The sequence below is a fragment of the Pelodiscus sinensis genome, unplaced genomic scaffold (genome assembly GCF_049634645.1).
Source record: "Pelodiscus sinensis isolate JC-2024 unplaced genomic scaffold, ASM4963464v1 ctg117, whole genome shotgun sequence".
Lineage (NCBI taxonomy): Eukaryota > Metazoa > Chordata > Testudines > Trionychidae > Pelodiscus > Pelodiscus sinensis.
Window position 1 is genome coordinate 4,216 of NW_027465911.1, and position 67,351 is coordinate 71,566.

The window sequence follows — 67,351 nt, forward strand, 5'->3', positions numbered from 1 at the left end:
CTAGATGGACCTTTGGTCTGACCCAGGACGGCCATTGTAAGCTCAGGGCTCAGTGTCGGGGGTCTCAGTGGACCCCCTTGATTTTCATGCACACCTGGTCCTGGGTGGCCAGGCTGGCAGCTCTCCTGCCCTAGACGGCCACTTTCCTGTGCCTAGTGCGGAGATCGTGGACGAGGTCCACGATGTCTGCACTAGCCCAGGAAGGTGCCCGCCTCTTGCGGTCCAGGGCAAGCTCCCGGGAGCCGCCAGCCTGGTCCCGGCAAGAGGGGGTGGGCTGGGGGGCATCGGGTGGGTGGCTCTGTGCCGTGCCAGGTGCAGGGTCTGCTAGCTGGGTGCTGGCAGGCTTGCACCTGGCACGGGCACCGTAGCCAGCCCGTGCCCCTTTAAGGGGTCCGGGGCCAGGAGGGGGGCATAGAGTTTCCCTGGTGTTGGCCAGAGTGGCCACCAGGGAAACCTGGGGAGGGCTAGCCTCCCACTAGTTCGAACTAAAGGGCTACACAGCCCTTAGTTCGAACTAGCTAGTTCGAACTAGGCGTTAGTCCTCGTAAAATGAGGTTTACCTAGTTCGAACTAAGCGCACCGCCAGTTCGATTCAAATTCGAACTAGCGGAGCGCTAGTGTAGCACCTATTAAAGTTAGTTCGAACTAACGTCCGTTAGTTCGAACTAACTTTGTAGTGTAGACATACCCAGGATGGGTCCACAGGTTTTTCCGGCTCTTCGATCCCTGCACTGCTGCCTCTGGGATGAAGTGCTGAGCTGAGAACAAGATGGAGTCGGCCACATGGCCTTTTTATCCCTCCTTCCTGGCCTCTTCTTGGCTGCAGCAGGTCACCTGGCCCATGGCCTATCCCTGTGTCCCTGCTGGCAGCCCTCAGGTATGAGTCACCCTCATGCTTTAGGTGTGTCCTTGGCCCATTGAGAGCCATTGTCCCACAGGGCCTCGCTGATTAGCATGTCCACAGGCCGGGCTCTGCCCAATGCTCAACCACATGCAGGGAAATATCCAGTATCCACACAGATTACAGATTCCTAACTCCACACACAGACATTCTACAAACACATGACCAGTGTACACAGGATCAGCAGACAGTGAGCTCCTATTCAACACCCCACATGGCCCCTTTTATACCATTTCTGGGGCCAACACCCCCCCATGGGTGCAGCAGTGACCTGGCTGCTCCCCTCAACTTCAGAAACGTGACAGGGTTGCCTGGGCCCCTCGTCTCCTCTCTCCCCCGTCCAATGTCCCCCCCCCTTGCTGGGGTCAGCTGGGCCAGTCGCCGGGGTCTCCCCACTGCAGCCCCTGCTCTGGGCCGGGGTCACCAGGGCACCAGCCGACGGGCTCCGGTTCATGGAATCCTAGAACCATAGGGCTGGAAGAGACTCAGGAGTCGTCAAGTCCAGCCCCCTGCTCTAGGCAGGACCAATCCCAACTACATCAACCCGGCTGTTCTCTGCAACAGCAAACTCCCTCCCCCTTGTCACATTAACCAGTAACGTCCGGGCACTGAGCCCCCTGCGTGCAGCCCCCTGAACCCCCAAAACTCACTTCCTCACAGGCCTGCATTAGGACCCAGAGGGCACCCGGGCAGGAGCGGTAAGTTTCTATTTCTCAGCTCAGCCAGAGCAGCACCAGGGCAGGACGAGAGCTGCCAGCAGGACCTGCCTGGCTCAGCAGCAGGGTAGGTGCCAGGGCTGGGGTGTAGGGAGGCGGGCGCCAGCCTGGCAACGTGGGGATCGTATTTGCTCTGGGCGCTCGGTTCTGTTGCCTGTGATTGCTACTGTCCTGTGGTAACTCCGTGTGCGTGCCTCAGTTTCCCTGGGCCGATACCTAGAGGGTGATGGGAATTTTGGGCTGGTGCTTTTTGTAACCTGAGCCTGGGAGGGGAGTGTGACCAAGGGACCTCTTCTGCCAAGGAAGCTGCTGGGTCAGGCTGGGCTGGCTTGTGGGACAGGGAGGGGGGCAGGGCCTGGCTCCGCCCCCCGCCCCCTCCCCAAGCTGGCCTGGACTCTGTGCTGCACCATGTCCCTGGGAGCCCCCCTGGCTGCGGGGGGGGGTAGGGCCGGGGCACTGGTAGGCAGAGGGGTCGACTGTCCGTCTGGGGACAGCGCCGGGCAGGGACGGAGCGGAGCCTGGCAAGGGGCTCAGGCCCAGGATGTGACCAGGGGTTCGGGGCGCTCAGGGCAGGGGCGGCACCTGGCATAGGTCTGGCCCTGCCCCCTGCGCGGAGTCCGCAGGCCTGGGGGCGCTAGGAGGCCGCGCTGGGGGTCCCGTTCTGCTCGCTGGAGCTGGGGGGGCCGTGGCTCAGCCCGGGCCGGGCGGGTCCTGGGGCTCGCTCTGCAGCGTCGCTTCCTCTGCTCGCAGCAGCGCCCCCGCGGGGAGCCATGTCGGGCCAGAAGAGGCCGTGGCCAGCCTGGCCCGACCGGGCCTGGGAGCCGGGGTCGCCGAAGGCCGCCCGGCTCTCCCCGGAGCCAGGGCCCTGCCGCAGGACGGATCCCGGCGCCATCCTCAGTGACGTGGAACGGCTCTGCGACCACAGCCCCCAGCAGCTCCTGCCCTTCCTGCTGCAGCACGACCACCAGCTGGGGCAGGTGATGGACAGCCCAGGCCTGAGCCCGGCCCAGGTGTACACGCTGCTGCGGGCCCTCAAGGCGGCGGTGGAGAGCGCGGGGGACCGGGAGCAGCTCCAGCCGGTCCTGGCCCTGGCGCTGCAGCCAGCGTTCGCGCTCCGGAGCCTGCTGGGCTTCATTGCCGAGCTGGAAACCTTCCAGGCCCAGGAGGGGTGGATCTCCCAGGCGGTGATGGAGGACACGGTGGCCGCCCTGCACCACCTGCTGACGGCCTGCCCCGAGCAGACCCGGACCCTCCTCTGCCACCCCGTGGACCTGCTCTTCGCCGCTGTCCAGAGACTGCGGAGCCGCGGCTTCCAGTTCACCTGGATCATCCAGAAACGGCTGCACGACACCAAGCGCCTGGCGGACGCGGCCTTCCCGCGGCACAGCGAGCCCCCGGCCACGCCCGCCTGGCGGGAGGATTTCCACGCCATCCCCGTCTTCCCCACCCCCGAGGAGCTCTTCGTGGGCGCGGGGCCCGGGCTGCAGCGGAACCGCCCCGTCGGGCCGTTCGAGAGCGCCACCGCCTACCTGGACACGCACTTCCGCCTGCTGCGGGAGGACTTCGTCCGGCCCCTGCGGGAGGGCATCTCGGCGCACTTCTCCCTGCCCAGCGTGTTCGGGGGCGCCGGGCGGCCGAGGGGGCAGCTGCGGCTCTATCGCCATGTGCAGCTGGTGAAGGCGGGGACCTCCCCGGCGGGGGCCGTGTACCTGGCCCGGCTCCCGCGCGGGGCCGCTCCGGCCTCCTCCAAGCGGCTGCTCAGCGGCTCCCTCACCTGCCTCATCTCCGACGACTGCGCCCAGGTGCTGTTCGGCACCGTGGTGGGGGGCAGCCAGCAGGAGCCCCCGCGGGGGGCCGTGTGGCTGGACGTCAGGGCCAACCACCGCGACCTCCTGAGGCGGCACCTGGGCCGGACCAGCTTCACCATGGTGGAGTCGCCGGCCTTCTTCGAGTCCTACCAGCACGTGCTGGAGGGGCTGCAGGAGATGGACCCGGCCCGCGTGCCGTTCCGCCGCTACGTGGTGCAGTGCCGCACCTCCATCCTGCCGCCCGCGCACCTCGGGGACCACGCGGCCTTTGACCTCTCTGGCCTGCGGCCCCCACAGCCCCCGGGGGACACCGCCGAGGTAGGTCCGGGGGGGGTCAGTCCCCTGCACCGCCGTGGCCTTGGGCAAGGCGCTCTGTGCCTCAGTTTCCCAGCAGCAACACGGGGAAGCCAAGAAACTCACTGAACCTCCGAGTCTGGTCGCGCTTTGCGCCCCGTGCGGGGAATCCAGGCCCGGCGACTGGCCATGGGGGGGGGCTGAGCTGGGGGCATCAGTGGGGGAGGGGCGAATGGGCTGAACTGGGGGTGGAGGTGAGGAGGTGATTGGGGGGAGGGGCTATGCTGGGGACAGGATCAGGTGGGGCTGAGCCAGGAGTAGAGGTGGGGGGGGCTGAGGTGGGGCAGAGTTGAGCTGGGGGGTTGAGCTGGGATGGAGGTGGGGGAGTTTGAGCCAGGGGGGCAGGGCCAGATGCCGTGGCGAGGGGCATGTCTGCACCTGGCGCAGTCCCCCGCCTCCGCGCTGCCCCTGTGCACGTGTGGGGCTGTGGGGGTGGCCAAGCACACGCCGGACTCGGCTTGCAGGGGCCCGGGAGCGCGGGGGACCTGAGGGCCGTGAGCCCGGGCGACTCCCACGTCTGGGCTCCAGAGACGTTTCCGCACTTGGACGAGTCGCAGATCCTGGCCATTCGAATGGCCCTGAGCAGGGAGTTTGTGCTGATCCAGGGCCCGCCGGGGACAGGTGAGTGGCCAAGCGCCCTCGGCCCCCCGCCCCCCCCCCCCGGGGCTCCCCGGGCCTGCTCCTTGCCCCTGCCCCTGCCCTCCATACCCCTGACCCAGCTGGGGCCTTCCCCAGCCCCTGCCTGCACCAGGCCCTTCCCCTCCCAGCCCGGCCCGGCCCGGCCCGGCCCTTCCCCTCCCACGTGGCTGGTGGCTGGCGTGGGCTCCCCTGGGTGCTAGCCGCAGCCCTGTCGCCCAGCCGCTCCCTGCCAGGCTGTCACCAAGGGGGGGACTGGGCCCTGCCCCAGCTGGCCGGGTCCTTGGCTCCCAGGGACCCAGCGCAGCACAGACTGGTCTGCACAGGGAACAGGAGTGGCCCGGGCAGCCCGGCTTGGGGGGGCAGAACCAGGGCCCTGCCCCCTCCCCCAGCCCAGACACCCTCCCACTACCAGCAAGGGGCCCCGCCCCCTCCTTTGCCCCTTCCCTGGCCAAAGGGGGTCACCTGGGCACCCCCCCGCCAGGCTCAGGTCACAGAGCGCCTGGCCAGTGTGAACGCGCTGGGCCGGGGCAGTGCCCGCGTGGAGCCCCCCCTGGAATCCCCCTCCCCCCCGCTGGAGAGTAGTGCACTGCCCAGGGAAACTGAGGCACGCACACGCCCGGGGTTACTACAGGACAGTACCAATCGCATGCAACCCAAGGAGCTGCACAATCCCCACCTCCTTCCACAGGCAAGACCTTCCTTGGGCTGCAGCTGGTGCAGATCCTGCTGAGGAGCCGGGCGGAGTGGGGGAGGGACCAGAGCCCCCTCTTGGTCGTCTGCTACACGAACCACGCGCTGGACCAGTTCATGGAAGGTGCCTGTGGCTGCCAGGCCAGGCCCTGGGCGGCGCGGGCCTCCCGCAGCCCCTCGCATGGCCAGCGCGCAGCAGAATTCGCCACGGCTGCACCACTGCCCTGCCCTGCCCCTCGGAGGGGTGTGGGGCTGAGTGGCTGTTTGCTGGGCGCTAAGCCCTGGGTCTGGGCGACCCCGTGGCGGGTGCTGAGCCCTGGGTGTGGGTTGGGGCAGCCCTGTGCCGGGCGCTGTGTGCTGGGTCTGGGTAGGGGCGACCCCGTGGCGGGTGCTGAGCCCTGGGTGTGGGTTGGGGCAGCCCCATGTTGGGCACTGGGTGCAGGTCCGGTGGCCTCATAGCGGGTGCTGGGTCCAGGTCTGGGCGGTCCCGTTGCGGGCTCTGGGTCCAGGTACGGGTGGCCCCGTGGCAGGTGCTGGGTCTGGGTCTGGGCAGCCCCGTGGCAGGCGCCGGGTGCGGGTCTGGGCGGCCCCGTGGCGGGCGCTGCGTGCGGGTCTGGGCGGCCCCGTGGTGGGCGCCGGGTGTGGGTCTGTGGCCCCGTGGTGGGCGCTGGGTGCAAGTCTGTGGCCCCGTGGCGGGCACCGGCTGCGGGTCTGGGCAGCCCCGTGGCGGGGGCCGGGTGCAGGTCTGTGCGGCCCCGTGGCGGGCGCCGGGTGCGGGTCTGGGTGGCCCCGTGGCGGGCGCCGGGTGCGGGTCTGGGCGGCCCCGTGGCGGGCGCTGGGTGAGGGTCTGGGCGGCCCCGTGGCGGGTGCCGGGCGGCCCCGTGGCGGGTGCCGGGCGGCCCCGTGGCGGGTGCCGGGTGCAGGTCTGTGGCCCTGTGGCGGGCGCCGGGTGCAGGTCTGTGGCCCCGTGGCGGGCGCCGGGTGCGGGTCTGGGCAGCCCCGTGGCGGGCGCCGGGTGCGGGTCTGTGGCCCCGTGGCGGGCGCCGGGTGCGGGTCTGGGCAGCCCCGTGGCGGGCGCCGGGTGCGGGTCTGTGGCCCCGTGGCGGGCGCCGGGTGCGGGTCTGGGCAGCCCCGTGGCGGGCGCTGCCGCTCTCCCTGCACAGTCCCATGGCTTCGAGCCCTGAGCCATCCTGTCGCTGGGCTTGGCGAAAGGCCAGGTCCGCCTGCCTCCCGCCCCCACGGCGCCCAGTGGTCCCAGGCCACATCGGCCTGGCTCAGCCCCCGCCTGCCTCGCCCCCCGCAGGAATCCTGCGCTTCCAGCCCTCGGGCGTGGTGCGCATCGGGGGCCGGAGCAGGAGTGACAAGATGGCCACCTGCTCCCTGAGGACCCTTCGCCGGCAGCAGCTGCCGAGACTCCTGGGGGCCGCGGAGAAGCAGCAGTTCGGCTCGGTACGTCGCCCGCGCGGGCAGCTGGAGCCTGGGCGTGGGGTGGGCACTGGGCTGGCCGGGCTGCTTCGCCCCCTCCTGCATCCCCGGCATTCCCCGCACACGGCGCTGCCGGACGGGTAAGGGGGGGCCTGCCCTGAGCTCACACGCAGGGCGCTGCCCGGGGACGGGGCTCACCAGTGCTTGTACCCTGAGCCGGGGGGGCTGCCCCGCCCCTTGCCCCCAATCAGACGGCTGCCCCGTGTCCCGAGCCGGGGGCTGCCCCGCCCCCTGCCCCCAATCGGGCGGCTGCCCCGTGTCCCGAGCCGGGGGCTGCCCCGCCCCTTGCCCCCAATCGGGCGGCTGCCCCGTGTCCTGAGCCGGGGGCTGCCCCGCCCCTTGCCCCCAATCAGACGGCTGCCCCGTGTCCTGAGCCGGGGGCTGCCCCGCCCCTTGCCCCCAATCAGACGGCTGCCCCGTGTCCCGAGCCGGGGGCTGCCCCGCCCCTTGCCCCCAATCAGACAGCTGCCCCGTGTCCCCAGCCGGGGGCTGCCCCGCCCCTTGCCCCCAATCGGGCGGCTGCCCCGCCCCCTGCCCCCAATCGGGCGGCTGCCCCGTGTCCCCAGCCGGGGGCTGCCCCGCCCCTTGCCCCCAATCGGGCGGCTGCCCCGTGTCCCGAGCCGGGGGCTGCCCCGCCCCCTGCCCCCAATCGGGCGGCTGCCCCGCCCCCTGCCCCCAATCGGGCGGCTGCCCCGTGTCCGCAGCCGGGGGCTGCCCCGCCCCCTGCCCCCAATCGGGCGGCTGCCCCGTGTCCCCAGCCGGGGGCTGCCCCGCCCCCTGCCCCCAATCGGGCGGCTGCCCCGTGTCCCGAGCCGGGGGCTGCCCCGCCCCCTGCCCCCAATCGGGCGGCTGCCCCGTGTCCCGAGCCGGGGGGCGGCCCCGCCTCCTGCCCCCAATCGGGCGGCTGCCCCGTGTCCCCAGCCGGGGGCTGCCCCGCCCCCTGCCCCCAATCAGGCGGCTGCCCCACGCCCGCATCCCGTTTCCGCCCCAGGTGCTGAAGGCCCTGCGGAAGCGGAAGAAAAGCATCACCTACTGCGCCGCGGTGCTGGAGCTGCTCCGCCGCGGGATCCTCTCGGACGCGGAGCTGGCGGCGGAGATGCACGACGATCACCTGGAGCACTCCTGGGTGAGGGGGGGCGTGGACCCAGCGCCAGGGCGGGGCTCCCCGGCCCCGGGCCCCGTCTCAGCGCGCTCTGCTGGGCTCTCCACAGCGGGCGGGGCGCTGCGACATGCTCGGCTGGCTCAAGATCGACCCGGCGCCGCGGAAGCTGCCCCAGCCCCAGGGCAGAGCCAGGAAGGCAGGTGGGTGGCCGGGCAAAGGGCGGGGAGCTAGGCAGGGCTGGGCGGGGTGGCTGTAGGGGGCAGGGCCCGTCCTTCAGCCCGAGGGGCCCTTGGAGGCTAGAGCCAGACACCCCGTCCTGAGGGGCTGGTCTCTGCCAGGCCGGGCCAGGCACTGTGGGCTCCCAGCCTGCTCGGGTGGCCAGATGGCAGGGGAGGGGCTGCGGGGCGGGGGACCAAGCCCCACAGCTGGGCACATCTGGCCTCCTGCCCCTCGGCCCAGGCCCGGAGGAGCCCTGGCAGTCCCACCGTGACGAGCGGGCCCTGGATGACGAGGACGACGTGGGCCCTGCCGAGCGGTGGCAGAGCCTAGCGGAGGAGAAGTTTGCCTACGTCGTCCCCGCGGAGGGCAGGTAGCGCCCGGCCCCGGGCCTGTGACAGATCAGCACGGCCCCGGCCGCCCGCCACAGCTGGGCTCCATGGGCAGGACGGGGACGCTGGGTCTGGCTGGGAGCCACCACCGCCCCCTCCGGCAGCCATGGCGAAGCTCCGGCCGGCCGGGCGGGGACGTAGGGTGGGGGCTCAGCCCTCAGCCAGCGCTCGCCCTGCCCCTGCCCCAGCCGTGCCCCGGCCTCCTCCGGCTCCTTTCCCTGCGCCGAGCCCTCGAGCCTCCCCCCAGCCCCTCCACACCTGGGGCTGCCAGGTGTCCGGCTCAAGCTGCACAGTCCGGCCCTTGAGCGCTCTGTCCAGGAACCTCACCGAGGAGACACCGGCCAGAGGCACCGGGCGCTTTCCCGCGAGGCCCGTTTCATCGTTACCAGGAGCAGCGGGACGGCGCCGCGACCTGCCCGGCTGGGCAACGCGCTCGCGCCCGTCCGCGTGTCTGCCAGCCAGGCGGTGCGCAGCTGCGCGAGGGGGGCGGGGTGGGATGGACTCCCCCCTGTGCCCCGCCGGGACCATGCGCGGGACGGGCAGTGCCCCCGGTATCTGTGTGTGCCTGGGCCCACCCTGCTCCCCGCGGGCCAATTCACCCCCCTCCCCGATACCTCCCGGCCAGCTCCGCTTCCCCCGCCCCTCTCCCAGCCAGCCCTGCTCCCCGCTGGCTGGTTCACCACCCCGATCCCTCCTGGCCAGCCCTGCTCCCCCCGCCCCTCTCCCAGCCAGCCCTGCTCCCCGCTGGCTGGTTCACCACCCCGATCCCTCCTGGCCAGCCCCGCTCCCCCCGCCCCTCTCCCAGCCAGCCCTGCTCCCCACGGGCTGGTTCACCCCCCCCGATACCTCCTGGCCAGCTCCGCTTCCCCCGCCCCTCTCCCAGCCAGCCCTGCACCCCCCGCCCCTCTCCCAGCCAGCCCTGCTCCCTGCCAGCCAGTTCCCCCCCATCTCCCCCAGCCAGCCCTGCTCCCCGCCGGCCAGTTCCCCCCCATCTCCCCCAGTCAGCCCCGCTCCCCCCTGCCCCTCTCCCAGCCAGCCCTGCTCCCCGCCGGCCAGTTCCCCCCCATCTCCCCCAGCCAGCCCCGCTCCCCCCCGCCCCTCTCCCAGCCAGCCCTGCTTCCCACCAGCCATCTGGTAACCCTGTCTGCGCCAGGCAGGGGAGAGCTGGGGCCGGGCCCGGGGCCCCTGGCTGTTCGAACGGGGCGGGGAGCCCTGTTACCAAGGGGGGGGGTCCTCCAGAGCAGGACGTGCGGCTCAGTCACTGGTCAGCCTCTCCCTCAGCTCGGGCCACGAATGGACGCGCAAGTGCCTGGAGGAAGGCGACATCATGACGGACGAGGACCTGGCGCACGTCAGAGACGTCGGGGAGCTGCGGCTGAGGGATCGCTGGCGGCTCTACAGGTCTCCCTGCCCCCGCGGGGCCTCTCCCCGCCGGCCCGGACCTCTGGGAGAGGAGGGGCCCCGCCAGCCTCCAGCCGCAGGACCCCGGGCGCGCAGGAGGGGCGGTTCGCACACCAGGCCGCCCTCGGGTCTGCAAGAGCCACAGCCGGGGCACGGGCCCCAACAGCTCCGGCTGGAGCAGGCCCTGCTCTTCGTGGGGGGGGGGCACTGGGTGCGTGAGCGAGGTCCTTGCTCTCCGTGCAGGCTGGACAGGCCGGCCTGGGCTGCGGCCTGAGACCTGCGGGAACGTGAGGCAGGCAGGCGGAGCCGGACGGCCCCCGGGGGACGAATCAGCCGCTGAGCTCCGGGATCCCACAGCCCTGGGGCCAGGAGCCGCCCTGGGTGGGCTGGGTGCCGTGACCGGGGCCCCTCTCCGGCTCTGCACGCAGGAGGTGGATGCTGGCCTACGAGCGGGCGCTGACGGAGAAGCTGGCGGAGAAGATGCAGGAGTACGAGACGCAGGCAGCCCAGCTGGCGGAGCTGACCTTCCAGGAGGACCTGCGGGTGCTGGAGCGTAGCCAGGTCATTGGCATGACGACTACAGGTGAGACCAGTACCACCCTCCCCGGGGCCTGGCCCGCCCTCAGCCACGCAGCTCGCCGGTCCCTGCAGGCGGGCAGAGGAGACCCCGCCCGGGCGAGACAGGACCAGCCCCAAACCCAACCCAGCCCGCTTTCTGGGACCGAAACGGCCCCGAGCCGGCTCCGGGCTGCACCCACGTGGGGCCCTCAGCCGTGTCAGCAGCCTGCATCCTCCAGGGCAGGGCCCAGCTGCCACTGCTGCACCCACGTGCCCACAGGGCAGGGCGAAAGGGCTGTGCCCAGAGCGTATGGGCCCTGTGCCTCCGGCGGGGCTGCTCCAGTTCCCGGAGACCAGCGCTAGAGATTCCACAACCCCCCGGCAACTTATCCCAGCGTTTCACCCCCCTGACAGGCAGGAAGTTTTCCCTAGTGTCCGACCTCAACCTCCCTGGCTGCAGTTTGAGCCCCTTGCTGCTTGTCCTGTGCTCAGAGCCCAAGGGAACAAGTTTTCTCCCTCCTCCCTGTGACGCCCTTTTAGATACTTGGAAACCGCTCTCATGTCCCCTCTGTCTCCTTTCCAAACTGAACCAGCCCGATTGCTTCGGCCTCCCTCCTCGCTCCTGTTCTCGGGCCTTTCCTCATTCTCGTTGCTCTTCCCTGGACCCTCTCCAGTTTCTCCTCGTCTTTCTGGAAATGCGGGGCCCAGAACCGGACCCAGCGCTCCAGCTGAGGCCCAACCGGCGCAGAGCAGAGCCAGAGCCCCTGCCTGGCAGAGCAGCGCCCCCCCCCCACTGGTCCCACTCATTTTTTCCCCACCCAAATGCAGAATAAATGTTGTTCTGTGGCTGTGCACCACCAGTAGAAACACCTGTTGCCAGCTGGGGGCGCTCTGCTGGGCTGCTGGGCGGCCCCCCCAAGCGCTCGGTGTCCAGGGAACCCTGCCCCACACGGGGGACCCCCCCGCCAGGCTGCCCTCTCCCCGGGTGCTCACGCCCTTTGCTCCTTGCTGCCAGGGGCTGCCAAGTATCGGAAGCTCTTGCAGAAAGTCCAGCCCCACACGGTGATTGTGGAAGAGGCGGCAGAGATCCTGGAAGCTCACGTGCTAACCTCTCTCACGCCGGCCTGCAAACACCTCATCCTGATTGGAGATCACCAGCAGGTAAATGCACCAGCCCCGTCCTCCAAGTGCCGCTCCTGCCACAGCTACCCTCGCGCAGCCCCAGGGATCCCATCCTGCCCGTGGCACGCCCCCCGGCACGCTGCACAGGCCCAGGACACGGCCCGTGGCACGCCCCCCGGCACGCCGCACAGGCCCAGGACACGGCCCGTGGCACGCCCCCCGGCACGCCGCACAGGCCCAGGACACGGCCCGTGGCACGCCCCCCGGCACGCCACACAGGCCCAGGACACGGCCCGTGGCACGCCCCCCGGCACGCCGCACAGGCCCAGGACACGGCCCGTGGCACGCCCCCCGGCACGCCGCACAGGCCCAGGACACGGCCCGTGGCACGCCCCCCGGCACGCCGCACAGGCCCAGGACACGGCCCGTGGCACGCCCCCCGGCACGCCGCACAGGCCCGGGACACGGCCCATGGCACGCCCCCCGGCATGCCGCACAGGCCCGGGACACGGCCCGTGGCTCGCACCCCGGCACGCCGCACAGGCCCAGGACACGGCCCGTGGCACGCCCCCCGGCACGCCGCACAGGCCTAGGACACGGCCCGTGGCACGCACCCCGGCACGCCGCACAGGCCCAGGACATGGCCCGTGGCACGCCCCCCGGCACGCCGCACAGGCCTAGGACACGGCCCATGGCACACCCCCCGGCACGCCGCACAGGCCCAGGACACGGCCCGTGGCACGCCCCCCGGCACGCCGCACAGGCCCAGGACATGGCCCGTGGCACGCACCCCGGCACGCTGCACAGGCCCAGGACACAGCCCGTGGCACGCCCCCCGGCACGCCGCACAGGCCTAGGTCACGGCCCGTGGCACGCACCCCGGCACGCCGCACAGGCCCAGGACATGGCCCGTGGCACGCCCCCCGGCACGCCGCACAGGCCCGGGACACGGCCCGTGGCACGCCCCCCGGCACGCCGCACAGGCCCGGGACACGGCCCGTGGCCGGCCAGCCCGTGACACCGGATCACTGGCTGGGAGCAGCACATGGCTTTGGTGGGAAAGTTGAGCCGTGGGCGGGCACCTTCCTTAGAGCGAATCCACCAATGCAGGAGCTGAACGTGCTCAAGCAACTTTGCCCTTCTGGGAAGTGGCTGGTTGCTCCTTGCTCTGCGGTGGGCACAGCAAAAGCCCCCCTCTCCCCCGCCCAGGGCTGTCTCGTGGCAAAGCAAAACCTCCATGCCCCTCCTGCCAGCATGGTGTGTGTGGGGGCGACCCCTGTGCCAGGCCCCCTGGGAATTCCCTGGGCCGTGTCCATAGTCTGGTCGAGGCAGCCGCCATGGGGTCCCCCAAGGTGCGGGGTCTGGGTGGCCCCCCCGAGCTGTCCTACAGCTGGGACAGCTCCACCCCGCCCCGTGGCTGGCCAGGGCGCACACCCCACTGGCTCCGTTTTCCAGCTGCGGCCCAAGCCCGCCGATTACACCTTGGAGAAGAAGTTTTTCCTGGGCATCTCCCTGTTTGAGCGCATGATAAATAACCAGGTCCCCTATGTGCAGCTGCTCTACCAGGTGGGTGATGCTGCCGTGGCGCGGGGGGGCGGGGCCTGAAGGCTGGACCGGTCGCTCCCCACTGCCCCACGCGGGTGGGGCAGGAAGGCACCGAGGCAGGTTTGTCATTGAAGGAAGCCCCTGAACAGTCGGCGCCAGATGCCTCCGAGCCGCCCTGCGCTTGTACCGGGGCGGTCGATAGCGCCGAGTCACTGTTGCCCCCAGGCTGGCCACAGAGCTACGCCGAGGTGCCCAATGTTTGCAGGCAGAAATGAACAGTCTGTGCTACAGCCTGCACACACGGACTCACGCGCTCATGACACGGCCCGCATGCACTGACACGTTAACGACACGGCCCGCACGCACGGACTCACGCGCTCATGACACGGCCTGCATGCACCGACTCACGCGCTCATGACACGGCCCGCATGCACCGACTCACGAGCTCGCAACATGGCCCGCATGCACTGACACGTTAACGACACGGCCCGCACACACGGACTCACGCACTCATGACACGGCCCGCACGCACGGACTCACGCGCTCATGACACGGCCCGCATGCACCGACTCACGAGCTCGCAACATGGCCTGCATGCACTGACACGTTAACGACACGGCCCGCACACACGGACTCACGCGCTCATGACACGGCCCGCATGCACCGACTCACGAGCTCGCAACATGGCCTGCATGCACTGACACGTTAACGACATGGCCCGCACGCACGGACTCACGCGCTCACGACATGGCCCGCATGCACCGACTCACGAGCTCGCAACATGGCCTGCATGCACTGACACGTTAACGACACGGCCCGCACACACGGACTCATGCGCTCATGACACGGCCCGCATGCACTGACACGTTAACAACACGGCCCGCACGCACGGACTCACGCGCTCATGACACGGCCTGCATGCACTGACACGTTAACGACACGGCCCGCACGCATGGACTCACGCGCTCACGACATGGCCTGCATGCACTGACACGTTAACGAGTTGGCCCGCACGCACGGACTCACGCGCTCACGACACGGCCCGCATGCACCGACTCACGAGCTCGCAACATGGCCTGCATGCACTGACACGCCAATGACACGGCCCGCCCACACAGACTGACACGCCAACGACACGGCCCGCACGCACCAACTCACGCACTTACAACACGGCCCGCATGCACCGACTAACATGCTCACGACACGGCCCACATGCACTGACATGTTAAAGACACGGCCTGCACGCACGGACTGACGTGCCAACGACATGGCCCGTACGCACCAACTCACACGCCAAAGACACGGCCCGCACACACGGACTGATGCACTATAGATATGGCCCACACGCACTGACTCTCATGCCCATGACCTGGCCCGCATGCACCAACTCACGTGCCGATGACACGTCCCACATGGACTGACTCACACTCGAACAGCACGTCCCACCAACGACTCGGCCTGCGCGCACCGCCTCACGCACCGACTGACATGCTGATGACACGTCCCGGACACGCCAATGACATGGCCCACGCACCGACTGACATGCTGATGACACGTCCCGGACACGTCAATGACATGGCCCACGCACCGACTGACATGCTGATGACACGTCCCGGACACGCCAATGACATGGCCCACGTGCCGACTGACACTAACAACACGCTGGGTGCTGCCCCTTGGCCTTTCCTCCCGCACTCCCTGCCGCGGCCTCGCCTTCTCCGCTCGCACCCAGCGCCTGTGGCGCTCAGTGGGCGCCCGTCCGGTGCTGGGGGAGGCAGCCACACACGGCAGGGCCTCGGTCGGCGCTAGCGGCTCTGGTGCCCAGACACACGGACTTGCAGACGGACGCCTGCTTGTGAAACGGCCGGTTCCTGGCAGCGTGACTCCTGCTGACTTTGCTCCAAGCCCCAGGCCCCAGCGTCAGGCGCGTCCTTCCTCCTGCACCCGGGAGGCGCGGCTTCAGCACGGAGCCTGTTCTAGGCGCCACACGCGCAGCCAGGCCACGGAGCCCAGCTGCCCTCCCTCGGACAGAGCTGAGCAGCCCCCTTCGATGCCTGCCCCCGCCCCCACCGGTCAGCGGCTGCTGGGTGCAGAGCCGGCCCCCCGCAGTGCTGTGCAGCCCCTCCGGCCCCTGCCCCTTCGGTCCTGGCTGGGGTCCTGGACCCAGCCCAATGCCACGTCCGCCATGAGGCCTGCCGGCGATAGCCCTGAATCCCGGTGTCGCACAGGCAGGCACGGGGCAGATGCCGGAGGGCAGGGAGCAGGTCACAGCGGGCGGAGCGGTGGGATCACACTGCATCACTGGAGAACACGCCCTGGGGACGAGTGGGCCACGTCACACACGTGCACGGCCCCTTCGCCCTAGCGGAGCCCCCAAAGGGAACAGAGAGTCCGGGGCTCCCCTCCACGTGCCCCCCAAGGCCAGGACGGACAGTGTCGTAGCCGGGCACAGCTGGGAGTGTCCCTCCGTGCCCCCCTCTGCCGCCAGTGGCTGAACGGCCGGAGCTGAAGACCGGTGGCACGGGCCTGGCCCCGGCGACCGAGTCAGCTGGCCAGTTCACCGGCTGGCTGCAAAGCTTCTTCCTAGCAGGGCAATGGGCCCACAGCTCATGGTGGCCCGTCCATGGCTGCAGCCGCCCCCTGCTTCCCCAGGACCTCGTCCAAACAGAGCCCAGGGTGCTCTGGGCTGAGGCCGTGTACCTGAGCCCAGCATTGCTGGGGGCTAGTGCACCGCGGGGCGGCCCCGTTGCAGGCAGCTGCACCCCTTCCGGCTCCCCTGCAGCAGACACGTTTCCAGAACAGCTGCAGCCTCCAGCCCCAAAGGCAGCCAACTAGCCCAGCGCAAAGAGAATCAATAGGTCAGGCAAACGCCCCCTGTCCACACGGCGCCATGCGCTGGGTCACGCCGACGGCCCCACCCGGCAGTGGGGAAGAGAGGCGCTGGGCAGCGGCGTGGGAGGGCTGTGCCGTGGGCAGACAGCGGGTGCAGCGGTGGGTTGCAGCGGGGAAGAGAGGCGCTGGGCAGCGGCGTGGGAGGGCTGTGCCGTGGGCAGACAGCGGGTGCAGCGGTGGGTTGCAGTGGGGAAGAGAGGCGCTGGGCAGAGGCGTGGGAGGGCTGTGCCGTGGGCAGACAGCGGGTGCAGCGGTGGGTTGCAGCGGGGAAGAGAGGCGCTGGGCAGCGGCGTGGGAGGACTGTGCCGTGGGCAGACAGCGGGTGCAGCGGTGGGTTGCAGCGGGGAAGAGAGGCGCTGGGCAGCGGCGTGGGAGGACTGTGCCGTGGGCAGACAGTGGGTGCAGCGGTGGGTTGCAGCGGGGAAGAGAGGCGCTGGGCAGAGGCGTGGGAGGGCTGTGCCGTGGGCAGACAGCGGGTGCAGCGGTGGGTTGCAGCGGGGAAGAGAGGCGCTGGGCAGAGGCGTGGGGCGGCTGTGCCGTGGGCAGACAGCGGGTGCAGCGGTGGGTTGCAGCGGGGAAGAGAGGCGCTGGGCAGAGGCGTGGGAGGGCTGTGCCGTGGGCAGACAGCGGGTGCAGCGGTGGGTTGCAGCGGGGAAGAGAGGCGCTGGGCAGAGGCGTGGGAGGGCTGTGCCGTGGGCAGACAGCGGGTGCAGCGGTGGGTTGCAGCGGGGAAGAGAGGCGCTGGGCAGCGGCGTGGGAGGGCTGTGCCGTGGGCAGACAGCGGGTGCAGCGGTGGGTTGCAGCGGGGAAGAGAGGCGCTGGGCAGGGGCGAGGGGCGGCTGTGCCGTGGGCAGACAGCGGGTGCAGCGGTGGGTTGCAGCGGGGAAGAGAGGCGCTGGGCAGCGGCGTGGGAGGGCTGTGCCGTGGGCAGACAGCGGGTGCAGCGGTGGGTTGCAGCGGGGAAGAGAGGCGCTGGGCAGCGGCGTGGGAGGGCTGTGCCGTGGGCAGACAGCGGGTGCAGCGGTGGGTTGCAGTGGGGAAGAGAGGCGCTGGGCAGAGGCGTGGGAGGGCTGTGCCGTGGGCAGACAGCGGGTGCAGCGGTGGGTTGCAGCGGGGAAGAGAGGCGCTGGGCAGCGGCGTGGGAGGACTGTGCCGTGGGCAGACAGCGGGTGCAGCGGTGGGTTGCAGCGGGGAAGAGAGGCGCTGGGCAGCGGCGTGGGAGGACTGTGCCGTGGGCAGACAGTGGGTGCAGCGGTGGGTTGCAGCGGGGAAGAGAGGCGCTGGGCAGAGGCGTGGGAGGGCTGTGCCGTGGGCAGACAGCGGGTGCAGCGGTGGGTTGCAGCGGGGAAGAGAGGCGCTGGGCAGAGGCGTGGGGCGGCTGTGCCGTGGGCAGACAGCGGGTGCAGCGGTGGGTTGCAGCGGGGAAGAGAGGTGCTGGGCAGAGGCGTGGGAGGGCTGTGCCGTGGGCAGACAGCGGGTGCAGCGGTGGGTTGCAGCGGGGAAGAGAGGCGCTGGGCAGAGGCGTGGGAGGGCTGTGCCGTGGGCAGACAGCGGGTGCAGCGGTGGGTTGCAGCGGGGAAGAGAGGCGCTGGGCAGCGGCGTGGGAGGGCTGTGCCGTGGGCAGACAGCGGGTGCAGCGGTGGGTTGCAGCGGGGAAGAGAGGCGCTGGGCAGAGGCGTGGGAGGGCTGTGCCGTGGGCAGACAGCGGGTGCAGCGGTGGGTTGCAGCGGGGAAGAGAGGCGCTGGGCAGAGGCGTGGGAGGGCTGTGCCGTGGGCAGACAGCGGGTGCAGCGGTGGGTTGCAGCGGGGAAGAGAGGCGCTGGGCAGAGGCGTGGGAGGGCTGTGCCGTGGGCAGACAGAGGGTGCAGCGGTGGGTTGCAGCGGGGAAGAGAGGCGCTGGGCAGAGGCGTGGGGCGGCTGTGCCATGGGCAGACAGCGGGTGCAGCGGTCGGTTGCAGTGGGGAAGAGAGGCGCTGGGCAGAGGCGTGGGAGGGCTGTGCCGTGGGCAGACAGCGGGTGCAGCGGTGGGTTGCAGCGGGGAAGAGAGGTGCTGGGCAGCGGCGTGGGAGGGCTGTGCCGTGGGCAGACAGAGGGTGCAGCGGTGGGTTGCAGCGGGGAAGAGAGGCGCTGGGCAGGGGCGTGGGGCGGCTGTGCCGTGGGCAGACAGCGGGTGCAGCGGTGGGTTGCAGCGGGGAAGAGAGGCGCTGGGCAGAGGCGTGGGGCGGCTGTGCCGTGGGCAGACCGCGGGTGCAGCGGTGGGTTGCAGCGGGGAAGAGAGGCGCTGGGCAGAGGCGTGGGAGGGCTGTGCCGTGGGCAGACAGCGGGTGCAGCGGTGGGTTGCAGCGGGGAAGAGAGGCGCTGGGCAGCGGCGTGGGAGGGCTGTGCCGTGGGCAGACAGCGGGTGCAGCGGTGGGTTGCAGCGGGGAAGAGAGGCGCTGGGCAGCGGCGTGGGAGGGCTGTGCCGCGGGCAGACAGCGGGTGCAGCGGTGGGTTGCAGCGGGGAAGAGAGGCGCTGGGCAGGGGCGTGGGAGGGCTGTGCCGTGGGCAGACAGCGGGTGCAGCGGTGGGTTGCAGTGGGGAAGGGAGGCGCTGGGCAGCGGCGTGGGAGGGCTGTGCCGTGGGCAGACAGCGGGTGCAGCGGTGGGTTGCAGCGGGGAAGAGAGGCGCTGGGCAGGGGCGTGGGAGGGCTGTGCCGTGGGCAGACAGCGGGTGCAGCGGTGGGTTGCAGCGGGGAAGAGAGGCGCTGGGCAGCGGCGTGGGAGGGCTGTGCCGTGGGCAGACAGCGGGTGCAGCGGTGGGTTGCAGCGGGGAAGAGAGGCGCTGGGCAGGGGCGTGGGGCGGCTGTGCCGTGGGCAGACAGCGGGTGCAGCGGTGGGTTGCAGCGGGGAAGAGAGGCGCTGGGCAGCGGCGTGGGAGGGCTGTGCCGTGGGCAGACAGAGGGTGCAGCGGTGGGTTGCAGCGGGGAAGAGAGGCGCTGGGCAGGGGCGTGGGGCGGCTGTGCCGTGGGCAGACAGCGGGTGCAGCGGTGGGTTGCAGCGGGGAAGAGAGGCGCTGGGCAGAGGCGTGGGAGGGCTGTGCCGTGGGCAGACAGCGGGTGCAGCGGTGGGTTGCAGCGGGGAAGAGAGGCGCTGGGCAGAGGCGTGGGAGGGCTGTGCCGTGGGCAGACAGCGGGTGCAGCGGTGGGTTGCAGCGGGGAAGAGAGGCGCTGGGCAGCGGCGTGGGAGGGCTGTGCCGTGGGCAGACAGCGGGTGCAGCGGTGGGTTGCAGCGGGGAAGAGAGGCGCTGGGCAGCGGCGTGGGAGGGCTGTGCCGTGGGCAGACAGCGGGTGCAGCGGTGGGTTGCAGCGGGGAAGAGAGGCGCTGGGCAGCGGCGTGGGAGGGCTGTGCCGCGGGCAGACAGCGGGTGCAGCGGTGGGTTGCAGCGGGGAAGAGAGGCGCTGGGCAGGGGCGTGGGAGGGCTGTGCCGTGGGCAGACAGCGGGTGCAGCGGTGGGTTGCAGTGGGGAAGAGAGGCGCTGGGCAGCGGCGTGGGAGGGCTGTGCCGTGGGCAGACAGCGGGTGCAGCGGTGGGTTGCAGCGGGGAAGAGAGGCGCTGGGCAGGGGCGTGGGAGGGCTGTGCCGTGGGCAGACAGCGGGTGCAGCGGTGGGTTGCAGCGGGGAAGAGAGGCGCTGGGCAGCGGCGTGGGAGGGCTGTGCCGTGGGCAGACAGCGGGTGCAGCGGTGGGTTGCAGCGGGGAAGAGAGGCGCTGGGCAGGGGCGTGGGGCGGCTGTGCCGTGGGCAGACAGCGGGTGCAGCGGTGGGTTGCAGCGGGGAAGAGAGGCGCTGGGCAGCGGCGTGGGAGGGCTGTGCCGTGGGCAGACAGAGGGTGCAGCGGTGGGTTGCAGCGGGGAAGAGAGGCGCTGGGCAGGGGCGTGGGGCGGCTGTGCCGTGGGCAGACAGCGGGTGCAGCGGTGGGTTGCAGCGGGGAAGAGAGGCGCTGGGCAGAGGCGTGGGAGGGCTGTGCCGTGGGCAGACAGCGGGTGCAGCGGTGGGTTGCAGCGGGGAAGAGAGGCGCTGGGCAGAGGCGTGGGAGGGCTGTGCCGTGGGCAGACAGCGGGTGCAGCGGTGGGTTGCAGCGGGGAAGAGAGGCGCTGGGCAGCGGCGTGGGAGGGCTGTGCCGTGGGCAGACAGCGGGTGCAGCGGTGGGTTGCAGCGGGGAAGAGAGGCGCTGGGCAGAGGCGTGGGAGGGCTGTGCCGTGGGCAGACAGCGGGTGCAGCGGTGGGTTGCAGCGGGGAAGAGAGGCGCTGGGCAGAGGCGTGGGAGGGCTGTGCCGTGGGCAGACAGCGGGTGCAGCGGTGGGTTGCAGCGGGGAAGAGAGGTGCTGGGCAGCGGCGTGGGAGGGCTGTGCCGTGGGCAGACAGCGGGTGCAGCGGTGGGTTGCAGCGGGGAAGAGAGGCGCTGGGCAGCGGCGTGGGAGGGCTGTGCCGTGGGCAGACAGCGGGTGCAGCGGTGGGTTGCAGCGGGGAAGAGAGGCGCTGGGCAGAGGCGTGGGAGGGCTGTGCCGTGGGCAGACAGCGGGTGCAGCGGTGGGTTGCAGCGGGGAAGAGAGGCGCTGGGCAGAGGCGTGGGAGGGCTGTGCCGTGGGCAGACAGCAGGTGCAGCGGTGGGTTGCAGCGGGGAAGAGAGGCGCTGGGCAGCGGCGTGGGGCGGCTGTGCCGTGGGCAGACAGCGGGTGCAGCGGTGGGTTGCAGCGGGGAAGAGAGGCGCTGGGCAGGGGCGTGGGGCGGCTGTGCCGTGGGCAGACAGCGGGTGCAGCGGTGGGTTGCAGCGGGGAAGAGAGGCGCTGGGCAGGGGCGTGGGGCGGCTGTGCCGTGGGCAGACAGCGGGTGCAGCGGTGGGTTGCAGCGGGGAAGAGAGGCGCTGGGCAGCGGCGTGGGGCGGCTGTGCCGTGGGCAGACAGCGGGTGCAGCGGTGGGTTGCAGCGGGGAAGAGAGGCGCTGGGCAGGGGCGTGGGGCGGCTGTGCCGTGGGCAGACAGCGGGTGCAGCGGTGGGTTGCAGCGGGGAAGAGAGGCGCTGGGCAGCGGCGTGGGGCGGCTGTGCCGTGGGCAGACAGCGGGTGCAGCGGTGGGTTGCAGCGGGGAAGAGAGGCGCTGGGCAGGGGCGTGGGGCGGCTGTGCCGTGGGCAGACAGCGGGTGCAGCGGTGGGTTGCAGCGGGGAAGAGAGGCGCTGGGCAGCGGCGTGGGGCGGCTGTGCCGTGGGCAGACAGCGGGTGCAGCGGTGGGTTGCAGCGGGGAAGAGAGGCGCTGGGCAGAGGCGTGGGGCGGCTGTGCCGTGGGCAGACAGCGGGTGCAGCGGTGGGTTGCAGCGGCTGTCAATGCCCCACGGCGCGATCTGGCGGCGGCTTTGGGGGATGCGCCCGTCTCCGCATCACAGGCCTAGCAGCGACCAGTGCGGGAGGCGGACCCGGAGCCGGGCGGCGGTTCCAGCAGCAGCGCTCCCAAAGCCGCCCCGCTGGCTCTCAGCCCTGCGCCCCGTTCCTGTCCCGACAGCACCGCATGCGCCCCGAGATTTCCCAGCTGCTGGTGCCGCTCTTCTACAAGCGGCTTGAAGACCACGCGGCCGTGGCGGACTGCGAGCCCATCAAGGTGGGTGAGGCACGAGCAGAGTGGGGAAAAGCGGCTGCCAGCCCCCGCAAGGGTGGTGGGGGCGGGACGGGGGCGCTAGCGCGGCTCCTCAAGGGGAGTCTGATTTCTTAGCCGCGCCCCACTCAAGCAATTAACAAGCCCAAGGTCCAATGAGAATCCGGCTACAGGGCTGGCTTCTCCCGGCACACGGCCCAGGCTGGGTTAATGACCAGTCTGGGTCCAGACGAGGGATGTACCATCCCGTTGACTTGGCTGCCGTGTTGTTTAGCCGCTGAACCGAGGATAGGAGGCGAGTGGGGGATGCTCCAGCCCCGCTGGTTAACCAGCTGACCCGTCACAGCCCTAGTCCGGGGGAGCCAGCAGCCTGCCGGGGAGACCCTTGGGTCCCGCGAGGGGTGTTTGTGAGCCCCGTCCGGTGGCCCTGCAGCCCTGCCCAAGGCCGGCTGGTTGCCTTCGGTTTCGTGCCATGCTCGTTGGTGGAGCTGGCTGGGGAAGGCAGAGAAACCCGCCCGGACGTGCCCGGGGAGCGGAGAGAACCCAGGGGAACGGCCCCGGCCAGGGTGGGCTCCCGCCTAGGAGGAGACATTTCGAACTCCCCACCCACGCACGTGCGGGCCCAGGCCTGGCGGGGAGCTGCCCGTGGCTGAGACACGCGCAGAGGGGCGCTCTGGAGGGAAAACAAACGCTCGGGGAGCCCGGAGCACAAGGCCCCCTTCCTCCCCACGGTCGCCCTCCGCGCCGTGGCTCTGACGGGTCGTTCTGAGCTACTGCCCAGGTGTGGCCGGCAGCAGCCGGACGTGGGCCTCGAGCCCTGGCTCTCTGGGAGATGACCTGCGAACAAGCAAAGCCCAGTTCACCTTGGCACAGAGTTCTGGACGTGCCCTCGCCCGCAGCCGCCGGTCGCAGGGATGGGAGCAGGCATCTGGTTAAGCAGTGACCCAGTAGCATGACCCTCGCCAAGCGATGCTCACCGGGTAATGGTTAACCGGGCCCGGCAGCAGCCCCCTTGCCCGCTGCGGGGGTGGGGGCCGGCGGAAGCCGGGTTTAAGCGGTTAACTGAGTTTGCAGCGCTAGCCAGCAGCAAGCCAGGGCTCCCCCGGGGACAGAGGGGACGCCCCGCGCAGGAGCAGCAGCTGGCGTGTTGCCGGTGCTGAAGGGCTCCCCATTTCCTCCCCGTGGCTGGTCTGACCGCACCGGTCCCCGGTATAGCAAGGGGGTTAAAGGCTCAGCAGGGGCTGTTGGCTGCTCACAGTGGGTGGCTGCTGGCTCCAGGCACAGGGCGGGTGAGACCGGCCGCTCCCTGCGCTCCCGGGACTTTACCAATGCCGAGCGTGCCGCCTCTCTCCTTCTGCAGGGCGTGGGGAGCAGCGTCTTCTTTGTCCAGCACACGGCGGCCGAGAGCCGCAGCGCCGACTCCGAGAGCTACAGCAACAGGTTTGAGGCCTCCTTCCTGGCCTCGCTGAGCAGATACCTCCTGCACCAGGGCTACGCCGCCAGCCAGCTCACCGTTCTGACCCCCTACCACGGCCAGGTGCTGAAGATCCGTGGGCTGATGAAGAGCAGCGGCATGGGGGACGTGGCTGTCCACGCTGTGGACGACTTCCAGGGGGAGGAGAACGACATCGTCCTTCTCTCGCTGGTACGAAGCAACAGGGAAGGGCGGATCGGTTTCCTCCGGGATAAGAATCGGCTCTGCGTGGCTCTGTCACGGGCCAGGAAGGGCTTCTACTGCGTGGGGAACCTGGCCGGCATCGCCGCGGGGTCCACCAGCCAACTCTGGAAAGAGATTCTGCAGCTCCTCCAGGGCAAGAAACTGGTGGGGGAAGGGCTGACACTGGTGTGCCAAAATCACCCCGAGACCAAGACGGTGGTGAAGGAGAATTCGGACTTCAGCAAAGTCCCCGACGGAGGCTGCGCGCTCCGGTGCCAAACCCGGCTGGAATGTGGCCACCCCTGCCCGCGCCGCTGCCACCCGCACGACCGGGATCACAGCTTGCACGTCTGCCAGCTCCCGTGCCCCACGCTGTGCGAGCTCAACCACCGGTGTCCCAGGAAGTGCCATGAACCTTGCCAGCCTTGCTCCGTGGCTGTGGAGAAAGTCATTCCAAAGTGCGGGCACAGCCAGACGGTCCCCTGCCACCTGCCGGCCGACCGCTGGGTCTGCCAGGAGCCATGCCGGCAGCTGCTGGAGTGTGAGCACCCGTGCAGGCGCAGCTGCGGGGAGCCCTGCAGCCGCTCCAAGTGCGTGGAAATGGTGGACGTCACGCTGCCCTGTTCCCACGGAACGAGAACCGAATGCTACAGGCAGAAAACGCCTCTCAAATGCCTCGAGACGTGCAAGCAGGAACTCGAGTGCGGACACCACTGCGGAGGGAGCTGCTTCGAGTGTGTGCAGGGCCGGCTGCATGCCCACTGCCGTAACAAGTGCACCAGGGTCCTTCTGTGCTCGCACCAGTGCCAGGAGGCGTGTTTCGAGAACTGTCCGCCGTGCAAACGAAAATGCCCCAACACGTGCAGGCACAGCCGCTGTGATAAGACCTGCGGGGAGATCTGCTTTCCCTGCGTCCAGCCCTGCTCCTGGAAGTGCAGGCACTACCGGTGCACGCGGCCGTGCTCAGAGACGTGCTCTCGCCCCCGCTGCGACGAGCCCTGCCAAAAATCCCTCACGTGCAGCCACCCCTGCGCAGGCCTCTGCGGAGAGCCCTGCCCGCCCAAGTGCCGCACGTGCCACCGCGGTGAGCTGCAGGAGATATTCTTCGGCACCGAAGATGAGCCGGACGCCCGTTTCGTGCTCTTAGAAGACTGTGGGCACATTCTGGAGGTGCAGGGCCTGGACCGGTGGATGGATGGCGAGCCAGAGGGGACGGAGGCCCAACACGTCCAGCTGAAGCTGTGCCCCAAATGCGCGACGCCCATCCAGCACAACACGCGCTACAACAACGTGATCAAGGGCATCCAGCAAAAAATCAAGGATATCAAGCTGAGGATTCAGGGGAGCAGGGAAGAACTGGAAGCTGGAAAGCAGCAGCTGCTGCTCCGGCTGAGCAGCGACCGAGACCTCGTGGCCTGGGCTGGCATGGAAGGAAGGATTGCGAGCGCTGCCTCTCGTCAGAGCCTTCTGGATTTGGAGAACACCCTCAATTTCCTGGCGAGTCTCTCCAGGCTGAAGCAGCAAGCGAAGACGTGCACGGCGGCGCGAGAGCGCAATTTGCGCAGGCAGATCGAGGCGGTGGAGAGCTGGCTCAGCAGGAACCGACACGCCTTCACGGCCCAGCAGCGCAGGGAGTGCAGGAGCGAGATCAAGAGGCTCTCGTACCTGGGAAACATCTTCGAGCGGCTGAGCGGCTACGAGGGCAGGTCGGCCGAGATCGGCCCCGGCGCCCGGGCGCTCGCTAACGAAGCCGTCGGCCTCCTGCAGCAGCAGGCGCCTTTCACCCAGCGCCAGGAGGAATCGCTCCGGTGGCTGCTGGAGGAGATTGAGGAGCAGCTCCCTGCGGCAGGGCTGCGGCTCTCCGAGGCCGAGCGGGTCATGATAACAGAGGCCATGCAGTTCGGCAGAGGCCACTGGTACCGGTGCCCTCAGGGCCACTTGTACACGATAGGGGAATGCGGCCGCCCAATGCAGCAGAGCAGCTGCCCGGAGTGCGGCGCTGCCATCGGGGGGCAGGCCCACACCCTCACCGCGGGGAACACGGCCGACGACCACATCCTGGCCCCAGCTACGCCCGAACCCCGGCTACAGGATAGTATCTTAGCTCTGCTCAGCCATCCGCCAGGGTCAGCCAGCCTCTGCCCCTCCGGCCCGCCCCCTTGGGCGCCCAGCCCCCACCCCCAGCCTGACTCACTGCCCGGCCCCCACCCCCAGCCCGACTCAGTGCCCCCTCGGGCGCCCGGCCCCCACCCCCAGCCTGACTCACCGCCCGGCTCCCACACCCAGCCTGACTCACCACCCCCTCCGGTACCCAGCCCCCACCCCGACTCTCCTCAGACGCCCAGCTCCCACCCCCAACCTGACTCACCGCCCCCTCAGGCACCCAGCCCCTTCCCCGACTCTCCTCAGGTGCCCAGCCCCCACCCCCAACCTGACTCACCGCCCCCTCAGGCACCCAGCCCCTTCCCCGACTCTCCTCAGGTGCCCAGCCCCCACCCCCAACCTGACTCACCGCCCCCTCAGGCACCCAGCCCCTTCCCCGACTCTCCTCAGGTGCCCAGCCCCCACCCCCAACCTGACTCACCGCCCCCTCGGGTGCCCGGCCCCCACCCCCAACCTGACTCACCGCCCCCTCAGACACCCAGCCCCTTCCCCGACTCTCCTCAGGCGCCCAGCCCCCAGCCCCAACCCCAACCCGACTCACCGCCCCCTCGGGTGCCCGGCCCCCACCCCCAGCTGGACTCACCGCCCCCACTGGCTCCCGGCCCCCACCCCGACTCACTGCCCAGCCCCCAGCCCCAACCCCAGCCCGACTCACCGCCCCCTCGGGCGCCCAGGCCCCCTCCTCAGCTGGTCTCGCCAGCCTTTCCACCCCACTCCCCTCCAGCCCCCTCGGGCATTGACCTTGCTATGCTCCTGCCCGCTCTCGGGAACCGCAGGCCTCGAACCCGGGTCCAGGCGCGTGCCAGGCAAGGGCCCTACTTCTTGCGCCAGCCTGCGGCGAGGCGGGGAAAGCGGCGCTAACACCCCGCCCCGAGGTGGCTGGTCAGGGACAGCCAGCAGCCCCCCGCCCTGGCTCCTCACAAGCTCCCTCCCCCCGCTGCCGGCTCTGGCTTCCCGCCCGACGCGGCCTTGGCCCAGGGTGCGACTCTTGTGCCCGACCCTGTTCTGGGCTCCGGCCCGGAGGCGCTTTGCTCAGCCCCAAGTCTGGCAGGACGTGCTGCTGCACCTGACCGGAGCATGGGCCCTGCTGGGCCCTCCGCTGCCCCCCAGGAACACGCTGCTGCCCTCCAGGCTGAGAACCAGGCTGGGCCCTGCAGACGGACCCTGGCTCCCTGGGGGAGCCCAGCCCAGCACGCTAACTGGGAGGGCTGATAACTGGGTCCTGGCCCGGCCTCCCCCTGCTCCGAGCCGCATCCCCACACGCTGACCCGTGGGGCTGCTTCCCTGCGAGCGTTCGCTACCCCAGTGACGAACTGCCAGGGAACGCCGGGCTCGGCCCCTTCCTACGGCACCCGGTTTGGACACTCGGCCGCCGCCACGGCCTGGAGAAACGTCCCACTGCCCCGTCAGCCGTGGCTCCATCGCCAGGAGGCATTCAAGGGCACGGGCGGACTCCTGCCAGCGTGGAGGCCTTTCTGGATCAGGGTTTCAGGGCAGGCGCCAGGCTTCGGGAACAGCCCAATGCAGGGAGCCTCGGTCTCCATTCGCCACCTGCCCCAGGCAGACCTCAGACTCGAGGCAGGCTGGCTCTGGCCAAGCCGGGCACGTAGACGCGGCCAGCCCCGCAGGCATGTGACCGTGCCAGAGCGAGGACACCTCCCTCTGCTGTGGAGCGCAGGACACGGTGTGCAGGAGTCTGACCAAAGTCTCCTTCGGCCGCACCTCCGGCTCCAGGGGATGCTCTCGGAAGCCCTTAGCCCTCCCCGCGTCTGTCAAGTGCCCTGTAACTGCGCAGCCCGCCGGACAAGCGGGGCCGCGACTGACTCGGGACCGGGGTCGTTTCATGGCTTTCTCCAGAGCCCAACGTCGCACTCCAGGGTGCAGCCTGGTCCAGTGAGGGGCCTGATTGTTCACCTGCCCCGCAGTCTTGGGTGCCTCGAAGCTTCACTGTGGTAGCTCCCAGCCTGAGCATCTCTGAGGGGCCAAGTCCTGGGCCAGCGGCTCTAGCGCCCGCCAGCTGCCAGCCACACTCCTTGGTTACTAAACTCCCAGGCCACCTGTGTGGGGGAAGTTCGGCTCAGCATGAGCGAGAGCCTGGTCCAGGGCTATTCTATAAATCCACTTCCGCCCTGCCCGACGACTCCCCGGCCACCTGCCCCCAGCTCGTTTCTGGCATTTTTATCCCATGCGCTTAGATTCCAAAGCAGAATGGATCCAGGGCCACAAGCGTGGACAGCCCCCGCTATGGCACAGAGGTAGCGCTGGAAACCGTATAATCCACTGGCCGTGTGTGCGCATGGATCAGGGCTGCATTTGAACTTCGATGTAAACCTGTGCTACGAGGGCAGTCAAGGGACTTAATGGCCCAGTACTCAGGCCGATGATCTGTGAATAGACGGGTTTTTCCTGGAAGCCTGGGCTCAGGGGCTGTGGTGGGTCCTACCAAGACATGTAGCCAAGTCAGCTGATGCGAAGCCCCATCTTGGAGGTTGCACTTTTCCATGGAGAGTGAGAGAAGGTTTAACCGAGCACAAAGGATTCCCGCCTTTGCCTGTCCCGTGTAAAGGCGGGAGACCAAACAGGGGTGGCTGTCAGTCATCAGGCACCCCTGCTGACCACTCAGGGTGGCTGCTGGAAACATCCGAGACTGGCCACGGGGAGGACTGAGCCCAGCCTGGGAGGCTGTCCGGTCTGTAATGCAGCTTCTCAGAATAACTGAGGGTGCAGGATTCCATGTGTGGTGGCGCGTCGGGGGCCCCCGTCTCCTGCCCCCCCGTAGTGGCACGAACAGACTCCGCCAGCCAGTAGAACAGGGGAGTTTATTGCTTCTCCAGGGTACAGCCCAGCACAGATGGAATCTGGTTCCAGGGCAGGCCTAGGATGCCTCAGCCCCCCTTGAGAGGGGGGAGCCTGGGCCCCTAAATCCCAGCCCCTTGCTTAAGCTGCCTCCTCCATGATCCCAGACAAACTAAAAACCTCTCTTCCAGCCCTGCCCCCCAGCCAGGTGCTGGTCTCCGCCCCCCTCCCTGGGAGGCTGAGCCTGGGTGTCTGGGTTAATCCACATTTGGGAGAGTCAGTGAGAATCTCCCATCCCAGCGCAGGGGGACCCGGGTCACAGAGTAGACAGCCCCCCCTGCGCCACCCCATGTAACCAGTTTCTTAATGTATGAAGCTTCGCTGGCACGTTGTGGTTTATTTTCGCTAGTAACCCTGCATTGTTCTTGTCATGATTATGAGGGTTAGCCAGCAGCCTGGGGATTAAGGGGTTAACTACACCTAGCCAGGTGGAGTGACCAATAGGAATGTAGGTGGGATTTTTCAAACTGGGACAAAGGAATTTGGGTTTTTTTCTCTTCTCCCTTTTGTCTCTCTGAGAGTTCTCTGCAGCTACAGAGAGGGACAAGCATGTCTCTCTCTCTCCAAGACACCAGTCTTCATTTTCTGTAAGTAGGGTGAAGTTTAGGCAGTTTCGTTAGGTTTTATTGTTTTAAGGGTTGGGTATGGGATCTGAGATCTGGCACTGCCTAAAAGATGTTTTGGCTTTTCTTTGTAACTAAGTTCTAGGCCCACGGAGTTTCTCCATGAGTATATTTTGTTACCTTCCTCTCTAGTCATTATACTTGCAACCAGAATATTGTTGTAATAATAAAAGTTCTTTCTTTTCTTTTCTTAACCTGGCAGTGGTTAATGGTGTGCCCTGATTTTTGTTTTAGGGGGAAGATTTCCCAAATGATCTTTCCCCTGGTTTCTTTAGCAACATTTGGGTGGTGGCAGCGGAAGTTTTATTCCCAAGATCTAGGTTTTTAAGATCTTGGGGGAAGTTTTATACCAAAGCCTGGTAGATAAGGCTTTGGGGTACACTTGCTGACCCCCACTTCTGCATTTATCATGCCAGAGTGGGGAAGGAGTCATGACAGTTCTAACCGTCACGGCTACTTCCACCCTACTGTTGTACTTAATAAAATCCCTTTTGTTCATTAACAAACCCCGTGTGAGCGATTGTTACCGAGGAGGGGGATAGAGGGTCTGTGCATCTCTTTACCCTGAGAAAGAGGCGAACGGGAGCTCACCTTGTAGGAAGTGCTGCCCAGGGCGAGGTGGATTTCTCGGGGGCTCAAGTCTCACTGAGGCTGTGCCCTTAGGTGCCAAGGCCAGTCCCTGTGGTGGAACCAATCTCAGCGTCCGTGTGAGACTGCAGAGGCTGGGCCCCATCTGTGTCGGGGTGGGGAGGCTGGCGGGCCTGGCTGGGCAGGACAGAGGGGTGAGGGGCACCCAGGAGGGCCGGGAGGTGGGCTTGGTGGCATTTCAGCCATCCAGTGAGGGTCACAAGGGGTCCCAGTGACCGGACCCATCACTGCACTGCTCACCCAGCCCTGCATGCAACAAGGTACGTGCTACCTGCTCCTGCTATTATGGCAGCGGGTCCTGCTGGGCCCGCTGGGTCCTAGTCCCTCGGCCGGACGCTTCTGCACGCTCCAGCCCTCGGACAGTTCAGCTATTAAAGCTCCATTCCCTGCAAAGGGCCAGGACTCAGCAGTTTGCTACCATAACCGGCTGCCGAAGAGCTCGGTCCAAGCGCGGGATTAGTGTCGGGTTATCACACAAGCTCACTAAGTACGGAGACGGCGGCTAGGTGATTGCAGGTCTGGGGCCTTTAAGTAAAACAGGGCGACGAGCAAAGCGCTCTCAAGTAGCTAAAACAGAACGAAAATCGTAGGCCGGGGGCTCCCTGCAAAGTCGCAGGGCGATGGGCATTTCCGGTGGCCGGGTACAGGGAGTCCCGCACGGAGGGCCCTGCGCTGCCAGCACTGGATGCCGCAATGTGGCAGTGACGAGGGGCACCCCCAGACCGGAAGGGAGGGGCGAGCCAGACAGGAGGCAAGTCTTCAATCAGGGTGGAGGCTTTCAATCAGACAGGCCCCCCCCATCTGTACCCAAGCCAGAGCCGGCAGGCCCGTGGCAGAGCACCTGGCTGGCCCCAGGGAACGCAGGCCCGCGGCAGAGCGCCTGGCTGGCCCCAGGGAACGCAGGCCCGCGGCAGAGCGCCTGGCTGGCCGCAGGGAACGCAGGCCCGCGGCAGAGCGCCTGGCCGCCCCAGGGAACGCAGGCCCGCGGCAGAGCGCCTGGCTGGCCCCAGGGAACGCAGGCCCGCGGCAGAGCGCCTGGCTGGCCCCAGGGAACGCAGGCCCGCGGCAGAGCGCCTGGCCGACCGCAGGGAACGCAGGCCCGTGGCAGAGCGCCTGGCTGGCCGCAGGGAACGCAGGCCCGTAGCAAAGCGCCTGGCTGGCCCCAGGGAACGCAGGCCCGCGGCAGAGCGCCTGGCCGGCCCCAGGGAACGCAGGCCCGCGGCAGAGCGCCTGGCCGACCGCAGGGAACGCAGGCCCGCGGCAGAGCGCCCGGCCGGCCCCAGGGAACGCAGGCCCGCGGCAGAGCGCCTGGCCGGCCCCAGCGAACGCAGGCCCGCGGCAGAGCGCCCGGCCGGCCCCAGGGAACGCAGGCCCGCGGCAGAGCGCCTGGCCGACCGCAGGGAACGCAGGCCCGCGGCAGAGCGCCTGGCCGGCCGCAGGGAACGCAGGCCCGTGGCAGAGCGCCTGGCCGGCCCCAGGGAACGCAGGCCCGCGGCAGAGCGCCCGGCCGGCCCCAGGGAACGCAGGCCCGCGGCAGAGCGCCTGGCCGACCGCAGGGAACGCAGGCCCGCGGCAGAGCGCCTGGCCGGCCGCAGGGAACGCAGGCCCGTGGCAGAGCGCCTGGCCGGCCCCAGGGAACGCAGGCCCGCGGCAGAGCGCCCGGCCGGCCCCAGGGAACGCAGGCCCGCGGCAGAGCGCCCGGCCGGCCCCGGGGAACGCAGGCCCGCGGCAGAGCGCCTGGCCGACCGCAGGGAACGCAGGCCCGCGGCAGAGCGCCTGGCCGGCCGCAGGGAACGCAGGCCCGTGGCAGAGCGCCTGGCCGGCCCCAGGGAACGCAGGCCCGCGGCAGAGCGCCTGGCCGGCCGCAGGGAACGCAGGCCCGCGGCAGAGCGCCTGGCCGACCGCAGGGAACGCAGGCCCGCGGCAGAGCGCCCGGCCGGCCGCAGGGAACGCAGGCCCGCGGCAGAGCGCCTGGCCGACCGCAGGGAACGCAGGCCCGCGGCAGAGCGCCCGGCCGGCCCCAGGGAACGCAGGCCCGCGGCAGAGCGCCTGGCCGACCGCAGGGAACGCAGGCCCGCGGCAGAGCGCCTGGCCGACCGCAGGGAACGCAGGCCCGCGGCAGAGCGCCTGGCCGACCGCAGGGAACGCAGGCCCGCGGCAGAGCGCCCGGCCGGCCCCAGGGAACGCAGGCCCGCGGCAGAGCGCCTGGCTGGCCCCAGGGAACGCAGGCCCGCGGCAGAGCGCCCGGCCGGCCCCAGGGAACGCAGGCCCGCGGCAGAGCGCCCGGCCGGCCCCAGGGAACGCAGGCCCGCGGCAGAGCGCCTGGCCGGCCCCAGGGAACGCAGGCCCGCGGCAGAGCGCCTGGCCGACCGCAGGGAACGCAGGCCCGCGGCAGAGCGCCTGGCCGGCCCCAGGGAACGCAGGCCCGCGGCAGAGCGCCTGGCCGGCCCCAGGGAACGCAGGCCCGCGGCAGAGCGCCTGGCCGGCCGCAGGGAACGCAGGCCCGCGGCAGAGCGCCTGGCCGACCGCAGGGAACGCAGGCCCGCGGCAGAGCGACCGGCCGGCCCCAGGGAACGCAGGCCCGCGGCAGAGCGCCTGGCCGACCCCAGGGAACGCAGGCCCGTGGCAGAGCGCCTGGCTGGCCCCAGGGAACGCAGGCCCGCGGCAGAGCGCCTGGCCGGCCGCAGGGAACGCAGGCCCGCGGCAGAGCGCCTGGCCGGCCCCAGGGAACGCAGGCCCGCGGCAGAGCGCCCGGCCGGCCCCAGGGAACGCAGGCCCGCGGCAGAGCGCCCGGCCGGCCCCAGGGAACGCAGGCCCGCGGCAGAGCGCCCGGCCGGCCCCAGGGAACGCAGGCCCGCGGCAGAGCGCCCGGCCGGCCCCAGGGAACGCAGGCCCGCGGCAGAGCGCCCGGCCGGCCCCGGGGAACGCAGGCCCGCGGCAGAGCGCCCGGCCGGCCCCAGGGAACGCAGGCCCGCGGCGGAGCGCCCGGCCGGCCCCAGGGAACGCAGGCCCGCGGCAGAGCGCCTGGCCGACCGCAGGGAACGCAGGCCCGCGGCAGAGCGCCCGGCCGGCCCCAGGGAACGCAGGCCCGCGGCAGAGCGCCTGGCCGACCGCAGGGAACGCAGGCCCGCGGCAGAGCGCCTGGCTGGCCCCAGGGAACGCAGGCCCGCGGCAGAGCGCCTGGCTGGCCCCAGGGAACGCAGGCCCGCGGCAGAGCGCCTGGCCGACCGCAGGGAACGCAGGCCCGCGGCAGAGCGCCTGGCTGGCCCCAGGGAACGCAGGCCCGCGGCAGAGCGCCCGGCCGGCCCCAGGGAACGCAGGCCCGCGGCAGAGCGCCTGGCCGACCGCAGGGAACGCAGGCCCGCGGCAGAGCGCCTGGCCGGCCCCAGGGAACGCAGGCCCGCGGCAGAGCGCCTGGCTGGCCGCAGAGAACGCAGGCCCGCGGCAGAGCGCCTGGTTGGCCCCAGGGAACGCAGGCCCGCGGCAGAGCGCCTGGCTGGCCGCAGGGAACGCAGGCCCGCGGCAGAGCGCCTGGCCGGCCCCAGGGAACGCAGGCCCGCGGCAGAGCGCCCGGCCGGCCCCAGGGAACGCAGGCCCGCGGCAGAGCGCCTGGCTGGCCCCAGGGAACGCAGGCCCGCGGCAGAGCGCCTGGCTGGCCCCAGGGAACGCAGGCCCGCGGCAGAGCGCCCGGCCGGCCCCAGGGAACGCAGGCCCGCGGCAGAGCGCCTGGCCGACCGCAGGGAACGCAGGCCCGCGGCAGAGCGCCTGGCCGACCGCAGGGAACGCAGGCCCGCGGCAGAGCGCCTGGCCGACCGCAGGGAACGCAGGCCCGCGGCAGAGCGCCCGGCCGGCCCCAGGGAACGCAGGCCCGCGGCAGAGCGCCTGGCTGGCCCCAGGGAACGCAGGCCCGCGGCAGAGCGCCCGGCCGGCCCCAGGGAACGCAGGCCCGCGGCAGAGCGCCCGGCCGGCCCCAGGGAACGCAGGCCCGCGGCAGAGCGCCTGGCCGGCCCCAGGGAACGCAGGCCCGCGGCAGAGCGCCTGGCCGACCGCAGGGAACGCAGGCCCGCGGCAGAGCGCCTGGCCGGCCCCAGGGAACGCAGGCCCGCGGCAGAGCGCCTGGCCGGCCCCAGGGAACGCAGGCCCGCGGCAGAGCGCCTGGCCGGCCGCAGGGAACGCAGGCCCGCGGCAGAGCGCCTGGCCGACCGCAGGGAACGCAGGCCCGCGGCAGAGCGACCGGCCGGCCCCAGGGAACGCAGGCCCGCGGCAGAGCGCCTGGCCGACCCCAGGGAACGCAGGCCCGTGGCAGAGCGCCTGGCTGGCCCCAGGGAACGCAGGCCCGCGGCAGAGCGCCTGGCCGGCCGCAGGGAACGCAGGCCCGCGGCAGAGCGCCCGGCCGGCCCCAGGGAACGCAGGCCCGCGGCAGAGCGCCCGGCCGGCCCCAGGGAACGCAGGCCCGCGGCAGAGCGCCCGGCCGGCCCCAGGGAACGCAGGCCCGCGGCAGAGCGCCCGGCCGGCCCCAGGGAACGCAGGCCCGCGGCAGAGCGCCCGGCCGGCCCCAGGGAACGCAGGCCCGCGGCAGAGCGCCCGGCCGGCCCCGGGGAACGCAGGCCCGCGGCAGAGCGCCCGGCCGGCCCCAGGGAACGCAGGCCCGCGGCGGAGCGCCCGGCCGGCCCCAGGGAACGCAGGCCCGCGGCAGAGCGCCTGGCCGACCGCAGGGAACGCAGGCCCGCGGCAGAGCGCCCGGCCGGCCCCAGGGAACGCAGGCCCGCGGCAGAGCGCCTGGCCGACCGCAGGGAACGCAGGCCCGCGGCAGAGCGCCTGGCTGGCCCCAGGGAACGCAGGCCCGCGGCAGAGCGCCTGGCTGGCCCCAGGGAACGCAGGCCCGCGGCAGAGCGCCTGGCCGACCGCAGGGAACGCAGGCCCGCGGCAGAGCGCCCGGCCGGCCCCAGGGAACGCAGGCCCGCGGCAGAGCGCCTGGCCGACCGCAGGGAACGCAGGCCCGCGGCAGAGCGCCTGGCCGGCCCCAGGGAACGCAGGCCCGCGGCAGAGCGCCTGGCTGGCCGCAGAGAACGCAGGCCCGCGGCAGAGCGCCTGGTTGGCCCCAGGGAACGCAGGCCCGCGGCAGAGCGCCTGGCTGGCCGCAGGGAACGCAGGCCCGCGGCAGAGCGCCTGGCCGGCCCCAGGGAACGCAGGCCCGCGGCAGAGCGCCCGGCCGGCCCCAGGGAACGCAGGCCCGCGGCAGAGCGCCTGGCTGGCCCCAGGGAACGCAGGCCCGCGGCAGAGCGCCTGGCCGGCCCCAGGGAACGCAGGCCCGCGGCAGAGCGCCTGGCCGGCCCCAGGGAACGCAGGCCCGCGGCAGAGCGCCTGGCCGACCGCAGGGAACGCAGGCCCGCGGCAGAGCGCCTGGCCGACCCCAGGGAACGCAGGCCCGCGGCAGAGCGCCTGGCCGACCCCAGGGAACGCAGGCCCGCGGCAGAGCGCCTGGCCGGCCCCAGGGAACGCAGGCCCGCGGCAGAGCGCCCGGCCGGCCCCAGGGAACGCAGGCCCGCGGCAGAGCGCCTGGCCGGCCCCAGGGAACGCAGGCCCGCGGCAGAGCGCCTGGCTGGCCCCAGGGAACGCAGGCCCGCGGCAGAGCGCCTGGCCGGCCCCAGGGAACGCAGGCCCGCGGAAGAGCGCCTGGTTGGCCCCAGGGAACGCAGGCCCGCGGCAGAGCGCCCGGCCGGCCCCAGGGAACGCAGGCCCGCGGCAGAGCGCCTGGCCGACCGCAGGGAACGCAGGCCCGCGGCAGAGCGCCTGGTCGGCCCCAGGGAACGCAGGCCCGCGGCAGAGCGCCCGGCCGGCCCCAGGGAACGCAGGCCCGCGGCAGAGCGCCTGGCTGGCCCCAGGGAACGCAGGCCCGCGGCAGAGCGCCTGGCCGACCGCAGGGAACGCAGGCCCGCGGCAGAGCGCCTAGCTGGCCCCAGGGAACGCAGGCCCGCGGCAGAGCGCCTGGCTGGCCGCAGGGAACGCAGGCCCGCGGCAGAGCGCCTGGCTGGCCCCAGGGAACGCAGGCCCGTGGCAGAGCGCCTGGCCGGCCCCAGGGAACGCAGGCCCGCGGCAGAGCGCCTGGCTGGCCGCAGGGAAGGCAGGCCCGCGGCAGAGCGCCTGGCTGGCCGCAGGGAACGCAGGCCCGCGGCAGAGCGCCTGGCCGACCGCAGGGAACGCAGGCCCGCGGCAGAGCGCCTGGCTGGCCGCAGGGAACGCAGGCCCGCGGCAGAGCGCCTGGCTGGCCCCAGGGAACGCAGGCCCGCGGCAGAGCGCCTGGCTGGCCGCAGGGAACGCAGGCCCGCGGCAGAGCGCCTGGCTGGCAGCAGGGAACGCAGGCCCGCGGCAGAGCGCCTGGCCGGCCCCAGGGAACGCAGGCCCGCGGCAGAGCGCCTGGCCGGCCCCAGGGAACGCAGGCCCGCGGCAGAGCGCCTGGCCGGCCCCAGGGAACGCAGGCCCGCGGCAGAGCGCCCGGCCGGCCCCAGGGAACGCAGGCCCGCGGCAGAGCGCCCGGCCGGCCCCAGGGAACGCAGGCCCGCGGCAGAGCGCCTGGCCGGCCCCAGGGAACGCAGGCCCGCGGCAGAGCGCCTGGCTGGCAGCAGGGAACGCAGGCCCGCGGCAGAGCGCCTGGCTGGCCCCAGGGAACGCAGGCCCGCGGCAGAGCGCCTGGCCGGCCCCAGGGAACGCAGGCCCGCGGCAGAGCGCCTGGCTGGCCCCAGGGAACGCAGGCCCGCGGCAGAGCGCCTGGCCGGCCCCAGGGAACGCAGGCCCGCGGCAGAGCGCCTGGCTGGCCCCAGGGAAAGCAGGCCCGTAGCAAAGCGCCTGGCCGGCCCCAGGGAACGCAGGCCCGTAGCAAAGCGCCTGGCTGGCCCCAGGGAACGCAGGCCCGTAGCAAAGCGCCTGGCTGGCCCCAGGGAACGCAGGCCCGCGGCAGAGCGCCTGGCTGGCCCCAGGGAAAGCAGGCCCGTAGCAAAGCGCCTGGCCGGCCCCAGGGAACGCAGGCCCGTAGCAAAGCGCCTGGCTGGCCCCAGGGAACGCAGGCCCGCGGCAGAGCGCCCGGCCGGCCCCAGGGAACGCAGGCCCGTGGCAGAGCGCCTGGCCGGCCGCAGGGAACGCAGGCCCGCGGCAGAGCGCCTGGCTGGCCCCAGGGAACGCAGGCCCGCGGCAGAGCGCCTGGCTGGCCCCAGGGAACGCAGGCCCGCGGCAGAGCGCCCGGCCGGCCGCAGGGAACGCAGGCCCGCGGCAGAGCGCCTGGCCGGCCCCAGGGAACGCAGGCCCGCGGCAGAGCGCCTGGCTGGCCCCAGGGAACGCAGGCCCGCGGCAGAGCGCCTGGCCGGCCCCAGGGAACGCAGGCCCAGGGCAGAGCGCCTGGCCGACCGCAGGGAACGCAGGCCCGCGGCAGAGCGCCCGGCCGGCCCCAGGGAACGCAGGCCCGCGGCAGAGCGCCCGGCCGGCCCCAGGGAACGCAGGCCCGCGGCAGAGCGCCTGGCCGGCCCCAGGGAACGCAGGCCCGCGGCAGAGCGCCTGGCCGGCCCCAGGGAACGCAGGCCCGCGGCAGAGCGCCTGGCCGGCCCCAGGGAACGCAGGCCCGCGGCAGAGCGCCTGGCCGGCCCCAGGGAACGCAGGCCCGCGGCAGAGCGCCTGGCCGGCCCCAGGGAACGCAGGCCCGCGGCAGAGCGCCTGGCCGACCGCAGGGAACGCAGGCCCGCGGCAGAGCGCCTGGCCGGCCCCAGGGAACGCAGGCCCGCGGCAGAGCGCCTGGCCGGCCCCAGGGAACGCAGGCCCGCGGCAGAGCGCCTGGCCGACCGCAGGGAACGCAGGCCCGCGGCAGAGCGCCTGGCCGACCGCAGGGAACGCAGGCCCGCGGCAGAGCGCCTGGCCGGCCGCAGGGAACGCAGGCCCGCGGCAGAGCGCCTAGCTGGCCCCAGGGAACGCAGGCCCGCGGCAGAGCGCCTGGCTGGCCGCAGGGAACGCAGGCCCGCGGCAGAGCGCCTGGCTGGCCCCAGGGAACGCAGGCCCGTGGCAGAGCGCCTGGCCGGCCCCAGGGAACGCAGGCCCGCGGCAGAGCGCCTGGCTGGCCGCAGGGAAGGCAGGCCCGCGGCAGAGCGCCTGGCCGACCGCAGGGAACGCAGGCCCGCGGCAGAGCGCCTGGCTGGCCCCAGGGAACGCAGGCCCGCGGCAGAGCGCCTGGCTGGCCGCAGGGAACGCAGGCCCGCGGCAGAGCGCCTGGCTGGCAGCAGGGAACGCAGGCCCGCGGCAGAGCGCCTGGCTGGCCGCAGGGAACGCAGGCCCGCGGCAGAGCGCCTGGCTGGCAGCAGGGAACGCAGGCCCGCGGCAGAGCGCCTGGCCGGCCCCAGGGAACGCAGGCCCGCGGCAGAGCGCCTGGCCGGCCCCAGGGAACGCAGGCCCGCGGCAGAGCGCCTGGCCGGCCCCAGGGAACGCAGGCCCGCGGCAGAGCGCCTGGCCGGCAGCAGGGAACGCAGGCCCGCGGCAGAGCGCCCGGCCGGCCCCAGGGAACGCAGGCCCGCGGCAGAGCGCCCGGCCGGCCGCAGGGAACGCAGGCCCGCGGCAGAGCGCCTGGCCGGCCCCAGGGAACGCAGGCCCGCGGCAGAGCGCCTGGCCGGCCCCAGGGAACGCAGGCCCGCGGCAGAGCGCCTGGCCGGCCCCAGGGAACGCAGGCCCGCGGCAGAGCGCCCGGCCGGCCCCAGGGAACGCAGGCCCGCGGCAGAGCGCCCGGCCGGCCCCAGGGAACGCAGGCCCGCGGCAGAGCGCCCGGCCGGCCCCAGGGAACGCAGGCCCGCGGCAGAGCGCCCGGCCGGCCGCAGGGAACGCAGGCCCGCGGCAGAGCGCCCGGCCGGCCCCAGGGAACGCAGGCCCGCGGCAGAGCGCCCGGCCGGCCCCAGGGAACGCAGGCCCGCGGCAGAGCGCCCGGCCGGCCCCAGGGAACGCAGGCCCGCGGCAGAGCGCCCGGCCGGCCCCAGGGAACGCAGGCCCGCGGCAGAGCGCCCGGCCGGCCCCAGGGAACGCAGGCCCGCGGCAGAGCGCCCGGCCGGCCCCAGGGAACGCAGGCCCGCGGCAGAGCGCCTGGCCGACCGCAGGGAACGCAGGCCCGCGGCAGAGCGCCTGGCCGACCGCAGGGAACGCAGGCCCGCGGCAGAGCGCCTGGCCGGCCCCAGGGAACGCAGGCCCGCGGCAGAGCGCCTGGCTGGCCGCAGGGAACGCAGGCCCGCGGCAGAGCGCCTGGCTGGCCCCAGGGAACGCAGGCCCGCGGCAGAGCGCCTGGCTGGCCCCAGGGAACGCAGGCCCGCGGCAGAGCGCCTGGCCGACCGCAGGGAACGCAGGCCCGCGGCAGAGCGCCTGGCCGGCCGCAGGGAACGCAGGCCCGCGGCAGAGCGCCTGGCCGGCCCCAGGGAACGCAGGCCCGTGGCAGAGCGCCTGGCCGGCCCCAGGGAACGCAGGCCCGCGGCAGAGCGCCCGGCCGGCCCCAGGGAACGCAGGCCCGCGGCAGAGCGCCTGGCTGGCCCCAGGGAACGCAGGCCCGCGGCAGAGCGCCTGGCTGGCCCCAGGGAACGCAGGCCCGCGGCAGAGCGCCTGGCCGACCGCAGGGAACGCAGGCCCGCGGCAGAGCGCCTGGCTGGCCGCAGGGAACGCAGGCCCGCGGCAGAGCGCCTGGCTGGCCCCAGGGAACGCAGGCCCGCGGCAGAGCGCCTGGCTGGCCGCAGGGAACGCAGGCCCGCGGCAGAGCGCCTGGCTGGCCCCAGGGAACGCAGGCCCGCGGCAGAGCGCCTGGCTGGCCGCAGGGAACGCAGGCCCGCGGCAGAGCGCCTGGCTGGCCCCAGGGAACGCAGGCCCGCGGCAGAGCGCCTGGCCGGCCCCAGGGAACGCAGGCCCGCGGCAGAGCGCCTGGCTGGCCGCAGGGAACGCAGGCCCGCGGCAGAGCGCCTGGCTGGCCCCAGGGAAAGCAGGCCCGTAGCAAAGCGCCTGGCTGGCCCCAGGGAACGCAGGCCCGCGGCAGAGCGCCTGGCCGGCCCCAGGGAACGCAGGCCCGCGGCACAGCGCCTGGCTGGCCCCAGGGAACGCAGGCCCGCGGCAGAGCGCCTGGCCGGCCCCAGGGAACGCAGGCCCGCGGCAGAGCGCCTGGCTGGCCCCAGGGAACGCAGGCCCGCGGCAGAGCGCCTGGCTGGCCCCAGGGAACGCAGGCCCGTGGCAGAGCGCCTGGCTGGCCGGAGGGAACGCAGGCCCGCGGCAGAGCGCCTGGCCGGCCCCAGGGAACGCAGGCCCGCGGCAGAGCGCCTGGCCGGCCGCAGGGCGCCTGGCTGGCCCCAGGGAACGCAGGCCCGCGGCAGAGCGCCTGGCCGGCCCCAGGGAACGCAGGCCCGCGGCAGAGCGCCTGGCCGGCCCCAGGGAACGCAGGCCCGCGGCAGAGCGCCTGGCCGGCCCCAGGGAACGCAGGCCCGCGGCAGAGCGCCTGGCCAGCCGCAGGGAACGCAGGCCCGCGGCGGAGCGCCTGGCCGACCCCAGGGAACGCAGGCCCGCGGCGGAGCGCCTGGCCGGCCCCAGGGAACGCAGGCCCGCGGCAGAGCGCCTGGCTGGCCCCAGGGAACGCAGGCCCGCGGCAGAGCGCCTGGCCGGCCCCAGGGAACGCAGGCCCGCGGCAGAGCGCCTGGCCGGCCCCAGGGAACGCAGGCCCGCGGCAGAGCGCCTGGCCGACCGCAGGGAACGCAGGCCCGCGGCAGAGCGCCTGGCCGACCGCAGGGAACGCAGGCCCGCGGCAGAGCGCCTGGCCGGCCCCAGGGAACGCAGGCCCGCGGCAGAGCGCCTGGCCGGCCCCAGGGAACGCAGGCCCGCGGCAGAGCGCCTGGCCGGCCCCAGGGAACGCAGGCCCGCGGCAGAGCGCCTGGCCGGCCCCAGGGAACGCAGGCCCGCGGCAGAGCGCCCGGCCGGCCCCAGGGAACGCAGGCCCGCGGCAGAGCGCCTGGCCGGCCCCAGGGAACGCAGGCCCGCGGCAGAGCGCCCGGCCGGCCGCAGGGAACGCAGGCCCGCGGCAGAGCGCCCGGCCGGCCCCAGGGAACGCAGGCCCGCGGCAGAGCGCCCGGCCGGCCCCAGGGAACGCAGGCCCGCGGCAGAGCGCCCGGCCGGCCCCAGGGAACGCAGGCCCGCGGCAGAGCGCCCGGCCGGCCCCAGGGAACGCAGGCCCGCGGCAGAGCGCCCGGCCGGCCCCAGGGAACGCAGGCCCGCGGCAGAGCGCCCGGCCGGCCCCAGGGAACGCAGGCCCGCGGCAGAGCGCCTGGCTGGCTGCAGGGAACGCAGGCCCGCGGCAGAGCGCCTGGCCGGCCCCAGGGAACGCAGGCCCGCGGCAGAGCGCCTGGCCGGCCGCAGGGAACGCAGGCCCGTGGCAGAGCGCCTGGCTGGCCCCAGGGAACGCAGGCCCGCGGCAGAGCGCCTGGCTGGCCGCAGGGAACGCAGGCCCGCGGCAGAGCGCCTGGCTGGCCGCAGGGAACGCAGGCCCGCGGCAGAGCGCTTGGCTGGCCCCAGGGAACGCAGGCCCGCGGCAGAGCGCCTGGCTGGCCCCAGGGAACGCAGGCCCGCGGCAGAGCGCCTGGCTGGCCGCAGGGAACGCAGGCCCGCGGCAGAGCGCCTGGCTGGCCGCAGGGAACGCAGGCCCGCGGCAGAGCGCCTGGCTGGCAGCAGGGAACGCAGGCCCGCGGCAGAGCGCCTGGCCGGCCGCAGGGAACGCAGGCCCGCGGCAGAGCGCCTGGCCGGCCCCAGGGAACGCAGGCCCGCGGCAGAGCGCCTGGCCGGCCCCAGGGAACGCAGGCCCGCGGCAGAGCGCCTGGCCGGCCCCAGGGAACGCAGGCCCGCGGCAGAGCGCCTGGCCGGCCCCAGGGAACGCAGGCCCGCGGCAGAGCGCCTGGCCGGCCCCAGGGAACGCAGGCCCGCGGCAGAGCGCCTGGCCGGCCCCAGGGAACGCAGGCCCGCGGCAGAGCGCCTGGCCGGCCCCAGGGAACGCAGGCCCGCGGCAGAGCGCCCGGCTGGCCCCAGGGAACGCAGGCCCGCGGCAGAGCGCCTGGCCGACCGCAGGGAACGCAGGCCCGCGGCAGAGCGCCTGGCCGGCCCCAGGGAACGCAGGCCCGCGGCAGAGCGCCTGGCCGGCCCCAGGGAACGCAGGCCCGCGGCAGAGCGCCTGGCCGGCCCCGGGGAACGCAGGCCCGCGGCAGAGCGCCCGGCCGGCCCCGGGGAACGCAGGCCCGCGGCAGAGCGCCTGGCCGACCGCAGGGAACGCAGGCCCGCGGCAGAGCGCCTGGCCGACCGCAGGGAACGCAGGCCCGCGGCAGAGCGCCTGGCCGGCCCCAGGGAACGCAGGCCCGCGGCAGAGCGCCTGGCCGGCCCCAGGGAACGCAGGCCCGCGGCAGAGCGCCTGGCTGGCCCCAGGGAACGCAGGCCCGCGGCAGAGCGCCTGGCCGGCCCCAGGGAACGCAGGCCCGCGGCAGAGCGCCTGGCTGGCCGCAGGGAACGCAGGCCCGCGGCAGAGCGCCTGGCCGGCCGCAGGGAACGCAGGCCCGCGGCAGAGCGCCTGGCTGGCCCCAGGGAACGCAGGCCCGCGGCAGAGCGCCTGGCCGGCCCCAGGGAACGCAGGCCCGCGGCAGAGCGCCTGGCCGGCCCCAGGGAACGCAGGCCCGCGGCAGAGCGCCTGGCCGGCCCCAGGGAACGCAGGCCCGCGGCAGAGCGCCTGGCCGACCGCAGGGAACGCAGGCCCGCGGCAGAGCGCCTGGCCGGCCCCAGGGAACGCAGGCCCGCGGCAGAGCGCCTGGCTGGCCCCAGGGAACGCAGGCCCGCGGCAGAGCGCCTGGCCGGCCCCAGGGAACGCAGGCCCGCGGCAGAGCGCCTGGCTGGCCGCAGGGAACGCAGGCCCGCGGCAGAGCGCCTGGCCGGCCGCAGGGAACGCAGGCCCGCGGCAGAGCGCCTGGCTGGCCCCAGGGAACGCAGGCCCGCGGCAGAGCGCCTGGCCGGCCCCAGGGAACGCAGGCCCGCGGCAGAGCGCCTGGCCGGCCCCAGGGAACGCAGGCCCGCGGCAGAGCGCCTGGCCGGCCCCAGGGAACGCAGGCCCGCGGCAGAGCGCCTGGCCGGCCCCAGGGAACGCAGGCCCGCGGCAGAGCGCCTGGCCGGCCGCAGGGAACGCAGGCCCGCGGCAGAGCGCCTGGCTGGCCGCAGGGAACGCAGGCCCCAGGGAACGCAGGCCCGTGGCAGAGCGCCTGGCTGGCCCCAGGGAACGCAGGCCCGCGGCACAGCGCCTGGCTGGCCCCAGGGAACGCAGGCCCGCGGCACAGCGCCTGGCTGGCCCCAGGGAACGCAGGCCCGCGGCAGAGCGCCTGGCTGGCCCCAGGGAACGCAGGCCCGCGGCAGAGCGCCTGGCTGGCCCCGGGGAACGCAGGCCCGCGGCAGAGCGCCTGGCCGGCCCCGGGGAACGCAGGCCCGCGGCAGAGCGCCTGGCCGGCCCCAGGGAACGCAGGCCCGCGGCAGAGCGCCTGGTTGGCCCCAGGGAACGCAGGCCCGCGGCAGAGCGCCTGGCCGGCCCCAGGGAACGCAGGCCCGCGGCAGAGCGCCTGGCCGGCCCCAGGGAACGCAGGCCCGCGGCAGAGCGCCTGGCCGGCCCCAGGGAACGCAGGCCCGCGGCAGAGCGCCTGGCCGGCCGCAGGGAACGCAGGCCCGCGGCAGAGCGCCTGGCCGGCCCCAGGGAACGCAGGCCCGCGGCAGAGCGCCTGGCCGGCCCCAGGGAACGCAGGCCCGCGGCAGAGCGCCTGGCCGGCCGCAGGGAACGCAGGCCCGCGGCAGAGCGCCTGGCCGGCCGCAGGGAACGCAGGCCCGCGGCAGAGCGCCTGGCCGGCCCCGGGGAACGCAGGCCCGCGGCAGAGCGCCTGGCCGGCCGCAGGGAACGCAGGCCCGCGGCAGAGCGCCTGGCCGGCCCCAGGGAACGCAGGCCCGCGGCAGAGCGCCTGGCCGGCCCCAGGGAACGCAGGCCCGCGGCAGAGCGCCTGGCCGGCCCCAGGGAACGCAGGCCCGCGGCAGAGCGCCTGGCCGGCCCCAGGGAACGCAGGCCCGCGGCAGAGCGCCTGGCCGGCCCCAGGGAACGCAGGCCCGCGGCAGAGCGCCTGGCTGGCCGCAGGGAACGCAGGCCCGCGGCAGAGCGCCTGGCCGGCCCCAGGGAACGCAGGCCCGCGGCAGAGCGCCTGGCCGACCGCAGGGAACGCAGGCCCGCGGCAGAGCGCCTGGCCGACCGCAGGGAACGCAGGCCCGCGGCAGAGCGCCTGGCCGGCCGCAGGGAACGCAGGCCCGCGGCAGAGCGCCCGGCCGGCCCCAGGGAACGCAGGCCCGCGGCAGAGCGCCTGGCCGGCCGCAGGGAACGCAGGCCCGCGGCAGAGCGCCCGGCCGGCCCCAGGGAACGCAGGCCCGCGGCAGAGCGCCCGGCCGGCCCCAGGGAACGCAGGCCCGCGGCAGAGCGCCCGGCCGGCCCCAGGGAACGCAGGCCCGCGGCAGAGCGCCCGGCCGGCCCCAGGGAACGCAGGCCCGCGGCAGAGCGCCTGGCCGGCCCCAGGGAACGCAGGCCCGCGGCAGAGCGCCTGGCTGGCCCCAGGGAACGCAGGCCCGCGGCAGAGCGCCCGGCCGGCCGCAGGGAACGCAGGCCCGCGGCAGAGCGCCTGGCTGGCCCCAGGGAACGCAGGCCCGCGGCAGAGCGCCTGGCTGACCCTAGGGAACGCAGGCCCGCGGCAGAGCGCCTGGCTGGCCGCAGGGAACGCAGGCCCGCGGCAGAGCGCCTGGCTGGCCGCAGGGAACGCAGGCCCGCGGCAGAGCGCCTGGCCGACCGCAGGGAACGCAGGCCCGCGGCAGAGCGCCTGGCTGGCCCCAGGGAATGCAGGCCCGCGGCAGAGCGCCTGGCTGGCCCCAGGGAACGCAGGCCCGCGGCAGAGCGCCTGGCTGGCCCCAGGGAACGCAGGCCCGCGGCAGAGCGCCTGGCTGGCCCCAGGGAACGCAGGCCCGCGGCAGAGCGCCTGGCTGGCCCCAGGGAACGCAGGCCCGCGGCAGAGCGCCCGGCCGGCCCCAGGGAACGCAGGCCCGCGGCAGAGCGCCTGGCCGGCCCCAGGGAACGCAGGCCCGCGGCAGAGCGCCTGGCCGGCCCCAGGGAACGCAGGCCCGCGGCAGAGCGCCTGGCTGGCCCCAGGGAACGCAGGCCCGCGGCAGAGCGCCCGGCCGGCCGCAGGGAACGCAGGCCCGCGGCAGAGCGCCTGGCTGGCCCCAGGGAACGCAGGCCCGCGGCAGAGCGCCTGGCTGACCCTAGGGAACGCAGGCCCGCGGCAGAGCGCCTGGCTGGCCGCAGGGAACGCAGGCCCGCGGCAGAGCGCCTGGCCGGCCCCAGGGAACGCAGGCCCGCGGCAGAGCGCCTGGCCGGCCGCAGGGAACGCAGGCCCGCGGCAGAGCGCCTGGCTGGCCCCAGGGAACGCAGGCCCGCGGCAGAGCGCCTGGCTGGCCGCAGGGAACGCAGGCCCGCGGCAGAGCGCCTGGCCGACCGCAGGGAACGCAGGCCCGCGGCAGAGCGCCTGGCTGGCCCCAGGGAATGCAGGCCCGCGGCAGAGCGCCTGGCTGGCCCCAGGGAATGCAGGCCCGCGGCAGAGCGCCTGGCTGGCCCCAGGGAACGCAGGCCCGCGGCAGAGCGCCTGGCTGGCCCCAGGGAACGCAGGCCCGCGGCAGAGCGCCTGGCTGGCCCCAGGGAACGCAGGCCCGCGGCAGAGCGCCCGGCCGGCCCCAGGGAACGCAGGCCCGCGGCAGAGCGCCTGGCCGGCCCCAGGGAACGCAGGCCCGCGGCAGAGCGCCTGGCCGGCCCCAGGGAACGCAGGCCCGCGGCAGAGCGCCCGGCCGGCCCCAGGGAACGCAGGCCCGTAGCAAAGCGCCTGGCCGGCCCCAGGGAACGCAGGCCCGCGGCAGAGCGCCTGGCCGGCCGCAGGGAACGCAGGCCCGCGGCAGAGCGCCTGGCCGGCCCCAGGGAACGCAGGCCCGCGGCAGAGCGCCTGGCCGGCCCCAGGGAACGCAGGCCCGCGGCAGAGCGCCTGGCTGGCCGCAGGGAACGCAGGCCCGCGGCAGAGCGCCTGGCTGGCCCCAGGGAACGCAGGCCCGCGGCAGAGCGCCTGGCTGGCCCCAGGGAACGCAGGCCCGCGGCAGAGCGCCTGGCCGGCCCCAGGGAACGCAGGCCCGCGGCAGAGCGCCTGGCTGGCCGCAGGGAACGCAGGCCCGCGGCAGAGCGCCTGGCCGGCCGCAGGGAACGCAGGCCCGCGGCAGAGCGCCTGGCCGGCCACAGGGAACGCAGGCCCGTGAGGAAAGGCAAGGGCGGCGGCGGAGCAGGAATCTCGAAGGGGAAAGGAGGACGAGAACTCGCCTGTAAGGAACGGAAGGCAGTTGCCTTTTCCCACATCTGCTGTGCTTCCGGATGTGCTGCCAGGGCTGCCCTTGGGGGTGCAAGTCCGGGGGTAACCCATCCCGCTGCCTCCTGCCACTGCTCTGCTCCCACCCCCAAGGCACCCCCCAGCAATGCCACCCAGGGATTACCGGGGGTGGGGTGGGCGTGCACAGGGGTCAGGCTCCCTCCCCCACAGTTAGGGACCAAGAATGGGACAAGAGAGCCAGGAAGGGGAAGAAGAGAGACCAGCATCTCCCAGCCAGGCTGCTCTGCTTCGCCTGGGCGGCAGGAAGCAGACTGAGCTGGCCCCAGCCTGCTCCACTCTGCTCCCCGTCCCATGGGGGCGCGTCCCTCCGTGGCAACAGAGGCTGCTTGGAGGGCCTGGGGAAAACAGAGGCAAAGGGGCAGGAACAGGAGCTGAGAAGTCCAACGCCCACCCGCGGTGGATACAGGACTTGGATGTGTGCCGGGGGAAGGGAAGGACTGAGAGGGGAAGAGAAGCGGGTAGGAGCTGTGGAAGGGCACCAAGACTGGGAAACGGAGCCAGCAAGAGGCAGTTAACTGCCACTACGGATCCTCGTAAAAGGGTTTTTGGAAGACTAGAAAAGTAATTTTATTTGTATAACGCACCAGGCACAAATACAAGGCGTGATTCAAGCAGTATCCGTGTAAAGGCAAAAGCAGCTTGGCAGCGAAAGTATTGCACCAAGAGACACCATCAGGTGGGCCCCTAACATCCTGGCAGCTTCTCTGCCTCACCTTCAAGAGCCCCGCAGCCACCAAACCAGCATCAGCGCCCTGCAGCGCCTGCAACTCCGGCAGCGGGCTGCACCGCTCATCCTGCAACTCCAGGAGCATGGCAGGGAAAGGGGAACGTTGAAAAGGAGAAACAGGACAGTGAACTCACCACACAGGGCGGGGGCAACACACATCTCACCGTGCCTAGTGCTGTTGGCAAAGGCGCAGAGGGAAAGCAAAACTGAACCGTTAATCCACCAGATCGAACTGTGCTGCAGACTGCTCCACCCCGGAGCCTCACAACCCGCTGCATGGACCGCAGAGCCAGGGAGAGCCGCTGCTTGACTTGTGTGGGCTTGGGATAAAGCCCCACGAACACTGCAGGGCATATGATGAGAGAAAAGCACAATCCGCCTCCAGGCTCTCTCGGAAACACGTCCTCACGGGACAGAACTCAGCGATTCGCTCGGCGCACAGTGCAACTTCAAGAGCCGCTTGCAACAGACGGACGGTTCAGTCCCCCTCACCAGAGGCCAGGGGAGGTTTTAAAGTGAATTAACGTACAGCCCTAAGTAAACAAAACATATCGGGTTAGAACTTCCCTATTTCCTTTCTACTTCTAGCACAGCCTGTGGGCATGGACCAGCCTGGTAACAGGCAGCACACACGACTCTCCAGCACCGTCCTAGCTCCTGGGACACCAGCCACCTCGTCCGTTCACAAAAAGCTGCTGCTATTGTAGAAGTTGTGGCTGATCAAATCACAAGCTGGTTTCCTTTACCAAAAATCAGCGAGTTGATGATCTAGACTGGCCGGCCAAGGGTCCTAACACAGGGAGAGTCCCACCGCTCTGCGTGCAGCTCACTCCCTTCGTTTCTTGGAAGAGGGATTGACAAGCGCTGTCCACACAGATGCCTCGGCTTTGCTGCTGTACACACTCCACTCTGAAGAGAGGCATCGATGCAGCAGACTGCAGTGCCCAGAATCCACTCAGTCAATAGGACCATCTTGCCAGCGGAAGATAGATGACAGTTTCAGAATAATGTGTCAATGGGAAGGGGTCTGTTTCTACAGCCTTGGTACGGACTGCGTGTGTTACTATACGTGCACGCAGGTCAGGTAACAGTCTGCATAGAGCAATAGAGGCATGCAGGGTCTAGGAATCGCTCGCCGCGTGCGTGTCTCCGCAGGCCTCCTTGTCATCCACATCAGAACTGCCGTCTTCTCTAGCACTTGTGTTTTGCCACTTTCCCCAAACGCCTTCTCTGGCTCGGACATGAAGGACACCTTGGACACGAGAGGAGAACAAAGCGTTAGAGCAGCTTGGGAAGCCCCAGGGGCCACGGGGCTACTCACAGCACATGAAGGACAGCTTCATTGGACACGAGAGGAGAACAAAGCGTTAGAGCAGCTTGGGGGGCCACGGGGCTACTCACAGCACACGAAGGACAGCTTCATTGGACACGAGAGGAGAACAAAGCGTTAGAGCAGCTTGGGGGGCCACGGGGCTACTCACAGCACACGAAGGACAGCTTCATTGGACACGAGAGGAGAACAAAGCGTTAGAGCAGCTTGGGGGGCCACGGGGCTACTCACAGCACACGAAGGACAGCTTCATTGGACACGAGAGGAGAACAAAGCGTTAGAGCAGCTTGGGGGGCCACGGGGCTACTCACAGCACACGAAGGACAGCTTCATTGGACACGAGAGGAGAACAAAGCGTTAGAGCAGCTTGGGGGGCCACGGGGCTACTCACAGCACACGAAGGACAGCTTCATTGGACACGAGAGGAGAACAAAGCGTTAGAGCAGCTTGGGGGGCCACGGGGCTACTCACAGCACACGAAGGACAGCTTCATTGGACACGAGAGGAGAACAAAGCGTTAGAGCAGCTTGGGAAGCCCCGGGGGGCTACGGGGCTACTCACAGCACATGCCGTGGGCCGCAACTTAAGCGTGGCTGCATAGACATGTAAATAGATATGCAAATATATGCAAATGGATTCTGTCACACTGACAGGCCTGAATACACAACACGCAGGCCCCATTTGAGTCAGCTCTGCTGCTATTAATCCAATGCAACATCTACCCGATTCCCACCCACACGGCAGCACTTTCAATGAGCAATGACGGCCCGGGAATGGAACTACTAACGCGCAGCTCGACGGACGCCCGTTCTATTGACTCCTTTTTCGTTTTGGCTCCCACCCGGGGGCCGCGTGTTGAGCCCCACGTAAACCCAAACTGCACTGCGGGCTGCAAACCAACGGGCTGCGGGGGCCGTGTACCGAGCCCCACATAAACCCAAACCAACGGGCTGCGGGGGCCGTGTATCGAGCCCCACATAAACCCAAACCAACGGGCTGTGGGCCGCATGTGGCCGGGGGTCGTGTATCGAGCCCCACGTAAACCCAAACCAACGGGCTGTGGGCCGCATGTGGCCGGGGGTCGTGTGTCGAGCCCCACATAAACCCAAACCAACGGGCTGTGGGCCGCATGTGGCCGGGGGTCGTGTATCGAGCCCCACGTAAACCCAAACCAACGGGCTGTGGGCCGCATGTGGCCGGGGGTCGTGTATCGAGCCCCACGTAAACCCAAACCAACGGGCTGTGGGCCGCATGTGGCCGGGGGTCGTGTGTCGAGCCCCACATAAACCCAAACCAACGGGCTGTGGGCTGCATGTGGCCGGGGGTCGTGTGTCGAGCCCCACATAAACCCAAACCAACGGGCTGTGGGCCGCATGTGGCCGGGGGTCGTGTGTCGAGCCCCACATAAACCCAAACCAACGGGCTGTGGGCCGCATGTGGCCGGGGGCCGCGTGTCAAACCCCACGTAAACCCAAACCAACGGGCTGTGGGTCGCATGTGACCAGGGGTCGTGTGTCGAGCCCCAGATAAACCCAAACCACACTGCGGGCTGCAACCAATGAGCTGTGGGTCGCATGTTGAGCCCCACGTAAACCCAAACCAACGGGCCACGGGCCACATGTTGAGCCCCACGTAAACCCAAACCAACAGGCCGCGGGCCGCATGTTGAGCCCCACGTAAACCCAAACCAACGGGCCACGGGCCACATGTTGAGCCCCATGTAAACCCAAACCAACAGGCCGCGGGCCGCATGTTGAGCCCCACGTAAACCCAAACCAACGGGCCACGGGCCACATGTTGAGCCCCATGTAAACCCAAACCAACAGGCCGCGGGCCGCATGTTGAGCCCCACGTAAACCCAAACCAACGGGCCACGGGCCACATGTTGAGCCCCATGTAAACCCAAACCAACAGGCCGCGGGCCGCATGTTGAGCCCCATGTAAACCCAAACTGCACTGTGGGCTGCAAATCAATGGGCTGTGGGCCGCATATGGCCGGGGGCTGTGTGTTGAGCCCCACGTAAACCCAAACCAACGGGCCACGGGCCACATGTGGCTGGGGGCTGCGTGTTGAGCCCCACATAAACCCAAACCAACGGGCCACGGGCCACATGTGGCTGGGGGCTGCGTGTTGAGCCCCACATAAACCCAAACCAACGGGCCACGGGCCGCATGTGGCTGGGAGCTGCGTGTTGAGCCCCACGTAAACCCAAACTGCACTGTGGGCTGCAAATCAATGGGCTGTGGGCCGCATGTGGCCGGGGGCTGTGTGTTGAGCCCCACGTAAACCCAAATCAACAAGCCACAGGCATGTGGTCGGGGGCGGCGTGCTGAGTAACCCTGCATTAGACAGAGAAGCAGCCGACCGGCTTCAGCACCAGTGATTTAGAGCTGTCTGGCACGAGCTGCGTGCGCCAAGGCAGCAGAAGGGCGTCTTGCTTCGTGAATGACGCGGCTTGAGGAGACTGCTGTGAAGCATGAACTCTGGCTGGGAACGCACACTGAGTCACCTCTCCTCTAGGGGCACATCCCAGCGCAGCAGGGAGGGGCGGAGGAGAAACAGGGAACTCACTGCCTCTCTGTTCTTCCAGCAAGGTCACACTACCTTGGGGTGGGGAGCGGGACTCCTCTGTCCCGGCTGCTGGGCTCGCCCAGCGACGGCAGTGGGAACGAAGCTTTACCACGGGGCCACGGGGCCTAGACCAGCGGTTTGCAAACGACAGGCATGACCCAGCGCTGGGGCTCCTTGCTGCAGGGGATCCAGTGAGCAGTGGGGGCTAAGACAGCTCCCTGCCTGTCCGGGCACTGCAGCCTGCGCTGCACCCCAGAAGCGGCCGGCAGCAGGCCTGGCTCTTACATGGGGGCAGGGGAGAGCGCATAGGGCTCCGTGCACTGCCCCCGCCCTGAGCGCTAGCTCCACACCCCACTCGCGGGGAACCTGCTGCCGGCTGCGTCTGGGGGCAGCATGGTCTGCGGTGCCAGGAGAGGCAGGAAGCTGCACCACTGCCCGGGAGGGCAAGCCCTTCTGGAGCCTACACGCCAGTCACGTTGGGTCGCTGAGGAGCAATAAGCCAGTCCCCATGCAGGCCGCAGCCACCCTTAGCCCCGTGGAAGCCAGGCTCGCAGAGAGGACCAGGGCTTGGCTCGGTCCCAGCAGACACGCTCGGCAGGCAAGCGCGCAGCCGACTCACCGCTGCAGGGGTGGAAGCCCTGGCTGGACAAGGCCGCAGTCGCCTTTGCTTACCTGCCGCGCTCGGAACGGCCAGCGGGCCCCTTTCGTGCTTCCCGGTGACCTGAGGAATAAACCAGAAGCTGCACTCAAGCTCAGCACACACCCACTGCCCAGCTCCCACGGCGCGGCCGCCTCTTCTCCGGCAGGCACAGGAGCGGCTCGGCTGTCAGCCTCCAGCCGCCAGGGAGGCCGGCCCTGAGCTCGCAAGGAAAGCCAAAGCGCTCAGGGAGGGGCTCCAAAGGGGAAGGGCTGTGCCAGGAAAGGAGAGGAAGCTCTCCCAGGAAGGCGCGACAAGGTTCTCCAGCAGACACGCGGGCGGCTCTGTGTCAAGGAGGAAATTCTCCGGCAAGAGTCCTAGAGGCACAGGGTCCCGCTGCACAGCCCCGTGAGACCGGCCCAGCTGAGGGAACCGTCACTGCTGCTACACGCTGCTAGCGGGCTGCTTACCCGCGAGCTGTGGGGCGCCTCAGGCAGGGCCGCTCCGGGAAGGAAGGCTGCGATCCACCCGCGACCCTCAGGCGCACACTCCCCGCGGGCGCTCTGGGGCTGCTGTGCCAGGGGCTGTCGGTCTGCGATCACCACTCGGACAGGAACGTGCTGCTGGACGGGGAAACGAAACGGTTGAACAGCAGACGGCAGAAGGAGCAAGAGAGGCCAGGGGAGTGCTAGCTCAGCGCCCCCCGGAACCCGAGGAGGAGAAAGGCGCAGCGACACCAGGCGGCCGGCCACGGAGCCCTGAGCCGGAGCGGCCCCCTTCACTGACTGCACAAGCCACTCCACCCAGATGATTCCACACCCAGAAAGGGGCCTGACCTGCAGAGGCACCTCACTCGCCAAGGCAGGCGGAGACGCAGGGCACGAGGCCCCGGGGCCACCCCCCCCCTCACTTCACAGGGTCTCGTAAAACAAACTTCTAAAAACATTTGTCTTTTTATTTGGAATGGTCAGCCAGCAGCCCCACGGCGAGGCCCGGGCCCTGGCCCCCAGCCCCACGGCGAGGCCTGGGCCCTGGCCCCCAGCCCCCACGGCGAGGCCCGGGCCCAGGCCCTGGCCCCCAGCCCCACGGCGAGGCCCGGGCCCTGGCCCCCAGCCCCACGGCGAGGCCCCGGGCCCTGGCCCCAGCCCCCATGGCGAGGCCCGGGCCCTGGCCCCCAGCCCCACGGCGAGGCCCGGGCCCTGGCCCTTAGCCGCATTAGCAGAGCAGCAGTCAGGAGCACGCTGGCCATACATCCCGCATGTCACTGCTGCGCCGCGCCCCCGAGCGGCGAAACAGTCCGGGAACGCCCCGCCCGACATTCCACGACGTGCTGGGGACACCGGCCTGTGGGAAGACGCGACCAAGCCTGCAGCCTCGCCCACCCCACCCCCATCCCCAGCAGGGCGCGTAGGCAGCTCCATTAGAGCTTTGCCAGGTGGGCAGCCCCTCCGCCCGCTGCAGAACCGCCTCTGGTGTGTGGGGGTCCTGTCTGGCAGCTCCGCCTCCCTCCTCTTCCGGGCCGCTTGTTAGCACAGCAGTCACGGCTGCTGCCAGAGGGCTGGGTGGTCCAAGGCAAAACCCAGCGGGAGCTGCTCCTGGACCTCCACGCCTTGGAGCCCGTCTGGGGCGGTGGGGCAGGGTGCGCTCGGGCTCGGCAGGTGCTGGGACTGGAGCAGAGGCCGCACATGGTGCTATTTTTAGTACCGCGGTCTCGGTCCTCGTGGGTGGCCCCGGCTCCAGCTGGAGTCAAGTGGCAGCCACACGAGGGACGTTCCAGGCGGGGCAGCCTCACCGGAATGGGCCTCGTGTGGCTGCTGCTTGACTCCAGCTGGAGCCAGGGCCGCCAGCGGGGACAGGGACCCGGTACTAAAAATAGCACGGCAGGCGGCCTCTGCTCCAGTCCTGGCCTGCGGTCCTGCCCAGGAGCAGCTGGGGCTGGGGGCTGGGGCTGGGGCTGGACTGCAGTAGTAAAAATAGAGTCGCAGTCCTGGCTAGGGTTACCGGATGGCTTCAAAAAAAATACTGGACACACTTGATCACATATTGGGGGGGGGGGGGGGGAGGGAGGACCGGCCGGGAGGGGAGCAGGGGGGAGGGGTTGGGGGCAGCGGGGCTGGCCAGGGAGATGGGGGGGGGGACCGGCTAGTGGGAAGCAGGGCTGGCCGGGCGGGCGGAGGGGTTGGGGGAGTGGGGCTGCCAGGGAGATGGGGGGGGGAGGGCCAGCTAGTGGGAAGCAGGGCTAGCCAGGCGGGTGGAGGGGTTGGGGAGTGGGGCTGGCCAGGGAGATGGGGGGGGAGGGCCAGCTAGTGGGAAGCAGGGCTGGCCGGGCGGGCGGAGGGGTTGGGGGAGTGGGGCTGGCCAGGGAGATGGGGGGGGGAGGGCCAGCTAGTGGGAAGCAGGGCTGGCCGGGCGGGCGGAGGGGTTGGGGGAGTGGGGCTGGCCAGGGAGATGGGGGTGGTGGGACCGGCTAGTGGGAAGCAGTGCTGGCCGGGCGGGCGGAGGGGTTGGGGGAGTGGCGCTGGCCAGGGAGATGGGGGGGGGGACCGGCTAGTGGGAAGCAGGGTTGGCCGGGCGGGCGGAGGGGTTGGGGGAGTGGGGCTGGCCAGGGAGATGGGGGTGGGGGACCGGCTAGTGGGAAGCAGGGCTGGCCGGGCGGGTGGAGGGGTTGGGGGCAGTGGGGCTGGCCAGGGAGATGGGGGGTGTACCGGCTAGTGAGAAGGGTGGAGGGGTTGGGGGCAGTGGGGCTGGCCAGGGAGATGGGGGGGGGGATCGGCTAAGTGGGAAGGGCGGAGGGGTCGGGACTGGACAGGGGAGATTGGGGCGGGGGGGGAGCCAGCCGGCGGGAAGCAGGGCTGGCCAGGAGGGGATCGGGCTGGCCAGGGGGCTTCCTCGGTGTCTTTAAGCAAGCCTGACGGAGAGGGAACCGCCCAGAGCTCCGCTCTCTCTTGCTGTGGGCAGAAGAGCCAGGCCCGGGCCAAGCGCATCGCACGGCAGAAGGGTTGGGAGCTTGCCTGGATGGACTGTCCGGGTTCGCTGGAAACCCCCGTCTCAGGCTGTCTACACAGCAGCTGGGAGCGGCTTCCCAGGGCAGACACACTTGTGCCCACGCGGGGAGGCAGCAGGGACCAACACTAGCGGGCAGAGGAAAAGGGGGCGAGCAGCCTGCAGGGGCATGTTCCAGCTTTGAAAGGGGCCCGTTTCAATTGTATTTACCGTCTGTCATTGAGCCCCCGCGCCTGAGCTAGGACCCTGCAGGGCGCATTTCCACCCGAGCTAGGACTCTGCAGGGCGCATTTCCACCCTGAGCTAGGACTCTGCAGGGCGCATTTCCACCCCGAGCTAGGACTCTGCAGGGCACATTCCCACCCTGAGCTAGGACTCTGCAGGGCGCATTCCCACCCCGAGCTAGGACTCTGCAGGGCGCATTTCCACCCCGAGCTAGGACTCTGCAGGGCGCATTTCCACCCCGAGCTAGGACTCTGCAGGGCGCATTCCCACCCTGAGCTAGGACTCTGCAGGGCGCATTTCCACCCCGAGCTAGGACTCTGCAGGGCGCATTTCCACCCCGAGCTAGGACTCTGCAGGGCGCATTTCCACCCTGAGCTAGGACTCTGCAGGGCGCATTTCCACCCCGAGCTAGGACTCTGCAGGGCACATTCCCACCCTGAGCTAGGACTCTGCAGGGGCGCATTCCCACCCTGAGCTAGGACTCCGCAGGGCGCATTCCCACCCCGAGCTAGGACTCCGCGGGGCGCATTCCACACCCCGAGCTAGGACTCTGCAGGGCGCATTTCCACCCTGAGCTAGGACTCCGCAGGGCGCATTCCCACCCCGAGCTAGGACTCTGCAGGGCGCATTTCCACCCTGAGCTAGGACTCTGCGGGGCGCATTCCCACCCCGAGCTAGGACCCTGCAGGGCGCATTTCCACCCCGAGCTAGGACTCTGCAGGGCGCATTTCCACCCCGAGCTAGGACTCTGCAGGGCGCATTTCCACCCCGAGCTAGGACTCTGCAGGGCGCATTTCCACCCCGAGCTAGGACTCTGCAGGGCGCATTCCCACCCCGAGCTAGGACTCTGCAGGGCGCATTCCAACCCCGAGCTAGGACTCTGCGGGGCGCATTTCCACCCCGAGCTAGGACTCTGCAGGGCGCATTCCCACCCCGAGCTAGGACTCTGCGGGGCGCATTCCCACCCCGAGCTAGGACCCTGCGGGGCGCATTCCCACCCCGAGCTAGGACTCTGCAGGGCGCATTTCCACCCCGAGCTAGGACTCTGCAGGGCGCATTTCTACCCCGAGCTAGGACTCTGCAGGGCGCATTTCCACCCCGAGCTAGGACTCTGCAGGGCGCATTCCCACCCCGAGCTAGGACTCTGCAGGGCGCATTCCCACCCTGAGCTAGGACTCTGCAGGGCGCATTTCTACCCTGAGCTAGGACTCTGCAGGGCGCATTCCCACCCTGAGCTAGGACTCTGCAGGGCGCATTTCTACCCCGAGCTAGGACTCTGCAGGGCGCATTCCCACCCTGAGCTAGGACTCTGCGGGGCGCATTTCCACCCCGAGCTAGGACTCTGCAGGGCGCATTCCCACCCCGAGCTAGGACTCTGCAGGGCGCATTCCCACCCCGAGCTAGGACTCTGCAGGGCGCATTTCCACCCCGAGCTAGGACTCTGCGGGGCGCATTTCCACCCCGAGCTAGGACTCTGCGGGGCGCATTTCCACCCCGAGCTAGGACCCTGCGGGGCGCATTTCCACCACGAGCTAGGACCCTGCAGGGCGCATTCCCACCCCGAGCTAGGACCCTGCGGGGCGCATTTCCACCCCGAGCTAGGACCCTGCGGGGCGCATTTCCACCCCGAGCTAGGACCCTGCAGGGCGCATTCCCACCCCGAGCTAGGACCCTGCAGGGCGCATTCCCACCCCGAGCTAGGACCCTGCAGGGCGCATTCCCACCCCGAGCTAGGACTCTGCAGGGCGCATTTCCACCCCGAGCTAGGACTCTGCAGGGCGCATTTCCACCCCGAGCTAGGACTCTGCAAGGCGCATTCCCACCCCGAGCTAGGACTCTGCAGGGCGCATTCCCACCCCGAGCTAGGACTCTGCAGGGCGCATTCCCACCCCGAGCTAGGACTCTGCAAGGCGCATTCCCACCCCGAGCTAGGACTCTGCAAGGCGCATTTCCACCCCGAGCTAGGACTCTGCAGGGCGCATTTCCACCCCGAGCTAGGACTCTGCAGGGCGCATTCCCACCCCGAGCTAGGACTCTGCAGGGCGCATTTCCACCCCGAGCTAGGACTCTGCAGGGCGCATTCCCACCCCGAGCTAGGACTCTGCAGGGCGCATTCCAACCCCGAGCTAGGACTCTGCGGGGCGCATTTCCACCCCGAGCTAGGACTCTGCAGGGCGCATTCCCACCCCGAGCTAGGACTCTGCGGGGCGCATTCCCACCCCGAGCTAGGACCCTGCAGGGCGCATTCCCACCCCGAGCTAGGACTCTGCAGGGCGCATTTCCACCCCGAGCTAGGACTCTGCAGGGCGCATTTCTACCCCGAGCTAGGACTCTGCAGGGCGCATTTCCACCCCGAGCTAGGACTCTGCAGGGCGCATTCCCACCCCGAGCTAGGACTCTGCAGGGCGCATTCCCACCCTGAGCTAGGACTCTGCAGGGCGCATTTCTACCCTGAGCTAGGACTCTGCAGGGCGCATTCCCACCCTGAGCTAGGACTCTGCAGGGCGCATTTCTACCCCGAGCTAGGACTCTGCAGGGCGCATTCCCACCCTGAGCTAGGACTCTGCGGGGCGCATTTCCACCCCGAGCTAGGACTCTGCGGGGCGCATTTCCACCCCGAGCTAGGACTCTGCGGGGCGCATTTCCACCCCGAGCTAGGACTCTGCGGGGCGCATTTCTACCCTGAGCTAGGACTCTGCAGGGCGCATTCCCACCCTGAGCTAGGACTCTGCAGGGCGCATTTCTACCCCGAGCTAGGACTCTGCAGGGCGCATTCCCACCCCGAGCTAGGACTCTGCAGGGCGCATTTCCACCCCGAGCTAGGACTCTGCGGGGCGCATTTCCACCCCGAGCTAGGACTCTGCGGGGCGCATTTCCACCCCGAGCTAGGACTCTGCGGGGCGCATTTCTACCCTGAGCTAGGACTCTGCAGGGCGCATTCCCACCCTGAGCTAGGACTCTGCAGGGCGCATTTCTACCCCGAGCTAGGACTCTGCAGGGCGCATTCCCACCCCGAGCTAGGACTCTGCAGGGCGCATTTCCACCCCGAGCTAGGACTCTGCAGGGCGCATTTCCACCCCGAGCTAGGACTCTGCGGGGCGCATTCCCACCCCGAGCTAGGACTCTGCAGGGCGCATTTCCACCCCGAGCTAGGACTCTGCGGGTCGCATTTCCACCCCGAGCTAGGACTCTGCGGGGCGCATTCCCACCCCGAGCTAGGACTCTGCGGGGCGCATTTCCACCCCGAGCTAGGACTCTGCGGGGCGCATTCCCACCCCGAGCTAGGACTCTGCGGGGCGCATTCCCACCCCGAGCTAGGACTCTGCGGGGCGCATTTCTACCCCGAGCTAGGACTCTGCGGGGCGCATTTCCACCCCGAGCTAGGACTCTGCGGGGCGCATTTCCACCCCGAGCTAGGACTCTGCGGGGCGCATTCCCACCCCGAGCTAGGACTCTGCGGGGCGCATTCCCACCCCGAGCTAGGACTCTGCGGGGCGCATTTCCACCCCGAGCTAGGACTCTGCGGGGCGCATTTCCACCCCGAGCTAGGACTCTGCGGGGCGCATTTCCACCCCGAGCTAGGACCCTGCGGGGCGCATTCCCACCCCGAGCTAGGACCCTGCAAGGCGCATTTCCACCCCGAGCTAGGACTCTGCAGGGCGCATTCCCACCCCGAGCTAGGACTCTGCAGGGCGCATTTCCACCCCGAGCTAGGACTCTGCAGGGCGCATTCCCACCCCGAGCTAGGACTCTGCAGGGCGCATTTCTACCCCGAGCTAGGACCCTGCAGGGCGCATTCCCACCCTGAGCTAGGACTCTGCAGGGCGCATTTCTACCCCGAGCTAGGACTCTGCAGGGCGCATTTCTACCCCGAGCTAGGACTCTGCAAGGCGCATTCCCACCCCGAGCTAGGACTCTGCGGGGCGCATTCCCACCCCGAGCTAGGACTCTGCGGGGCGCATTCCCACCCCGAGCTAGGACTCTGCGGGGCGCATTTCCACCCCGAGCTAGGACTCTGCGGGGCGCATTTCCACCCCGAGATAGGACTCTGCGGGGCGCATTCCCACCCCGAGCTAGGACTCTGCGGGGCGCATTCCCACCCCGAGCTAGGACTCTGCAAGGCGCATTTCTACCCCGAGCTAGGACTCTGCGGGGCGCATTTCCACCCCGAGCTAGGACTCTGCGGGGCGCATTCCCACCCCGAGCTAGGACTCTGCGGGGCGCATTTCTACCCCGAGCTAGGACTCTGCGGGGCGCATTCCCACCCCGAGCTAGGACTCTGCAGGGCGCATTTCTACCCCGAGCTAGGACTCTGCAAGGCGCATTTCCACCCCGAGCTAGGACCCTGCAGGGCGCATTCCCACCCCGAGCTAGGACTCTGCAAGGCGCATTCCTACCCCGAGCTAGGACTCTGCAAGGCGCATTTCTACCCCGAGCTAGGACTCTGCAAGGCGCATTCCCACCCCGAGCTAGGACTCTGCAGGGCGCATTCCCACCCCGAGCTAGGACTCTGCAAGGCGCATTTCCACCCCGAGCTAGGACCCTGCAGGGCGCATTCCCACCCCGAGCTAGGACTCTGCAGGGCGCATTTCTACCCCGAGCTAGGACTCTGCAGGGCGCATTTCTACCCCGAGCTAGGACTCTGCAGGGCGCATTTCTACCCCGAGCTAGGACTCTGCAGGGCGCATTTCTACCCCGAGCTAGGACCCTGCAGGGCGCATTCCCACCCCGAGCTAGGACCCTGCAGGGCGCATTCCCACCCCGAGCTAGGACTCTGCAGGGCGCATTTCTACCCCGAGCTAGGACTCTGCAGGGCGCATTTCCACCCCGAGCTAGGACTCTGCAGGGCGCATTTCCACCCCGAGCTAGGACTCTGCAAGGCGCATTCCCACCCCGAGCTAGGACCCCGCGGGGCGCATTTCCACCCCGAGCTAGGACCCCGCAGGGCGCATTCCCACCCCGAGCTAGGACCCCGCAGGGCGCATTTCCACCCCGAGCTAGGACCCCGCAGGGCGCATTCCCACCCCGAGCTAGGACCCCGCAGGGCGCATTTCCACCCCGAGCTAGGACCCTGCAGGGCGCATTCCCACCCCGAGCTAGGACTCTGCGGGGCGCATTTCCACCCCGAGCTAGGACTCTGCAAGGCGCATTCCCACCCCGAGCTAGGACTCTGCAGGGCGCATTCCCACCCCGAGCTAGGACTCTGCAGGGCGCATTCCCACCCCGAGCTAGGACTCTGCAGGGCGCATTTCCACCCCGAGCTAGGACTCTGCAAGGCGCATTCCCACCCCGAGCTAGGACTCTGCAGGGCGCATTTCTACCCCGAGCTAGGACTCTGCAGGGCGCATTTCTACCCCGAGCTAGGACTCTGCAGGGCGCATTTCTACCCCGAGCTAGGACTCTGCAGGGCGCATTTCTACCCCGAGCTAGGACCCTGCAGGGCGCATTCCCACCCCGAGCTAGGACCCTGCAGGGCGCATTCCCACCCCGAGCTAGGACTCTGCAGGGCGCATTTCTACCCCGAGCTAGGACTCTGCAGGGCGCATTTCCACCCCGAGCTAGGACTCTGCAAGGCGCATTCCCACCCCGAGCTAGGACTCTGCAGGGCGCATTCCCACCCCGAGCTAGGACTCTGCAGGGCGCATTCCCACCCCGAGCTAGGACTCTGCAAGGCGCATTCCCACCCCGAGCTAGGACTCTGCAAGGCGCATTCCCACCCCGAGCTAGGACTCTGCAGGGCGCATTTCTACCCCGAGCTAGGACTCTGCAGGGCGCATTTCTACCCCGAGCTAGGACTCTGCAGGGCGCATTTCTACCCCGAGCTAGGACTCTGCAGGGCGCATTTCTACCCCGAGCTAGGACCCTGCAGGGCGCATTCCCACCCCGAGCTAGGACCCTGCAGGGCGCATTCCCACCCCGAGCTAGGACTCTGCAGGGCGCATTTCTACCCCGAGCTAGGACTCTGCAGGGCGCATTTCCACCCCGAGCTAGGACTCTGCAAGGCGCATTCCCACCCCGAGCTAGGACTCTGCAGGGCGCATTCCCACCCCGAGCTAGGACTCTGCAGGGCGCATTCCCACCCCGAGCTAGGACTCTGCAAGGCGCATTCCCACCCCGAGCTAGGACTCTGCAAGGCGCATTTCCACCCCGAGCTAGGACTCTGCAGGGCGCATTTCCACCCCGAGCTAGGACTCTGCAGGGCGCATTCCCACCCCGAGCTAGGACTCTGCAGGGCGCATTTCCACCCCGAGCTAGGACTCTGCAGGGCGCATTCCCACCCCGAGCTAGGACTCTGCAGGGCGCATTCCAACCCCGAGCTAGGACTCTGCGGGGCGCATTTCCACCCCGAGCTAGGACTCTGCAGGGCGCATTCCCACCCCGAGCTAGGACTCTGCGGGGCGCATTCCCACCCCGAGCTAGGACCCTGCAGGGCGCATTCCCACCCCGAGCTAGGACTCTGCAGGGCGCATTTCCACCCCGAGCTAGGACTCTGCAGGGCGCATTTCTACCCCGAGCTAGGACTCTGCAGGGCGCATTTCCACCCCGAGCTAGGACTCTGCAGGGCGCATTCCCACCCCGAGCTAGGACTCTGCAGGGCGCATTCCCACCCTGAGCTAGGACTCTGCAGGGCGCATTTCTACCCTGAGCTAGGACTCTGCAGGGCGCATTCCCACCCTGAGCTAGGACTCTGCAGGGCGCATTTCTACCCCGAGCTAGGACTCTGCAGGGCGCATTCCCACCCTGAGCTAGGACTCTGCGGGGCGCATTTCCACCCCGAGCTAGGACTCTGCAGGGCGCATTCCCACCCCGAGCTAGGACTCTGCAGGGCGCATTCCCACCCCGAGCTAGGACTCTGCAGGGCGCATTTCCACCCCGAGCTAGGACTCTGCGGGGCGCATTTCCACCCCGAGCTAGGACTCTGCGGGGCGCATTTCCACCCCGAGCTAGGACCCTGCGGGGCGCATTTCCACCACGAGCTAGGACCCTGCAGGGCGCATTCCCACCCCGAGCTAGGACTCTGCGGGGCGCATTTCCACCCCGAGCTAGGACCCTGCGGGGCGCATTTCCACCCCGAGCTAGGACCCTGCAGGGCGCATTCCCACCCCGAGCTAGGACCCTGCAGGGCGCATTCCCACCCCGAGCTAGGACCCTGCAGGGCGCATTCCCACCCCGAGCTAGGACTCTGCAGGGCGCATTTCCACCCCGAGCTAGGACTCTGCAGGGCGCATTTCCACCCCGAGCTAGGACTCTGCAAGGCGCATTCCCACCCCGAGCTAGGACTCTGCAGGGCGCATTCCCACCCCGAGCTAGGACTCTGCAGGGCGCATTCCCACCCCGAGCTAGGACTCTGCAAGGCGCATTCCCACCCCGAGCTAGGACTCTGCAAGGCGCATTTCCACCCCGAGCTAGGACTCTGCAGGGCGCATTTCCACCCCGAGCTAGGACTCTGCAGGGCGCATTCCCACCCCGAGCTAGGACTCTGCAGGGCGCATTTCCACCCCGAGCTAGGACTCTGCAGGGCGCATTCCCACCCCGAGCTAGGACTCTGCAGGGCGCATTCCAACCCCGAGCTAGGACTCTGCGGGGCGCATTTCCACCCCGAGCTAGGACTCTGCAGGGCGCATTCCCACCCCGAGCTAGGACTCTGCGGGGCGCATTCCCACCCCGAGCTAGGACCCTGCAGGGCGCATTCCCACCCCGAGCTAGGACTCTGCAGGGCGCATTTCCACCCCGAGCTAGGACTCTGCAGGGCGCATTTCTACCCCGAGCTAGGACTCTGCAGGGCGCATTTCCACCCCGAGCTAGGACTCTGCAGGGCGCATTCCCACCCCGAGCTAGGACTCTGCAGGGCGCATTCCCACCCTGAGCTAGGACTCTGCAGGGCGCATTTCTACCCTGAGCTAGGACTCTGCAGGGCGCATTCCCACCCTGAGCTAGGACTCTGCAGGGCGCATTTCTACCCCGAGCTAGGACTCTGCGGGGCGCATTCCCACCCTGAGCTAGGACTCTGCGGGGCGCATTTCCACCCCGAGCTAGGACTCTGCGGGGCGCATTTCCACCCCGAGCTAGGACTCTGCGGGGCGCATTTCCACCCCGAGCTAGGACTCTGCGGGGCGCATTTCTACCCTGAGCTAGGACTCTGCAGGGCGCATTCCCACCCTGAGCTAGGACTCTGCAGGGCGCATTTCTACCCCGAGCTAGGACTCTGCAGGGCGCATTCCCACCCCGAGCTAGGACTCTGCAGGGCGCATTTCCACCCCGAGCTAGGACTCTGCGGGGCGCATTTCCACCCCGAGCTAGGACTCTGCGGGGCGCATTTCCACCCCGAGCTAGGACTCTGCGGGGCGCATTTCTACCCTGAGCTAGGACTCTGCAGGGCGCATTCCCACCCTGAGCTAGGACTCTGCAGGGCGCATTTCTACCCCGAGCTAGGACTCTGCAGGGCGCATTCCCACCCCGAGCTAGGACTCTGCAGGGCGCATTTCCACCCCGAGCTAGGACTCTGCAGGGCGCATTTCCACCCCGAGCTAGGACTCTGCGGGGCGCATTCCCACCCCGAGCTAGGACTCTGCAGGGCGCATTTCCACCCCGAGCTAGGACTCTGCGGGTCGCATTTCCACCCCGAGCTAGGACTCTGCGGGGCGCATTCCCACCCCGAGCTAGGACTCTGCGGGGCGCATTTCCACCCCGAGCTAGGACTCTGCGGGGCGCATTCCCACCCCGAGCTAGGACTCTGCGGGGCGCATTCCCACCCCGAGCTAGGACTCTGCGGGGCGCATTTCTACCCCGAGCTAGGACTCTGCGGGGCGCATTTCCACCCCGAGCTAGGACTCTGCGGGGCGCATTTCCACCCCGAGCTAGGACTCTGCGGGGCGCATTCCCACCCCGAGCTAGGACTCTGCGGGGCGCATTCCCACCCCGAGCTAGGACTCTGCGGGGCGCATTTCCACCCCGAGCTAGGACTCTGCGGGGCGCATTTCCACCCCGAGCTAGGACTCTGCGGGGCGCATTTCCACCCCGAGCTAGGACCCTGCGGGGCGCATTCCCACCCCGAGCTAGGACCCTGCGGGGCGCATTCCCACCCCGAGCTAGGACTCTGCAGGGCGCATTCCCACCCCGAGCTAGGACTCTGCAGGGCGCATTTCCACCCCGAGCTAGGACTCTGCAGGGCGCATTCCCACCCCGAGCTAGGACTCTGCAGGGCGCATTTCTACCCCGAGCTAGGACCCTGCAGGGCGCATTCCCACCCTGAGCTAGGACTCTGCAGGGCGCATTTCTACCCCGAGCTAGGACTCTGCAGGGTGCATTTCTACCCCGAGCTAGGACTCTGCAAGGCGCATTCCCACCCCGAGCTAGGACTCTGCGGGGCGCATTCCCACCCCGAGCTAGGACTCTGCGGGGCGCATTCCCACCCCGAGCTAGGACTCTGCGGGGCGCATTTCCACCCCGAGCTAGGACTCTGCGGGGCGCATTTCCACCCCGAGATAGGACTCTGCGGGGCGCATTCCCACCCCGAGCTAGGACTCTGCGGGGCGCATTCCCACCCCGAGCTAGGACTCTGCAAGGCGCATTTCTACCCCGAGCTAGGACTCTGCGGGGCGCATTTCCACCCCGAGCTAGGACTCTGCGGGGCGCATTCCCACCCCGAGCTAGGACTCTGCGGGGCGCATTTCTACCCCGAGCTAGGACTCTGCGGGGCGCATTCCCACCCCGAGCTAGGACTCTGCAGGGCGCATTTCTACCCCGAGCTAGGACTCTGCAAGGCGCATTTCCACCCCGAGCTAGGACCCTGCAGGGCGCATTCCCACCCCGAGCTAGGACTCTGCAAGGCGCATTCCTACCCCGAGCTAGGACTCTGCAAGGCGCATTTCTACCCCGAGCTAGGACTCTGCAAGGCGCATTCCCACCCCGAGCTAGGACTCTGCAGGGCGCATTCCCACCCCGAGCTAGGACTCTGCAAGGCGCATTTCCACCCCGAGCTAGGACCCTGCAGGGCGCATTCCCACCCCGAGCTAGGACTCTGCAGGGCGCATTTCTACCCCGAGCTAGGACTCTGCAGGGCGCATTTCTACCCCGAGCTAGGACTCTGCAGGGCGCATTTCTACCCCGAGCTAGGACTCTGCAGGGCGCATTTCTACCCCGAGCTAGGACCCTGCAGGGCGCATTCCCACCCCGAGCTAGGACCCTGCAGGGCGCATTCCCACCCCGAGCTAGGACTCTGCAGGGCGCATTTCTACCCCGAGCTAGGACTCTGCAGGGCGCATTTCCACCCCGAGCTAGGACTCTGCAGGGCGCATTTCCACCCCGAGCTAGGACTCTGCAAGGCGCATTCCCACCCCGAGCTAGGACCCCGCGGGGCGCATTTCCACCCCGAGCTAGGACCCCGCAGGGCGCATTCCCACCCCGAGCTAGGACCCCGCAGGGCGCATTTCCACCCCGAGCTAGGACCCCGCAGGGCGCATTCCCACCCCGAGCTAGGACCCCGCAGGGCGCATTTCCACCCCGAGCTAGGACCCTGCAGGGCGCATTCCCACCCCGAGCTAGGACTCTGCGGGGCGCATTTCCACCCCGAGCTAGGACTCTGCAAGGCGCATTCCCACCCCGAGCTAGGACTCTGCAGGGCGCATTCCCACCCCGAGCTAGGACTCTGCAGGGCGCATTTCCACCCCGAGCTAGGACTCTGCAGGGCGCATTTCCACCCCGAGCTAGGACTCTGCAAGGCGCATTCCCACCCCGAGCTAGGACTCTGCAGGGCGCATTCCCACCCCGAGCTAGGACTCTGCAGGGCGCATTTCCACCCCGAGCTAGGACTCTGCAGGGCGCATTTCCACCCCGAGCTAGGACTCTGCAGGGCGCATTTCCACCCCGAGCTAGGACCCTGCAGGGCGCATTCCCACCCCGAGCTAGGACTCTGCGGGGCGCATTCCCACCCCGAGCTAGGACTCTGCGGGGCGCATTCCCACCCCGAGCTAGGACTCTGCGGGGCGCATTCCCACCCCGAGCTAGGACTCTGCGGGGCGCATTCCCACCCCGAGCTAGGACTCTGCGGGGCGCATTTCCACCCCGAGCTAGGACTCTGCGGGGCGCATTCCCACCCCGAGCTAGGACTCTGCGGGGCGCATTCCCACCCCGAGCTAGGACTCTGCGGGGCGCATTCCCACCCCGAGCTAGGACTCTGCGGGGCGCATTCCCACCCCGAGCTAGGACTCTGCGGGGCGCATTCCCACCCCGAGCTAGGACCCTGCAGGGCGCATTCCCACCCCGAGCTAGGACCCTGCAGGGCGCATTCCCACCCCGATCTAGGACTCTGCAGGGCGCATTCCCACCCCGAGCTAGGACTCTGCAGGGCGCATTCCTACCCCGAGCTAGGACTCTGCAAGGCGCATTTCCACCCCGAGCTAGGACCCTGCAGGGCGCATTTCCACCCCGAGCTAGGACCCTGCGGGGCGCATTCCCACCCCGAGCTAGGACTCTGCAGGGCGCATTTCTACCCCGAGCTAGGACTCTGCAGGGCGCATTTCTACCCCGAGCTAGGACTCTGCAGGGCGCATTTCTACCCCGAGCTAGGACTCTGCAGGGCGCATTTCTACCCCGAGCTAGGACCCTGCAGGGCGCATTCCCACCCCGAGCTAGGACTCTGCAGGGCGCATTTCTACCCCGAGCTAGGACTCTGCAGGGCGCATTTCCACCCCGAGCTAGGACTCTGCAGGGCGCATTTCTACCCCGAGCTAGGACTCTGCAGGGCGCATTTCCACCCCGAGCTAGGACTCTGCAAGGCGCATTCCCACCCCGAGCTAGGACTCTGCGGGGCGCATTTCCACCCCGAGCTAGGACTCTGCAAGGCGCATTCCCACCCCGAGCTAGGACTCTGCAGGGCGCATTTCCACCCCGAGCTAGGACTCTGCAGGGCGCATTTCCACCCCGAGCTAGGACTCTGCAAGGCGCATTCCCACCCCGAGCTAGGACTCTGCAGGGCGCATTTCCACCCCGAGCTAGGACTCTGCAAGGCGCATTTCTACCCCGAGCTAGGACTCTGCAGGGCGCATTCCCACCCCGAGCTAGGACTCTGCAGGGCGCATTCCCACCCCGAGCTAGGACTCTGCAGGGCGCATTTCCACCCCGAGCTAGGACTCTGCAGGGCGCATTTCCACCCCGAGCTAGGACTCTGCAGGGCGCATTTCTACCCCGAGCTAGGACTCTGCAGGGCGCATTCCCACCCCGAGCTAGGACTCTGCAAGGCGCATTTCCACCCCGAGCTAGGACTCTGCAGGGCGCATTCCCACCCCGAGCTAGGACTCTGCAGGGCGCATTCCCACCCCGAGCTAGGACTCTGCGGGGCGCATTCCCACCCCGAGCTAGGACTCTGCGGGGCGCATTTCTACCCCGAGCTAGGACTCTGCAGGGCGCATTTCTACCCCGAGCTAGGACCCTGCAGGGCGCATTCCCACCCCGAGCTAGGACCCTGCAGGGCGCATTCCCACCCCGAGCTAGGACTCTGCAGGGCGCATTTCTACCCCGAGCTAGGACTCTGCAGGGCGCATTTCCACCCCGAGCTAGGACTCTGCAGGGCGCATTTCTACCCCGAGCTAGGACTCTGCAGGGCGCATTTCCACCCCGAGCTAGGACTCTGCAGGGCGCATTTCTACCCCGAGCTAGGACTCTGCAGGACGCATTTCCACCCCGAGCTAGGACTCTGCAAGGCGCATTCCCACCCCGAGCTAGGACTCTGCGGGGCGCATTTCCACCCCGAGCTAGGACTCTGCAAGGCGCATTCCCACCCCGAGCTAGGACTCTGCGGGGCGCATTTCCACCCCGAGCTAGGACTCTGCGGGGCGCATTCCCACCCCGAGCTAGGACTCTGCTGGGCGCATTTCCACCCCGAGCTAGGACTCTGCAGGGCGCATTTCCACCCCGAGCTAGGACTCTGCAAGGCGCATTCCCACCCCGAGCT

At 70.3% G+C, this 67,351-nt stretch overlaps 1 protein-coding gene and 1 long non-coding RNA gene across 7 annotated transcripts; one reads left to right on the top strand and one right to left on the bottom strand.

Moving 5' to 3' along the window:
- The first annotated feature begins 1,615 nt into the window (after positions 1-1,615).
- Positions 1,616-28,934, top strand: LOC142824830 (NFX1-type zinc finger-containing protein 1-like). 6 transcript variants are annotated; one of them, XM_075916588.1, is made up of 14 exons: positions 1,616-1,684; positions 2,368-3,743; positions 4,244-4,400; positions 5,107-5,232; positions 6,412-6,557; positions 7,585-7,719; positions 7,805-7,895; positions 8,155-8,284; positions 9,585-9,704; positions 10,133-10,287; positions 11,278-11,423; positions 12,840-12,950; positions 21,352-21,447; positions 22,802-28,934. In XM_075916588.1, the coding sequence occupies exons 2-14, from the start codon at positions 2,388-2,390 to the stop codon at positions 26,120-26,122; spliced, it is 6,090 nt and encodes a 2,029-aa protein (XP_075772703.1). In that variant the 5' UTR covers positions 1,616-1,684; positions 2,368-2,387; the 3' UTR covers positions 26,123-28,934. The 6 variants fall into 6 exon arrangements, with proteins under 6 accessions (XP_075772703.1, XP_075772706.1, XP_075772707.1 ...); XM_075916589.1 differs by having other exon boundaries at positions 1,623-1,684; positions 2,371-3,743; XM_075916591.1 differs by lacking the exon at positions 12,840-12,950.
- Positions 28,935-46,447: 17,513 nt separating this feature from the next.
- LOC142824831 (uncharacterized) lies at positions 46,448-52,084 on the bottom strand. The gene is made up of 3 exons (XR_012899401.1): positions 51,642-52,084; positions 51,207-51,255; positions 46,448-47,884 (listed from the first exon to the last, which is right to left on the bottom strand). It is a non-coding gene; the product is annotated as an uncharacterized LOC142824831 (long non-coding RNA).
- Between the last annotated feature and the right edge of the window lie 15,267 nt (positions 52,085-67,351).

Excerpts from the sequence above, each read along its gene's own strand:
- LOC142824830 (XM_075916588.1), top strand. The coding sequence starts at position 2,388 with ATGTCGGGCCAGAAGAGGCCGTGGCCAGCCTGGCCCGACCGGGCCTGG. Across the intron at positions 3,744-4,243 it reads CCCCGGGGGACACCGCCGAG|GGGCCCGGGAGCGCGGGGGA; the intron begins GTAGGTCCGGGG and ends CTCGGCTTGCAG. Across the intron at positions 12,951-21,351 it reads ATGTGCAGCTGCTCTACCAG|CACCGCATGCGCCCCGAGAT; the intron begins GTGGGTGATGCT and ends CTGTCCCGACAG.